General features: G+C 28.9%; 7 protein-coding genes and 2 long non-coding RNA genes across 10 annotated transcripts in view; 8 read left to right on the top strand and 1 right to left on the bottom strand.

The window, feature by feature from the left end:
• The window catches only part of LOC101501922 (protein SIEVE ELEMENT OCCLUSION B-like), a 4,227-nt gene extending 696 nt beyond the window's left edge, over positions 1–3,531 (top strand). For both annotated transcript variants that reach the window (XM_027334255.2, XM_004501790.4), the window contains exons 2-7: positions 95–193; positions 776–1,224; positions 1,484–1,593; positions 1,859–2,001; positions 2,090–2,569; positions 2,726–3,531. In XM_027334255.2, coding sequence (XP_027190056.1) covers positions 95–193; positions 776–1,224; positions 1,484–1,593; positions 1,859–2,001; positions 2,090–2,569; positions 2,726–3,343 — 1,899 coding nt within the window. In that variant the 3' untranslated portion in view covers positions 3,344–3,531. The remainder of the gene's footprint in view (positions 1–94; positions 194–775; positions 1,225–1,483; positions 1,594–1,858; positions 2,002–2,089; positions 2,570–2,725) is intronic.
• A 1,280-nt stretch (positions 3,532–4,811) lies between these two features.
• LOC140920579 (uncharacterized) lies at positions 4,812–6,504 on the top strand. Its single transcript, XR_012163293.1, has 3 exons — positions 4,812–5,094; positions 5,262–5,333; positions 6,104–6,504. It is a non-coding gene; the product is annotated as an uncharacterized lncRNA (long non-coding RNA).
• A 3,155-nt stretch (positions 6,505–9,659) lies between these two features.
• LOC101501390 (leucine-rich repeat receptor-like serine/threonine/tyrosine-protein kinase SOBIR1) lies at positions 9,660–11,987 on the top strand. The gene has a single exon (XM_004501788.4). It carries the CDS (start codon positions 9,821–9,823, stop codon positions 11,723–11,725), a length of 1,905 nt encoding a protein of 634 aa, XP_004501845.1. The 5' UTR covers positions 9,660–9,820; the 3' UTR covers positions 11,726–11,987.
• A 17,612-nt stretch (positions 11,988–29,599) lies between these two features.
• On the top strand, positions 29,600–30,094 carry LOC140920534 (pentatricopeptide repeat-containing protein At5g39350-like). Its single transcript, XM_073368828.1, has one exon. The coding sequence runs from the start codon at positions 29,600–29,602 to the stop codon at positions 30,092–30,094; it is 495 nt and encodes a 164-aa protein (XP_073224929.1).
• Positions 30,095–38,527: 8,433 nt separating this feature from the next.
• LOC101500763 (uncharacterized) lies at positions 38,528–42,356 on the top strand. Its single transcript, XM_004501786.4, has 5 exons — positions 38,528–39,011; positions 40,439–40,475; positions 40,567–40,803; positions 40,907–40,954; positions 41,611–42,356. Exons 1-5 carry the CDS (start codon positions 38,710–38,712, stop codon positions 42,127–42,129), a joined length of 1,143 nt encoding a protein of 380 aa, XP_004501843.1. The 5' UTR covers positions 38,528–38,709; the 3' UTR covers positions 42,130–42,356.
• A 1,504-nt stretch (positions 42,357–43,860) lies between these two features.
• On the top strand, positions 43,861–48,429 carry LOC101500450 (autophagy-related protein 16-like). Its single transcript, XM_004501785.4, has 5 exons — positions 43,861–44,074; positions 44,210–44,384; positions 46,249–46,430; positions 46,536–46,731; positions 47,069–48,429. The coding sequence occupies exons 2-5, from the start codon at positions 44,250–44,252 to the stop codon at positions 48,089–48,091; spliced, it is 1,536 nt and encodes a 511-aa protein (XP_004501842.1). The 5' UTR covers positions 43,861–44,074; positions 44,210–44,249; the 3' UTR covers positions 48,092–48,429.
• A 5,688-nt stretch (positions 48,430–54,117) lies between these two features.
• On the top strand, positions 54,118–56,294 carry LOC101500119 (vignain). The gene is made up of 4 exons (XM_004501784.4): positions 54,118–54,826; positions 55,052–55,287; positions 55,386–55,526; positions 55,842–56,294. Exons 1-4 carry the CDS (start codon positions 54,379–54,381, stop codon positions 56,103–56,105), a joined length of 1,089 nt encoding a protein of 362 aa, XP_004501841.1. The 5' UTR covers positions 54,118–54,378; the 3' UTR covers positions 56,106–56,294.
• Positions 56,295–59,497: 3,203 nt separating this feature from the next.
• LOC101499798 (peptide methionine sulfoxide reductase-like) lies at positions 59,498–61,387 on the bottom strand. The gene is made up of 3 exons (XM_004501783.3): positions 61,248–61,387; positions 60,786–61,125; positions 59,498–59,989 (listed from the first exon to the last, which is right to left on the bottom strand). Exons 2-3 carry the CDS (start codon positions 61,116–61,118, stop codon positions 59,738–59,740), a joined length of 585 nt encoding a protein of 194 aa, XP_004501840.1. The 5' UTR covers positions 61,119–61,125; positions 61,248–61,387; the 3' UTR covers positions 59,498–59,737.
• A 10,054-nt stretch (positions 61,388–71,441) lies between these two features.
• Positions 71,442–72,089, top strand: part of LOC140920316 (uncharacterized) — a 1,186-nt gene continuing 538 nt past the window's right edge. The window contains exon 1 of the long non-coding RNA XR_012163105.1: positions 71,442–71,686. This is a non-coding gene — a long non-coding RNA (uncharacterized lncRNA). The remainder of the gene's footprint in view (positions 71,687–72,089) is intronic.

Raw genomic sequence — 72,089 nt, 5'->3', positions numbered from 1 at the left:
CTATGCATGCATGTGCCAATTGTTCTTAACTGAAATTTAGATAGTAATCTTTTAGTACTATTATATTATGGTGTGAATTTGCTTCATTTGGCAGGTAAAACCTGAACAAGAGACAATGGAAACCGCTGCTGCTTTGGCTGAATTTGATATGCTTGACGCTTTGGCTTTTATCATTAACAAAATTTCTTGTGAGGTTGTGTTTATATGAATCTTAACTTTTATAAAAAGTTCATTATTATTTATATGTCAGTGTTGTCTAGGATAAAATGCGTTTCTTAAAATAAATAACTTACATATATGTCAGTGTTGAAAAAGGAGTACAAGAATGATTCTTTTCCTACTCTTAACTTTTGCATGAAATATTCTTATCTTTGATTCCAAGGGCAGCTTTACATTATTACAACATACAAAAAATTAGCATTAATGTGTGATTCTAAAGCACACTTTGCTTTATTTTGCTTTTAGTGCTACAGATACTTATGATTGTAACAGCTTTTAGTTTTGTACTGTGGAATTCATTGAACTATTTAATATAAACAAATTAAATAATTCTTGTAAACATGTAAAAGTGTTTGATGTTTATTTCGAACTTGAATCCTCTACAGCAGCTGTAGGGTCCGTTTGATCTATAAAAATAAATTTTCACTCTCTAGATTTAACAGTTTTCACATTTGTTGTACCGTGCAGCTATTGTAGTGTAAGGGATCATACACGTTCAATTCTTTCAAATTTTTCTTCTCTAAAGTCTAAAATTAAATGATCTATATATTGGCAGCTTTCATGCAAATGCTCAGGAGGTGGAGATGCACATGCATCAACAATGGTGTTACTGAATTACCTTTCTAGCTATCCTTGGCATGCAAAAGTTGTGTTAACCTTAGCAGCTTTTGCTGTTATTTTTGGGGAGTTTTGGCTTGTTGCTCAGTCAAGTGGATCAAACACACTTGCCAAATCTGTAGCTCTCCTTAAGCAACTTCCTGACATTGTTGAGAATTCTGTTTCATTGAGACCTCAATTTGATGCACTCAATAAGCTTGTGAAGGCTGCACTTGATGTTACTATGTGCATTGTTGAATTCAAGGAGTTGCCATCTGAATATATTTCAGAAGATGTTCCTCCTATGTCTGTTGCAAGTGCTCATATTCCTATTGCTGCTTATTGGGTTATTAGAAGTATTGTGGCTTGTGCCTCACAAATTGCAAGTCTCATTGGCATGAGAAATGAGTAAGCTAATTATTAGCGTATCATATAATAATCTAACTCATCCATTTCCATCACTTAAATCGACTCAGTGCATGTTTGAGTTTATGATGAGTTTAGCAGAATTACAGTGAACCATTTCGATTTAAGCAAAAGCTGCATTTGAAACTTCAACAAAATCACAGTGACATTGTGATTTTATTCGGTTCACTGGGATTTCAAACATGCACTCAGTTGTTTTTTGAAATGGTAAGTTAATAATTAGAGATCCTTATTTTTGCAGGGCCATCTCATCAGCCACAGAGGCATGGGAGTTATCTAGTTTGGCTCACAAAGTCAATAGTATTTATGAGCACCTCAAGAACCAACTTGCTCTTTGCTACCAAGCTATAGGTCAGCACATCATTGAAAACATCATTATTATTAATTAAAGTTGCACTAATAACCATTTTACAACTATTTCTCTGAGGAGATTTGAACTTCTTCTTTTGAAGTTACAAGGTTAAACTCTTAAGCTGACACATCACGGACATTGAAAGCATAATTAGAAAATCAATTTATTTTGGATATCTATAACCTGAATTCAAGATTTTCCTTGCAACATTTTATGCTCAATGTAAGAAACTAAAACTTCGTATCAAATTGAAACTCTGTCCAGATGAGAAGAGGCATATTGAGGCATTTCACAATCTGATTCGCCTTTTCGAGACAGTCCATGTAGACAACATGAAAATTATGAGAGCACTGATTTATGCAAAGGATGATATTCCACCACTTATAGATGGAACTACAAAATTAAAGGTTTGTTTTTAAGCTTCTAATAACAACTAGTCCCTTTTTTATTTTGTGTAAGACTTATAATTCTACATCATGGTTTAAAACATTGCAGGTTAGTCTTGAGGTACTAAGGAGGAAACATGTGTTACTTCTCATATCAGATCTTGATCTTTCACAAGAAGAGATTATGATACTTGATAATTTGTACAAAGATGCAAGATCAAGGGGTGAGACACACTATGAGATGGTGTGGATTCCTGTTGTGGACAAAGCAACATGGAATGAAGTGAATAAGCAAAAGTTTGAGTATCTTCAAGCATCAATGCCATGGTATAGTGTTCGAGATCCTTTCATCATTGAACCATCAGTGATTAAGTATATCAAAGAAGTGTGGAATTTCACAAAGAGAGCTATTCTAGTAGCACTTGATCCACATGGAAGATTGTCCTCTCAAAATGCTCTCCACATGATATGGATTTGGGGAAATTTGGCTTTCCCTTTCACACGTGAAAAAGAAGAGTCCTTGTGGAAGCAAGAGATTTGGAGCCTCGAGCTTCTTGTTGATGGCATTGATCCCACAGTTTTGGATTGGGTAAGTAGCAATATAATATTCATGTATCCAGTTAACTTTGCTATCCTACGATGGTTTTAAATTGCATTCATCATTGTAGTGCATGAAAATTGCAAGTCCTTTACAGTGTGGCCACTACTACAATTAAAATTTACACTAATGAAACTTTTGTTGCAGATGACAGAAGGAAAAATCATATGTCTATATGGAGGTGAAGATCTTGAATGGATAGAAACATTCACACAAACAGCAATGAATCTAGCAAGAACAGGCAACTTTGATTTAGAGATGGTATACGTAGGAAAAAGCAATGCAAAAGAGAGGATGCAAAGAATGATAAGCACCTTCAACACAAAGAAATTCAGCTACTTTTGGCCTAATGTAACATCCATTTGGTTCTTTTGGGCAAGACTAGAGAGCATGTTATACTCAAAATTACAACAAGGAAAGACAGTTGAAAATGACAAGATAATGAGTGAAGTGATGACAGTGCTTAGCTTTGATGGTAGTGACAGAGGTTGGGCTATATTCTGTAGAGGACCATCTGAAATGGCTAGAGCTAAAGGTGACACTGCATTAACAAGTTTGAGAGATTTTGATAAATGGAAGCATAAGATTGAACAAGATGGTTGGGTTCCAGCATTGGGTGAGTATATTAAGGAAATTCAACAACCACATCATTGTAATCGTCTTATATTACCTGGGAGCACTGGTGGAATACCACAGAAAGTTGTTTGTGCTGAATGTGGGCGTCAAATGGAGAAATATTTCATGTATCGTTGCTGTGTGGAGTGACAATTATCAACTACTGCTTTATATATTTATTTATGTATAATGTTGGTTTGTCATAGTTAATTAAGTTCTATCTATATGTAATGTTTGTGTTTCTCCTAGCTAGCAAGCTATTCAGCACCATTTGTTTCAGCTTGATAATTAAGTGTGTTGTATAAACTTTTGATATTTACTATAATGTTTTAAACTCATTTTATGTGTCCTAAGCACCTTATTTTATTCTATATTTGTCTATCTCTCTCACGAAAATCATAGCATATAATTCATTTTTATTAGAGAGAAGATATTTGTATAATTTGAAGTCACCTTATCTTAGTATTTTCTTCCACCCTTATTGGAGGCTCCTTCCTCCATCCATTAGACTTTTCTCCTCCCTCGTTAGATTTCTCCCCCAATAGTTGGGGTTTGTGTGTTGATTGTCCTTGCTATTGTCCCAACTCTCTATGTAAAGGGTTGTACTATCTTGATGCCCACACTCAATTCCTAAATTACACGAGATAGATATTGTTAAAAGTTGGTTATAAGTAGTTGGAGTTTGTTAGGTTGGTTGGTAATAGTTAAAATTAGTTAAGATTTGTAAGTTTAATTATGAACACTATATAAAATAGTTGTTAGTCGTATTATAATCAACTTTTTTCATTGAACCAATATCAAATAGTTCAATTTTTCTTTCAATTATTTATTTTTTTTATTGGATTCTACTATATTTCTTAACATGATATCAGAACTACTCTATCCATTTTGAAAAGATGATTTTAATTATTATTGGAGAAATCTCAATCTCCAATCACCTATTCTTTCTGAATTTATCTAGTTTCGATTTCAATGGAAGTATTCAATGTGCTTCATTTCGTTTTTTAAGGACTCTATGGTTCTATTTTATGTGGTTCAATTTTTGACTCAACTTTATGCTCCAACTCAATTTCAATAGTTCCACAACATGGAAACTCACTTGATATGGAATTTTGCAAGACAAGTTGTTTGCTATGTGGGATTAATTTGTTTTGCTTTTGTTGAAGAACTTGTATATTATTATTGAAGATCCATGTGCATCTAAACATTTTCATTTTCTATATGCTTTTGCCCAGAATTCAAGTTTGAGTGGTTGTTGGACTCCCTAACACTTTTACCTATGGTAGTTAAGCCTTTTTCATTCTCTTTATGATTATACCATGTGGTGGCAAAACTTTTTCTATTCTCTTTGCATTTCTACTCTAAGGTAGTTAAGCTTTATATTTGTCAAATTAGACATTTGAAGATCACTAGATATTAGAGTTCTTAGTATCATGGAGACACCAAACAATTTTTAATAAAGTCCAAAAATGTTAAGTACGTGTAAAAAAAAAAAATATATATATAATAATAATAATAATAATAATAATAATAATAATAATAATAATAATAATAATAATAATTAAATAAAACAAAACCTTTGCCATCTCATCTCATTCTTTTTCAAATTCAATTTTTCCCATTTTCTCTCTCTCTCTTCCTCTCGGCAGGAAGCAATCCCCCTCCCCCTCCTCCATTTTTTTTTGTTGTTTTTTCTTTCTTTCTTTTTCTTCCCTTCTCATTGCTTCTTCTCACTCTATTACTCAAACCCTCAATCCTTAAAAGAGATTTAACATCCCCACAAGCTTAATTTCTCAAACTCCTACAAATTCTTTTGGTTGAGATTTTTGGGTTAGGATTTGTGTTCTAAGGGAGGAAAAGGGTACCCATCTCTTGAAAGTGGTTTATTGAGACTCATTGAGGTAAATGCACAACTCTAATCCTAGTATGAATTCATAGAAAAATGTAGTTTTGAGTAAAAATCTTATTTCGTGTTTAGAGTATATTTAAATGATGCTGATAGTTTTCTAGAGGTAGTTAAACTTTAGAATAAATTTCTCTAAAGTTTTGGAAATATTTTTATACTCAGATTTGTCAACTGAGACCTTGCCGGCTACTCTGAGAGTTGTTGGAGAGCAAACTTAGACGATTCTCCATAACAGTGAGTTGACGACGATCATCGTCATTTATTTTTATATAATGCTATTATTATTATTTTACTTGTTTTCTATATTAAAGTATTTATTGAAAAATTTGGGGAACACAACCTTTGAATTTTATCTCGATTTTGTCAATTATTTAATTTAACGGTCGTTGTTATATAATATGTTATTAATTTGATTTACGTATGAGTTAAAGTATTTAAATCTTGAATTGTTGTGCGATTGAATATGTTTTTCATGAATTACGATGAAATGATTTTAAATGCGCGTTTTGGGAAATCGGTGTTATTGTTATTAAATCGTTAATTGCGTTAGGTGCACCTAGTTACTTCGTGTTGATTAGGGAGAGTTACCCGTTAGATGGAGCCGCCCCTATGAGAAATGTCATCCGTAGAAGGAGAGGACTATTAACGCGATGTAAACTCCCTAATTGATACGTGACGATGCGTTGCGGGATTGAGAGGAGAGGGTCATCCGTTAGATGGAGTCGCCCCTAAGGGAAAGGCCATCCTTAGGAGGAAAGAGCTATCAATGAGATAAAACCGCCTCTTGGTTCTAAAAATTTGTATTGTTACTTGTTTGATTTTTATAATGATTTTAAGGTTGTTCATTTTGATTTCGTTTCGTTATTCACTGGATTTTTAATATTTGTGTCAAGCGATTAAACAGTTATTTCGTGCCTTTTGTGTTTCCCTTCTAATTGATGGTGGTTGTTGTCTCCTCACTAAGTCTTTGTGACTTACCCCTTTATGTTGCTTTTTTTTTCCAGATTCGCAAGCAGCTGAGTAGGAATCTATTATTTGATTCAAGTCTCAACATACTTCTTTTTTTTTTTGTAGGTCTCTTTGATCGAGGACCATTTCTGTAACATTTGTTGAGTCTATGTAATTGCAGCTATTTTGGAGTCTAGAAAGTCTATTTAGTTTTTTTGAGAAGTGTATTAAGCAATTTGATTATGTTATTTGAATTATGACTGGACTGAAAGCTGAACAGGGATTTTACAAAATTTAGGAATGTTGAAGTTACAGAAGATACTCTATCGAAATTTCGAGAAAAAACATATATATATTTTTAAATGGTTAAATAGCGATTTAGTTGTTTAATTGGTAAGTTAGTTGATAGGCTTGACATGCTAGGAGTATAGCTTGTGCGCCGGTCACGACATTAAATTTTTGGGTCGTGACAAAAAATATGTGATACGATTTAAGATTTATAAGTTTAATAAAAATCATTGTATAAAAGATTATTGTTGTCGATCTTTCCGCTGCAACTCCGACAAATCATGACCTCCTCCCGAGGCTTCGCCATGAAAAAAGTTGTTTTACGTTCATTTTTGTGCGTGTGCCTTCATTGACACGTCACACGACCATATGTACGAAAATTGACACAAATTAAAACACAAGAATCATTCATAGGAATAGATGGTAAAAACAAAATCTGGAAATTATTAATACAAAAGAAAAAGCATTTTTTTTCTCCTATTCACATATGAAAAGGGGATACTTTTTGAAAGAACAAGGACAAATATTATAGGCCAACCCCACTATCCAGCCATATTCAACAACGACTTGTTGACTTCATGAGTTGACTTGACTAATAAAAAATACAGGGAACGAGTGTTGGATTTATTTTCTTTGTTGAAGTTAATGACGGTATGATTAATACTTAATAATAATTAATACGACTTTAGTAGCTTGGTTGGGTGGGATCCATGAAGTTTCCATGTAACTAGCTCAGATAAATATTCAACTGCAGATATTATAAACAACCCAAAAAAATTATTTACACGAGAATAATATATATTTTAGTTTTTAGAAAAAGAATAATATTTTTCTAACACTTATAATATGTGTTGATATTAATAAATATACTTTATTTTAAATAAATTTTATTTTGCAAATGTACTTTTAATTAAAATTGAATTTTCCCTAACGTGATTTATGTTTGGTATTTTTATCTTCAAACACCATTTTATAAATGAAATATGAGTTGTGCCCAAATCCCACCAAGATATTGATGGACCGCTGCATTATGGTAGTTTTTATATCCTTTTTGTTTCAATAGACAAACGATAAATGATACAGTAAGAGGATATATAAACCAACATTTGGAGGTAAAATTAATTTTGTAAATGGACAAATATCATTTGCCAAATATAAAGTTAAACACACGTTTGCATTTGTAAGCAGACGTTCAGACATTGTAATGAAACAAATAAACATGTTCATAATACTCACTAGCCTTTTGCTTAATCGTTTGTGTTATCAAAATTCTTAACACAAAATTGATGCATAAAAGAATTCACGGAAAAAAGAAACATGTAATATCTACTAATCTAAGGTGTACAAAGGATAAACTTGAATGGTACCAAGATGACTTTCTTATACGTAGTTAAAATATAATATTCTTTTATATATAGTAATAATATAATAAAATAAAACAAAACACTAATCATATTTTGTATTGAAGATTATTTATTTTCTTTTTATATATAAAAATTCTCTTTATATTGCCGTAAAAGATTTTTTTTTTAGAAATTTAAATTTTTTATTTTTATTTCCCGGCGTCTATACCTATTATTCTCTCTCAAAATTATTGTGATATAAATTAAATGTTTGTAGTTTATTTTTTTAATTTTGTTAATAATTATGTATGTATATATCAAGTTTGTTGCGAAAAGTTGAAGAAAAAAAATGAATGTTATGATTGTATGACTTTAACAAAATTCACAAAGGTCGGACTTGATAAGTAATAGATCAAGCTCAAAACTTTAATTAAATAAGGGTGTTTGTTCATAGGCTAAAAAATAAATTGTTAATCATCTCATATAAAGTTTAGATGTGTTAAGTTTCAAGGATTCATTAAGGTTAAGGTAGACCTCATACCTCAAGACTCTAAGAGCGTTGACATAAGTACCTACAAATTATCCGTCAAAAAACTTCTCACATCAACAATTAATATTAAACCATTTTGTAAGTGTGAGTCAATTGTTTATCAGTTTCATTAATGTACACAATCTAAATTGAGTGTGAATTAAGTATTGGACAAAATCTAAATTGAGTACATAATTTTTGACTATATTAATATTTTAAAATAAAATAACACACAATTTAACTTTAAAAAAAATTAGTGTTTAGAAACAAAATTTATATAAAATTTTATGGTAATTCACTTTGACACTTTTTACTTCAGAATAAAACCATAAAATATTAAAAATTATGAGAAGATATCTCATTTAAAATAAGTTTTATATTCACGAATAATTTGTTCTCAATCTTATAACAAACGTAGGTATACTTATTCCATCCATACTTATGTATTTTCAAGAATCAGATTCTTAAGCTTGAAACAAATTCCCCATAGATGATATATAGAAGGCATATGAAAAAATTGTTGAAAATGATATAAGTGACTCACCTTTTGAAAACAGTGAAAAATTAAATGAAAATCATATCTTATTGGCTGTACAATTTAAAATCATTGATCTTATATCAATTATCAAGGTTGAATATCATGTATAATATATTGTGTGATAATTTTACTATGCGCAATCTGGTCCATTATATTTAGAATGTTGCTATTTCCATCTGGAGGATCTTTTGCCGTGTCATTGTACTCGTTAGTCTTTGTTTTGGCCATACCCATAATGTTGGAATTTTTTGTAGAAAATTTGTATAATCAAGAAAAAATAAAGTATTTGTTTTTTTTCTTCATAATTTATACTCTTCTTCATACCATATCTTTTTATTTTCTTTAACTACCATTCATTATCTAGCCAGAAAGATGTGTATGTCAGTGTTTTCTATGTGTGTCGTTGTATATATACTTTTTATGGTATAATATTTATTTTAAGTTAATTTGTTTGCTTCAATTATTAAAGATCTGCATAATTTTTTTCAAAATTTTAATGTCAATATTCATTATATACGTTTAGATTCTTAGTTTTAAAAATAAAAAATAGTTGATGCAAAACTCTGTATTTTTAACTATCGTTATCTAATTTCTTTCCACAATTAATCTCGATAGTTAAGTAAGATTCGGAAACAATCAATTTTGATTAAAAACAATCTATCAGTATTTTTAATATAAAAAACAATATAATGAAATTTTTTTTAGAACAGTTCCATCAAAGTTGATTATACAAGTCGTAAAGAAGTAGCTTTCAATAATTCCCATTGGACTAGACTCCAGAGTGATTGTTTTCAATTGCAGAAAAAAGAGAGTGACAACATAGTAAAACCCAAATTAATATTGGAAAAAAATAACCAATAACAAATGACATTGGTGAAACTTCTAAAATGGTGCAAGAAAATTCAGAGAGGAAGACTTGGTATACAAAATCTGAGAGTAGTCAACACGTTTATTTGTGTCTATATAGAATAAAGAAATGAATGAAACAAAACATTAACATTAACAACCATCAAGAACAAGGATTCAAGAGACAGAGTAATTCCATTCTGGTTCCAACCATTTGGCCCAAAACCAAATGGCTTGGAATATCCACTCTCACCTCTTATTCTTATCATCATTATTACTATTATTGTCCATTCTTTTTCCCATTCATGCTAAACTCAACCTCCACCCTTCAGACACAAAAACACTCTCAACTATCCAAAACAACCTCGGATTCAACCTTAACCCCACCAACCACCCATGTAACACTCTGGGCGTGTTCTGTGAAAAAAGACTCTCCAACAACGAAACCTACACACTACGAGTTACAAGACTCGTTTTCAAATCAAAGAAACTCAGAGGAACACTTTCACCAATAATTAAACACCTCACAGAACTCAAAGAACTCTCTCTTTCTAACAACAAACTCGTTGACCGAATTCCACCCTCCATCGTTGACTGCAGAAAGCTCGAGATTCTGAACCTCGCTAATAACCTCTTTTCCGGTGAAATCCCCTCCGAATTCTCATCTCTCATTCGTCTTCGTGTCCTTGACATTTCGTCAAACAGATTCTCTGGTAACTTGAATTTCCTTCGCTATTTTCCAAATTTAGAAACTCTCTCCGTCGCAAACAATCACTTCACCGGAAGAATCCCGGTTTCTATTCGTTCATTTCGTAATCTCAGAAACTTCAATTTCTCCGGTAACCGTTTTCTCGAAGGCTTGCCAGAGAAGCTTCTAGAATATCAAGATACTGATACCGATACTTTCCCTAAACGCTACATCTTTGCCGAGAATGAAAAGTCAAACTCAAGTTCAAATTCAAATTCAAATTCAAATTCGAACAAAACGAGGATTCATTCCCCTGCAGCTGCACCTGGTCCAGCAATTGCACACCACAAGCATAAGAAGAGTAAGAAGATAGCTGGATGGGTTCTAGGGTTTGTTGCTGGAGCATTTGGTGGAACACTTTCTGGACTTGTTTTTTCTGTATTGTTTAAATTGGCTTTGGCTTTGATTAAAGGAAAAGGAAAAGGTTCTGGTCCTGCAATTTATAGTTCCTTGATTAAGAAAGCTGAGGATTTAGCTTTCTTAGAGAAAGAAGATGGATTAGCTTCATTGGAAATCATTGGAAGAGGTGGTTGTGGTGAAGTTTACAAAGCTGAATTACCAGGTAGTAATGGAAAAATGATTGCTATAAAGAAGATTATTCAGCCACCTAAAGATGCAGCAGAGTTGGCTGAAGAAGATAGTAAGCTTTTGCATAAGAAGATGAGGCAAATTAAGTCGGAGATTGACACTGTTGGTCAGATTCGACATCGGAATCTTTTGCCTTTGTTGGCTCATATTTCTAGACCTGATTGTCATTACCTTGTGTATGAGTTCATGAAGAATGGAAGTTTGCAGGATGTTTTGCACAGAGTTGAAAAAGGTGAAATGGAGTTGGATTGGTTGTCAAGGCATAAGATTGCGCTTGGTATCACTGCAGGTCTTGAATACCTTCACACGAGCCATAGTCCGCGCATAATTCATCGTGATCTCAAGCCTGCTAACATTCTTCTCGACGATGATATGGAAGCTCGGATTGCTGATTTTGGACTTGCCAAAGCTATGCCGGATGCGCAAACACATATAAGTACTTCCAATGTGGCTGGAACTGTGGGATATATAGCACCTGAGTATCATCAGATATTCAAATTCAGTGACAAGTGTGATATATATAGTTTTGGGGTTATGCTTGGTGTGTTGGTAATAGGGAAGCTTCCTTCTGATGAATTTTTTCAGAATACAGATGAGATGAGTTTGGTTAAGTGGATGAGAAATGTGATGACTTCGGAAAATCCCAAGGCCGCCATCGATGCGAGGCTCATTGGTAATGGTTATGAGGAACAAATGCTTTTGGTTTTGAAGATTGCTTGCTTTTGCACCATGGAGAATCCTAAGGAGAGGCCTAACAGTAAGGATGTTAGGTGTATGTTGTTCCAAATCCGTCACTAGTTAATTTGATGAATATATATAAGAAATAATGTGTGATAAAGTGTGTCTAGTGATATCAATGTATTGATAAATGATAGATGTTGGTTCAAAGGTTAAAGGGATCATTATAATAGTCTTGTCTTCATTACAACATGCTGAATTTCAAGAAAGGAAAAAGTGAAATTCAGCACTGTGATGATCTATGTCTAGTTGAATACGATACAACTTGGTTGCACTATGTGTATTTATCAAGAACATAAAGTACTCCCATATTATAACCATACTTTCATTCTGAGTATTATCATTTATAAGCATTTTCATCCATTGCTAAGCTTTAAATTTAGAGAAAGGGGTGAATAGGTACAACAAATCATAATGTTACAAGTATGTCCATAAGTGATTTAGAAATATAAGAGTAAGGGTGTGTTTGGATTTTGATGAAACCACGTTGTCACACCGTGAGTAGAAGTTTCAATTTGTAGCTTCTATGAAATCAAGTGAAATGAAATTGGAATGTGAGATTGAAGATGGCAACATGGATCCAAACACATGTTAAGTAGGAATGAATATTCTCCATTAAGGTTTGTGAATCAAGAAGTAATATTAATTTCTAATTATATTTATCATTTTTCTTAAAATAAGTTAGACAAATTAAAATTTAATTTGATTTCCTTAATTTATAATTATTAGATGTAAATGTATCAAAATTTAATTTGATTCCCATAATTTATAATTATTATACGTAAATGTTGTAACTATTATTTATACTGAGAAATATTGAAGCAAAATGTATCAAGTCCTATTCTGTGATATGGTATCAGTAGGTTTACGATGAAACATGTGAATCCTTGGCTGAAATCGTGTTTTCTTCACCTAGCAACGTACTTTGTGGCTGCGTTCAGTTTTCCTCGTTGTTGTTCCTCGTTCGCGCTATTAGTTACTAGTTAGCAAATTGATGCTCTTTGACCAGCCGCATCAATTTGAGGGGATGTGAATCAAGAAATAACTAGATCATTTTAATCATCGAACTTTGTGGTAATTGTGAAATTTTTTATTTTAAATCGGATATATTAAAATTGGAACAAATGCTTTTGGTTTTGAAGATTGCTTGCTTTTGCACCATGGAGAATCCTAAGGAGAGGCCTAACAGTAAGGATGTTAGGTGTATGTTGTTCCAAATCCGTCACTAGTTAATTTGATGAATATATATAAGAAATAATGTGTGATAAAGTGTGTCTAGTGATATCAATGTATTGATAAATGATAGATGTTGGTTCAAAGGTTAAAGGGATCATTATAATAGTCTTGTCTTCATTACAACATGCTGAATTTCAAGAAAGGAAAAAGTGAAATTCAGCACTGTGATGATCTATGTCTAGTTGAATACGATACAACTTGGTTGCACTATGTGTATTTATCAAGAACATAAAGTACTCCCATATTATAACCATACTTTCATTCTGAGTATTATCATTTATAAGCATTTTCATCCATTGCTAAGCTTTAAATTTAGAGAAAGGGGTGAATAGGTACAACAAATCATAATGTTACAAGTATGTCCATAAGTGATTTAGAAATATAAGAGTAAGGGTGTGTTTGGATTTTGATGAAACCACGTTGTCACACCGTGAGTAGAAGTTTCAATTTGTAGCTTCTATGAAATCAAGTGAAATGAAATTGGAATGTGAGATTGAAGATGGCAACATGGATCCAAACACATGTTAAGTAGGAATGAATATTCTCCATTAAGGTTTGTGAATCAAGAAGTAATATTAATTTCTAATTATATTTATCATTTTTCTTAAAATAAGTTAGACAAATTAAAATTTAATTTGATTTCCTTAATTTATAATTATTAGATGTAAATGTATCAAAATTTAATTTGATTCCCATAATTTATAATTATTATACGTAAATGTTGTAACTATTATTTATACTGAGAAATATTGAAGCAAAATGTATCAAGTCCTATTCTGTGATATGGTATCAGTAGGTTTACGATGAAACATGTGAATCCTTGGCTGAAATCGTGTTTTCTTCACCTAGCAACGTACTTTGTGGCTGCGTTCAGTTTTCCTCGTTGTTGTTCCTCGTTCGCGCTATTAGTTACTAGTTAGCAAATTGATGCTCTTTGACCAGCCGCATCAATTTGAGGGGATGTGAATCAAGAAATAACTAGATCATTTTAATCATCGAACTTTGTGGTAATTGTGAAATTTTTTATTTTAAATCGGATATATTAAAATTTTAATTTACAAAAATTCAAACTATTATTAATATTAATAGAGTAATCATAATCATTAACATTTTAGTTTCAAAACCGAAATTCAAAATTTATAACAATTCAGATACAAAATATTAATTGTTAAATAATTATAAGTATACGTCAAATAAAAATAATTGCAAATAAATTACTTTAATTTCATGTCAACTAACACTATAAAATAATAAATTTAATTTAATTAATTTCAATTAAATAAAACTGACCAAGATTCAAAGAGACATGATTTTGTCAATCATTTATAAATATTTATATACTATATGTTTTACCAATATTCAAAGTAGAAAATCAAATACAAATGTTTTTTGTTCTCTCACTCGATCATTTTATACGTCAATCTTTGTGGTAATTGTAAATTTTTTTTACTTTAAATCGGATATATTAGAATTTTAATTTACAAACAATCAAACTATTATTAATATTAATTGAGTAATCATAATAATTAATATTTTGATTTCAAAACCGAAATCTAAAATTTATAATAATTCAATTATAAACTATTTAATTTCATATCGATTAACACAGTAAAACAACAAATTTAATTTAATTAGTTTCAGTAAAATAAAACTGACCAAAATTCAACGAGAAATGACTTTGTCCATCATTTCTAAATATTTATATATCGTATATATTTACCAATATTCAAAGTAGAAAATCAAATAAAAATATTTTTTTGTTCTCTCACTCGATCATTTTAATCATCGATCTTTGTGGTAATTGTGAATTTTTTTAACTTTAAATCAGATATATTAGAATTTTAATTTACAAACATTCAAACTATTATTAATATTAATTGAGTAATCATAATTCAAAATCGAAATCTAAAATTTATAACAATTCGATTATAAAATATTAATTGTCAAACAATTACAAGTATATATCAAATACAAATAATTACAAATAAATTACTTTAATTTCATGTCAATTAACACTATAAAATAACAAATTAAATTTAATTAGTTTCAGTAAAATAAAACTGACAAAAATTCAAAGAGATGTGACTTTGTCCATCACTTCTAAATATTTATATTTTATATATATTTACCAATATTCAAAGTAGAAAATCAAATATAAATATTTAAATATATATAATAGATGAAATTAAAGTAATAAATTTGTAATTATTTGTATACTTATAATTGTTTGACAATTAATATTTTGTAACCAAAATTCTAATGATTATGATTCTTCCGTCAATATTAATAATAATTTGAATGTTTGTAAATTCTAATTCTAATATATCCGATTTAAAATAAAAAAAAATTGACAATTACCGCAAAGATCGATGATTAAAATGATCGAAGTCATTAACTTTAGGCTTAATTGCAGTTTTGGTCCTCCTATTTTAGCTGAATCGCGAAAGTAGGCCTCCCATTTTGTTTCTCCCCGGTTTTGGTCCCCCAAACAGAATTTCAGTCCAAAACTTGATGAAATTTCATCTTCTTTGCATTTATTTAAGTCACACAATGCCTCAATATCTCATTTGCAACAATTGTACCTTAAATTTATGATTATAAATGGTGTAGTACAACTTTAAAAAATGAAATTTCATCAAGTTTTGGACCAAAATTCTGTTTGGGGGATCAAAACTGGGGAGAAACAAAATGGGGGACTACTTTCGCGATTCAGCTAAAATAGGGGAACCAAAACTGCAATTATGCCTTAACTTTAACATTTGAAAATTTTTCACAATACATGTAGATTTGTCTACTGAAATTTAAAATGATCTAATTTACTTGATCCAATTCAATGACACATATCTTTTAAACATGATTAAAATTATTTGAGTCAAACTTTTTCAACTACAATCTGTAAGCTACTCAACATATACTACGTTGAAGTAAAACTAAGAATATGAGACACACAAAGCAAAGTGACACTTAAAAACAACTAAAGAAGGAAAATAGTTTAGAAGGGTGAGGAAAAAAAATATTGATGTATAAATATACCTTGTCATAGCATTGGAAAGCACTAATTCCTAGGAATTTCCATGTGTCATTTTGCTCTGAGTATGGTGGGTAGCAAAGTTTGTCGACTGGTCCCATCCCAACTTGGATTTCCTGGATAATCGCAGTGATATAATTTCATGTAAGAAACTATACATAGCATTAAGTCACTATGAGTCAAATTGATTTCATAGAACTTATGACAACAAAATCAAAAATTGACAAAGAGAAGAAATTTTTTTGTTGCAACGAACCAACCTATACCTCTTTCAGGGTATCTTTGGAGTAGAGTCGGCGATTTGGAAGAATTACCGCAAAGGAACAAATGGTTTTGCAGAAGATGATTTTGCGAGTCTGCCGAATGAATGGGAGCGTACACAAGAGGGAAGAATAAATTGTTGGAGAAAGTCATTAAAAAAATTAGAGATTAGAGTTATTAAATGAGGGAAAAATTATTTAGAAACTATGTAGAAAAAAACGAGCTAAAACATAAAAACACAAAACTCTCTAAGACGTACACATCAACTTTTTTGCTGAGGTGGAATATATGTGCACAACTTTTTTGCTGAGGTGGAATATATGTGCACAACTTTTTTGCTGAGGTGGAATATATGTGCACATCTTTTTTGCTGAGGTGAAATATATTTGTACTACACTATTTTGCTGAGGTGAAATATATTTGCACATGTGGAAGAAATGACTATGAGGTGGCCGGGAAATTTGTTTTAAATATATATAATAGATATTAATTTGTAATTATATTTATCAACATTCTTAAAATAAGTTAAACAAATTAAAATTTGATTCAACGTCCTTAATTTATAATTATTAGATGCAAATATTGTAACTATTATTTATACTTAGAAATATCAAAATAAAATATATCAAGCCCTATTTCATTAGTTTGTCACACCTCTTCCTTGCCTCTTCAATCTGTATCATTAGAATACAATCTCAAATTTTTCTAGTTGTTTTCTTTTATATTTCCTTTTACACGTTTCTTTTTCCCTCATCTTTTCTCCCTTTTCTTTATTTCTTTTTTATCTCTTTTTTTTCTCTCAGTTCTCACTCTGTTATTTACAAGGTATATAGTCAACACATTCATAATAGGAAGCATCGTCAACGATGATTATAGTCAACACATTCCCCCCAAAAAAGGATTAAATTAAATTAAACTAATAAGCAATGGAAAGCATTTCAATTGGAACGTTTTCTTTATTGATAAGATGGAGATAGGGTTCCAATGTAGAAAATCTGATCCAATCAATAATATATCTAATCTTATTTATAACATTAACAAAGATAATACACACATTTTGTGTAGCCTATTTTATTAGCCTATTTTGTTTAGCCTATATTAAAAGAAAGAACTATAAATATTTTTAAATGTATATAACTGTCCTTAAATTAGAAAACACTATCATCAAACTTAATTCAAAACTCTATTTCAATTAAATAATTTATTAAGTAACAAATTTTATTATTTACTCACTTTATTCATCAGATTAAATCAATTATTTAATTTAATGACTTAATGGATGCGTTTGTTTGAACTTTAAATAAAAATGATTTTTGTTTTAAATAATTTAGAGATTATTTTTTAAAAATGATTTTTTAACTCATTTTTACTAATAAAAATGATTTTTTTTTAAATAATTTTTATCATGTTTATATACAAGTTTGTAAAAATGATTTTTTTAAACCACAATGACCACTTGCGTAGACACGTTTTTAAATTTGGTCACTATAATTGAGTACTCCTAAAAATCAATAAATAAACACATACAATAAATAAAAAAACGATGTAGAAAAATAAAAAATGAGAACAAAATTTGGATGAAAACCTAGACAAGGGTAGTATGTAATGAGAAAACTAACAACGTCGTGGAAAGAGAAAAAAATGGTCACACGCAATTAATGAATTGATGTAAAATAAAAAGTTATTATTAAGAATGAATTGAGGACAATTTGGGATTTTCAAAATAAGATAACGATAATTGCATCATTTTTTCTAGTTGAGTTAAGTTACATGATTTTTAATTGTGTTTCGTTTTTCTCAAGAGACAAATGCAAGCTACTATATTTAGCTTTTAATTTTTAGTCAAAAAATAAATTTTTTTAACAATAGATTTTTAGTTTAAAAAGATAGATTTTTTCACGAAAAATACGAAACAAACACACCAAATATGATTAAATTGTCTTGAATTTAATAATCAAATTATTTATTAATTTTTCATAAAAAAAAACCTCACGTCTCCTATTTTAAAAATGAAGAAACTCATTTTATTAATAAATTTTTTCCACCATCTTATAGTCCTTCCCTTTTCATCACTTGCAGAGAGAGGAGGACGCAAAGGGCTCAATTGAAAATCGCATATTCGTGGGATTGAAAAACTGGTGGGTTCCATTAGTATTTAGTCTGTAAGTTTAGTTTTTATTGTGGCATCTAAATAGTTTTAACGTGCAACAAATGTTTTAATTCAACTTCGACCTTTATTTTTTCTTAAGCTTTAAATATTTATACTAATAACAAGATGATTGTGTTTTCTTTAAATATTGACCACTAAAGTAGAAGGATCTCTCTAGTCTAACTTTGTTTTTTGTTTCCGAGGCAAAATAAATAAACCTGAAGCTTTGATGGGTTCTTACTGCTAATTGACATCAGTGAGTAAATAAATTCATGAACATATAACAAAATTTTGTAAATAATTAACGAAGTTCTAATCATATGGAGCAATGGTCTGAAATAGAAGTACATGATTTATTTTTATAAATACTCATTTATTTTTTATTTTGTCAATACTTATCTATACACTACAAAAAAAAACTTTTGGTGATACATATTTGTTAGTTATTATAGTTACTTTAAGCTACAAAGAGAGTGTCACATATTCTAATTTAATATCAATTAATAACAACTTAAAAAAAATGAAATATTCACTTCAAAAAATCAATTCACCCTTTACCATAAAATCGTTTCACGCAACAACAATTAACTTACTCCAGAGTTACTCTCCTTAGAAAATTTTCTTCACCAAAAATTAATTCACACAAAGACTATTCACGCCTTCATTCCCTTCAACGTCGTCATCTCAGAAATTGTCAAAGTTAATTTTCGTTCTTCAATGCAACGCTTTCATTCCCATTTCGATCTATGAAATTCTTTTTCCCTATTTCTTCTCTTCTCAATTTGTTTCCCTATTTCATCTCAGAAATTGTCAAAGTTGATTTTTGTTTTTCCGTTGAAGAAGTTTTTCCCGATATCTTCATCATTTTTTCGATTTCGTCTTCAATCAATTCCTTCAATTTCCTCTTCAATACGAAGAGGTTATACACGCATGTTAAATGTGTGGGACATGCCAGATGGAGAGTTTATATTGGTGGATGTAGATTCTTTTGGTCATCCTATTGGTTGGGAAGGAAAAACTCTATTAAATACAAATAAGGAGATCTCAATGTGCTCCAATCAATTACATTAGCTGGAGTAAGATGCTTGAGTCCTATATTACTAATATGATTGAACTAATTCAGGGGTTATATAAATTTTTAAAAGTTCTATTTCATTTCAAGCTTTGTAAATACTTTTTTTTTGCAAAAATGTCTAATGAAATTTGTGTTTTGTTAATTATTCATATGATAGACAAAGTTTAGATTTGTTCCTGAATTCACCGAGCAAACAGAGAAGATACTAAAGGATAACATGAGGGTTAAGTGGAGGCAATTCAAGTATCATTTAAAATGAAAGGGATATGACAATAGTAAGACAGAAGCATAAATGGCTGCCTACATCCCGGACACAAGGATTGATCCTTCTCAGTATGGTGCTTTAGTACATAATTGGTGTTCCAAGAATGGACAGGTATATGTACAATGTCATTAATATTTTGATCGTATAACAATATTTATCATGTGCTTGTTTTGATTGTTGACTTTACTTATTAACTGGATATAGAAAATAAGTAACATGAACAAAAAGCATCGCACAAAATATGAGGACATACGTTGCATGGGAACCAAGAATCTTCCACAACTAATTCATGAGATTGTTGTCTCTTTTGATATTTTTTTAATTAATTTCTCAATACAATTATGATGGTTGACATTCTTGTTACTAATGCTAGACAACAAAAGCTAGGGGAAAGCAACCATCACGAGCACAAATTTATATTAATACTCGAACTTGAAAAGATGGAAGTATTGTTACTGAAAAGGAAGTTGATGTAATTGTAAGAATTTTAAACTTTGAAGATAGATTGCGTGTCTAATTTTATATTCTAGCTCATGTTATTAGATTTCACGAATTGGTTTTCTTGTGCCTAATTTTAAGAACTTGAATGTGCTATGTAACATTCTTTTGATGTATAATAACAAACAAACATGCATGATCTTTCTTTTTTTATTCCAAAGTTGTTCGTTAAAGAATGCAAAGTTTCATGTTGTTAAATGTTGTAATTGACTATGAAACTTTTTGTTAAATGTAGGAAGAACTAAAGAAGCATATGGTAGAGGAGGCATAAAGCTCAAATAATCCTCAAATCACTCAAGATGTTGTTCGTTAAAGAATGCAAAGTTTCATGTTGTTAAATGTTGTAATTGACTATGAAACTTTGTGTTAAATGTAGGAAGAACTAAAGAAGCATATGGTAGAGGAGGCATAAAGCTCAAATAATCCTCAAACCACTCAAGATTCTACAAACTGGAATAATGATATTTACTCAAAAGTTAAAGGGTCTGGAAAAAAATGGACGTGTGGGTTATCTTGGCAAGATTGCTCGACGCGCAAGTTCAAGATCTAACTCTCATGCTAACCATAGAATTAAAACATTGGAGAATTTGTTTGGAAATCTTGTTTCTGTTCTCCAAGTACGGTTTTCTGAAGATCCACAAATTAATGAGGTTTTACAAGCTGTAGCTGAACATATATAATTTATGTCAAATGATAATTGATAACTCATGATTATTTTAATTATGTCACAAACATTTTGATTTTTGGTGGTTCTATTGAACAAGTGAATATTGTTGTGATCTCTCTGAAATTTGGTTTATCATCCAAAATTTGATTTTTCTTATTAAACGAGTTAATATTGTTGTGATCTCTCTGAAATTTGATGCAGTAATTGAAATGACAGCGAATTCTTCTAATGGAGATCACCAAACAATACCTAAGCAACCTCATTTGCCATCTCCTCTGCGTTTGCCCAAGTTCTTTCAGGTCAGAATAAAATTCAGTTTCAGCACTGCCATGAAAATTGTTGAATGTCTATATTATTCTGAATGGGAAATAAAATACAATCACAACAAACTTAGATAGTAGTAACTATTTAATATCAATGGTTTGGGTCCTCCATGTCTCTCAATTATCAATAGTACATACTCTTCGTGTATTTCTTAACTAATTATTATAAATCTATGATGATACTACTATTCTTTACCTTATCAATCTACCACATATTCAAATACCTTTGTGATTCAGTAATCTACACTTAATAATACAATTCCATGATCCCCAACCACATTATCTTATTTGGATGATAGGTGTGGTACAACTTTGATTACATATATTTCTTAATGATATCATGTGCAATATTACATTGACTTGACCATGAAATGTCCAACGTATTCATATTATGCAACAAAATTTCAGTCTTTGTGGGGCTGTCATTTTTTTTTTTTATATTGTTGAATGTGATGGTCATAAATATTTATGAGTTTGTTCTTTCAGCACTTGCAAATTAATGCAATTTGCTTTTACACAGAACTAAGAACACAACCACTATACATTACAAACTTCAAAAGATTGAACCCTTAAAGCTTATTACTTTATGATTGTTTGGTTTTTATAATTTTTGTTAATTATATGTATCTTTTATTGTGTTACAGGGCTTTAGGAGTTTGTTTATCAAATTTGAAATATTTCTTAAAAGCAAGTGTTGCAGGACAAAGAATAATGGAAATGATAGAGTTCTAAAGATAGATTCTAAAAATATGGAAGGAGAGATTTTAGAGAAAATGTTAGGATAGGTTGGAATTAAGAACTTATTCATAAGTGGAGAAATATATCACTTTTGTAAAGATTTTATTATCTAATTAGTGGAGAAATAATGGAAATTATAGAGTTCTAAAGATAGATTCTAAAAATATGGAAGGAGAGATTTTAGAGAAAATGTTAGGATAGGTTGGAATTAAGAACTTATTCATAAGTGGAGAAATATATCACTTTTGTAAAGATTTTATGATCTAATTAGTGGAGAAATATTTTTTTTTATGATCTAATTTCATTACAATATTGTCACAAGGATATGATACTGATGAAGTGATATAATTAAAATGCTAGGAATGCAAGTAACATGCATTTAATAGAATTAGTAAAATTAAATTATATTTTATTTTATGTTTTAATGGCATTAATTAATAAAAATAAATTAAAATTTTAAATTTAATTTACTGGTATAAATAATTTAGAATTACAATTAGTAGGGAGATAAAATAAATTTAATTTAATAAATAATAATATGTTTTAGTGACAGACAATACCGTAGGAATATACTAATTCTTTATTTATATTTTTTTAGGTTTTAGTGACATACAATATTGTAGGAATAATTTATTCTTTATTTATATTTTTCTAGGTTTTAGCGCCAGACAATTCCGTAGAAATAGACCAAATCTTTATTTATATTTATCTAGTTTTTAATGACAGTCATTATTGTAGGTAGAAATCAAAAACATGTAGTTAATCACGTACATTATAGAACAATAAATAATTTTTTTTTGACTATATGAGGTAATATTAAGTTTTAAAAAGGTATCATGAAAGATGTAATTGCACCACTATGTACTAATGTATGTGTCGGAAACGATGGTGATAATTATAACAGATAGTTAATGTGAATTGAAAAAATATAAATTTCATATCTGAGCGATGACAATTGAGGTGTACCTTAAATATCCAATTTTGTGAAGGAGTGAGAAAGTATGAAATTCCCACCAACATGTATTAGTCAAATTAAATAATCATCATGTAATATGTGACATTCACTCGATCACATATCAATTAATTATATATTTAATTAATTATCAAATTAGATATCTAATTAGTTTTATTACTTAATTTGATCCTAATCAATTAAGGTTCTTAATGGATAAATAGTTAATATATTATATTAAAGAAAATATTAAATAAATATTAGAATTGAGGAAGGATTCAACAGGGGATTACAACTGAAATGAGAGAGCAGTAAAAAAAACAGAGTACCTTTCATGCTTTTGGGCTTTGGATTCATTTTGTCTTGGGTGTAGAAGTTAAGCTTAGGTGTGTGAGTTGGAATTAAATTGCATCCATATAAGACTTGAACCATGTAACTTTATTTTTTGACAAAAATCATATCATTTCATATTTGATAGACATCTATATCTATACTTTATACTGTTTTTTTAAGCATACTCTTTACCATTTATAAACTAAGTCTTTTTATTGTGTTTAGAGTAATCCAAATCGATTCAAAAGAAACCGATCTAAAAACAATTAAAAGCAATACATAATTGAATAATTTTGCATCAAATATACTATTTTCATGTGTTTTTATAATATTAATATTAATATTAAAATATATATTTTATAACTGTAATTTAAATATTTAAAAAATCGATCAAAATTAAATTGCCTTTTCTCACATCTCTCACTTTCTTCCTTTGGATTAGATTATTTTTGTTCAAAATCAGTTCAAATTGCTACGCAAACATCTTTAGTGCTGATATAATTTTTTTGTGTAATTTTAATTATGATATATAATATTTATATATTTTATGTATTTTTTTATATAGAGGGAATATCGGTTGGGTTCAATCTAAGGCCCCTAGCATACAATTACAAATTTCAACTAGGACAGATTCGTCATTTAACAAAGAAAAATTATGTATGTTGAGATAAAAGCAGAGATATTATTATGTAAGTGTTGTGTATGCTAGTATTTAAAAATGAATTTAATTATAATTGTAATTTTATGTTTTTATTAAATTACAAAATTAGTTATTCCATTTTAAAATATGATAATTACAATAATTTTTTTAAAAAATTCATGCTCTGTTTACTGAAGTTGTTTTCTGTTTTCATTTCAACAAAAAACAAGAAATAGTATTGACTCTCTATGTTTGTTTAAAATTTGAAAACATTTCACAAGAAAATGAAAATTTTGAAAAGAAAAAGAAAATGTTTCCAACTTGAAAAGGCGATGGCTTGATAGTAATTATAAATACATTACTTACGTCTATATCCTTTCGATAATCAATCACTTATAACATTATTTTTCTTTTTGAAATAAAAATAAACCTCCGTATGACGCAAATGAATCAACCATTCCTTTCCAATAAAAAGTTCTAAACAGACAACCCAAAAACAAAATTCTAAAAATATAGAAAGTCTTTTATATATATATATATATATATATTCTTATTCAAATAATCATCATAATAATGATAAAATTAATCTGATAGGTACATATCAATGGTAATTTAGAGACATTTAATATATTAAAAAATGAAGATTAAAATTTTATATATCATTTTTTTTCGTATTTAATGTATGTATATTTTGTAGTTGAACTTTTTAGAGCAAGAAAAAATCGATCATAAGAGATGTCAAAAAAAAAATTTAAAAACAAATAAATTAATAAATAAGCGGCAATAGTTTTAATTAAAATAATTTAATATCGATGAGAATTTAATATTTTGTGATTATTTTTAAATTGCAATTAAAGAAAAAATTTAGATGGAATATCATTTGATACTATTAAAGATCAATATAAACTTATTTTACTAAATATGTTGAATTTCTATTAAACTCAAATAATACAGACAGATGTACTTTACTAAATTAAATCTATTATAAAAATTAATAAAATTGCACATCGAAAAAATTTCCTTACTAAACGATACTTATTTTGGAATGGATGGATTTACTTGATAATCATGTGTTTTATTTAGTATATAATATTTGATTATATTACTTGCACTATTCTCTTATACGGTGTTTATTCTTATAAATAAATAATATAATAAAAATTTGAATTATTAAAACATATAATTTAGGAATATACAAGACTCGATCTGTCTCGCGAACTCGTCTTATTTCGTAAGCAATGAAACAAATTTGATCTAATCTAAAAAAAAAAGACTAAATTCAGGTAATCATTCGGGTCCCGTCCCAAATTAATCTAAGGACAAATGATTATTTTTTTAGGTTATTATTGATTCATTCTCTCTAAAAAAGTTAATCACTAACTTAGTAATTTACAATTTGTAAAACAATATTGTGAGTTACTACTCTTAATGTGATAACCATATGTGATTTATAATGAGCTTCTTTATGTTTAATTTTTTTTTTTTAAATTTAAAGAGTACTATTTGGTATCTCGTCTTGTGATCAATCCGATCTCGTCTTTATTTCGCCACGTCCTTAATGAGTCATTTGATCAGGTTAAAGAACGAGTTAGAGTTTAAAACTTGACTCGATCAAATATTGAAACCGAGTAAGGAATATATCAAACCTGAACCAACTCGTTCTTTATACACCCTAACATATTTGTGATAAAGTTATTTTTTTACTAATAAAAAATAAACAACAATATTAAACTCATTATCATTATTATAAAAGATATTTTAAGATTAAATTGAAAAAGTATTTTTGAAAATAAAAATAATTTTCTAAAACTGAAAAGTTAAAATATATTTTAGTAGAAAATGTGTTAAGAGGTTAATGTTAATACAAAAAGCTATGATTTCATTCTTCATTCAATCAAGAGTTTGTCTAGATTTAAACTAGGAAACGAATAACGATAGCCGAATGTTCCTGAATTATGAGATACTTTATCTTCCAAGTAGGAGACTCAAACAGAGGTTACCAATAAACTAGGAAAAACAATTACCTCCAAAAACAGAAACCGCGAGAAATTCGACAAATGTGCAACACATCACACGTAAGAAACGCAACTTTCCTTAATAATGAAAAAAATGTATATATAGACAAGTTACATATCTAAGTCCTTTTTCATCTCTTTTCATTAATTCACTCACAAAACAATCCAACAAACATTAACATTAGCAATGTCACCTTCACATAAAATGATTGTGGTGATGTTTGTTTTGGTCATGATGACGTCATGTGCCCCTACCACAGCCAGCACCATTGAACATTGCCTAAGGCTAAAACTAAATCCACCACCACCTCCATCAGCACATGGGGCACAAAGTTATCATATGGCATTTAATTTGAGTCGCATTGTTTGTAGGGACATTTTTCGTGCCATAGGATATTCTATGCGGTCAACGGGGAAATTACCTTTGAATTACTTTGGTGCACTTTGTAACATCTTTGGTGATAATGAGGACAAGGTTGAGCATTACATTAAGGGTAGATTTAATCCTCGTTATTTTGATAAACTAATTGATGGTCGATCTTGTGCTACCATTAGAAAGAAGCAACACCCTATGCCCCCTTCATCTTTGTCTAGACTGTTTTAGATTGACTTATAATTTTATTTATACCATTAGTGATTCGATGTGTATGAATAAATGGATCTATATATGTTATTAGTCACTGTTTATTTTATTTATCATTCATTTAGATTAATTCTTTTAAATTCGAATTGTTATTGAACTGAAATCGTGATAGTCTAATTGTTATATATTTATCTATCGTCTTTTCTTTGTTGAAAAATATGTAGAAGATAATCCATTTAAGATTTTTTTTATATAGTTTTTTTTTTGTGATTTATGAATGAAACGATTCTATCGGATCAACTTTTCTTTGTGGGAAGATATTGTCTCTATTAAATTTTATTTTGTTGTAGTTTATAGATTCATTGTGAGATTTATGTATTTAGTAGACAAGATAACAATACTCAAACATCTCTCGACGTCTATCAGAATCCATATTGACTTTGATGAAAAACTCTATTTAATTAGATGCAATTTATAAATTTTTTCAAAATTTAAAGTCGATGTCTTTGTGGAGATGATGGTTGATACCAAAATGAACTTTGTCTATTAATAAAAAAATTATTTTTATATATGTATATATTAATTTTATTTATTATTTTTTAAAGATTATAATATTATTTTCTTTAAAATGGAAAATATTATTTTGATTTTATTATTATCTAATACATTTTTATAATTAATATATTTAAAAAAAAATTATTAAGACGGGTGATGGAAGCAAAATCAATCTACTGTATGAAGCATTTAGTTATGTAATCACACTTTCTTTCATATCCAAATAAAAATGTAGGCTTAATTGCACTTTTAGTCCCCCTATTATAGGTGAAAATTGAAAGTAGTCCCCCCATTTTTAGAAAGAAGCAACACCCTATGCCCCCTTCATCTTTGTCTAGACTGTTTTAGATTGACTTATAATTTTATTTATACCATTAGTGATTCGATGTGTATGAATAAATGGATCTATATATGTTATTAGTCACTGTTTATTTTATTTATCATTCATTTAGATTAATTCTTTTAAATTCGAATTGTTATTGAACTGAAATCGTGATAGTCTAATTGTTATATATTTATCTATCGTCTTTTCTTTGTTGAAAAATATGTAGAAGATAATCCATTTAAGATTTTTTTTATATAGTTTTTTTTTTGTGATTTATGAATGAAACGATTCTATCGGATCAACTTTTCTTTGTGGGAAGATATTGTCTCTATTAAATTTCATTTTGTTGTAGTTTATAGATTCATTGTGAGATTTATGTATTTAGTAGACAAGATAACAATACTCAAACATCTCTCGACGTCTATCAGAATCCATATTGACTTTGATGAAAAACTCTATTTAATTAGATGCAATTTATAAATTTTTTCAAAATTTAAAGTCGATGTCTTTGTGGAGATGATGGTTGATACCAAAATGAACTTTGTCTATTAATAAAAAAATTATTTTTATATATGTATATATTAATTTTATTTATTATTTTTTAAAGATTATAATATTATTTTCTTCTTATCAGGAGTGTACAATCATTTTTTACATTTTAGGTAATTCCCCATAAATTAAGAGTAAGAAGAAGTGTTTTTGTCTTTTAATTTTACATGGTGATTGTTCATCCAACCTTTTATTTTTACACACAAAAGATAAAGGCTTAATTGCACTTTTGGTCCCTCTATTATAGGTGAAAATCGAAAGTAGTCCCCCCATTTTGTTTGTCCCCAATTTTAGTCCCCCAAACAGAATTTGAGTCCAAATCATGATGAGTTGTCATTTTTTTAATGACGTGTCAATAAAAGGGTGATGTGGCAGATGCTTATGTGGAATAAACTCATTATTATATTATTTTTGATTAAAAAATATAATTTATATTTTTAAAAACCATTATTATAATTGTGACAATATTTTTAAAATACAATTTAATTATTAAAATTAAGTTAAAAGAAAAAACACCTAAAATCATGAACCCTAAACAAATCAAGATAATCCATTTAAGATTTTTTTTATATAGTTTTTTTTTTTGTGATTTATGAATGAAACGATTCTATCGGATCAACTTTTCTTTGTGGGAAGATATTGTCTCTATTAAATTTCATTTTGTTGTAGTTTATAGATTCATTGTGAGATTTATGTATTTAGTAGACAAGATAACAATACTCAAACATCTCTCGACGTCTATCAGAATCCATATTGACTTTGATGAAAAACTCTATTTAATTAGATGCAATTTATAAATTTTTTCAAAATTTAAAGTCGATGTCTTTGTGGAGATGATGGTTGATACCAAAATGAACTTTGTCTATTAATAAAAAAATTATTTTTATATATGTATATATTAATTTTATTTATTATTTTTTAAAGATTATAATATTATTTTCTTTAAAATGGAAAATATTATTTTGATTTTATTATTATCTAATACATTTTTATAATTAATATATTTTAAAAAAAAATTATTAAGACGGGTGATGGAAGCAAAATCAATCTACTGTATGAAGCATTTAGTTATGTAATCACACTTTCTTTCATATCCAAATAAAAATGTAGGCTTAATTGCACTTTTAGTCCCCCTATTATAGGTGAAAATTGAAAGTAGTCCCCCCATTTTGTTTGTCCCCAGTTTTAGTCCCCCAAACAGAATTTGAGTCCAAATAATGATGAGTTGTCATTTTTGTAATGATGTGTCAATAAAAGGGTGATGTGGCAGACGCTTATGTGGAATAAACTCATTATTATATTATTTTTGATTAAAAAATATAATTTATATTTTTAAAAACCATTATTATAATTGTGACAATATTTTTAAAATACAATTTAATTATTAAAATTAAGTTAAACGAAAAAACACCTAAAATCATGAACCCTAAACAAATCAAAATAAAAAACATTTACTCATGAACCCTAAAATCATTCTGGATTTCTTCCTCCTTAACAACGTGATCAACATGGCCTCCATCTCCCCCCTCAACATTGCGCTCAACTTCCTCCTCAACAGTTTCATCAACAAAGCTCTCAACTTACCCACTCTCTTCGCCCTTGCAATTTCAGACACCTCAACTTTCACTTCGTCTCAACTCTGCTCCAAGCTCGCCACAACCTACGCCCAATGCAACCATGTTTCTTACGCCTCCCACATGTTTGATAAATTACCCAAACGAAGTTTGTTCTCCTGAAACACCATGATGAGGATGTATGTTCAAATGGGTCGCCCCCATGATGCCCTGAACATGTTTGTTGAAATGCTCCATTCGGGTCAGCCTCTTCCCGACAACTTCACTTACCCAATTGTTATCAAGGCTTGTAGTGGCTTGTTATTCATTGATATGGGTGTTGGAGTTCATGGGCAGACTCTAAAGACTGGCTTTAATTTAGACACATTTGTTCAGAACTCTTTGTTGGCAATGTATATGGTTGCTGGTGAGAAAGAAGTTGCATTGTTGGTTTTTGACTCAATGCAAGAACGCATTGTGGTGTCTTGGAATACTTTGATTAATGGCTACTTTCGGAATAATTGTGCAGAGGAGGCGTTGAGGGTTTATCATAGAATGATGGATGAGGGTGTGGAATCTGATTGTGCAACTGTAGTTTCAGTTTTACAAGCTTGTGGGGTTTTGAAGAATGTGGAGCTTGGGAGAGAGTTTCATAAATTGACTTTTATAAATTATATTTTTTAATCAGAAATAATATAATAATGAGTTTATTCCACATAAGCGTCAGTCACGTCACCTTTTTATTGACACGTCATTAAAAAAATGACAACTCATCATGATTTGGACTCAAATTATGTTTGGGGGACTAAAACTGGGGACAAACAAAATGGGGGGACTACTTTCAATTTTCACCTATAATAGGGGTACCAAAAGTGCAATTAAGCCAAAAATGTATCTTTTTCTATATTTTCTCCTTACAATTTGTACCTAGGTGTATCTTAAATACGATGAAGACATATAGATTTTGTATAATTAAAACTTGAAATAGATAATTGGAGTCATATATATCTCACCTCGTAAAAGATTTTATAAAGTTGTTTTGGAGCGGGTGAAAAGTACCAATAAACTACTCATCAAGAGATTTTTGGACACTAAATTTTCCATTTTTCATTCAAATATTTTTTAATAGTCAATGTTATTAATTAATATTATTAATATTTTATTAAAGGTGAAAATCTAATCTATGATTTTTTATCATTCAATTTTCGCACTCTAAATATCTAATTACGAAATCAATCTTATATCTTTTTTTCATCGAAAAATTTAAGACATAAAAATAAATTACTCTTCTTTTACATAGCATTCCTAAAAGTGTTAGAGACCAATTTGAGTTTTAAAGACCTACAAGGATATCAATATAATTACATGGTAATGAGTTAAATTTTTTCAAGTTGAAAGGGATAATGGACCATATTTTTTTCCTTCTTCTTAATGGATTTTACGAGACAGATTTGTGGCCTTCAATTTTGAAAGTAATTTAGCGAGGCCCATCTGGTTTGGGAGACCTAAGTTTGAGGATTCTAACCTGCACACCCACATCTAAATTTGTCACCCCTTCAATCAACGTGAAAAATATAATTTTGCCTTTTATAAAACCTTCAACTTTTTTAAATTCTCATTTTTCACTTGTCTTTTCAAAATATTTGAAAGTTTCGAAAGTTTCAGAATGACAATTTCCAGAATTTTTGAAACTTTCGAAATAGAAAATTCCAAAAATTTCAAAATAGGAAAATTTTGAAACTTTTCATATTTGAAAAATTTCGAAACTTTTCATATTTGTAAACTTTTGAAACTTTTCAAATTTGGAAAATTTCCAAATTTTCGAAATGTAATCTTTATTTTGAAAATTTCAAGATTTAAAAACTTTCGAAATTTTTTCAGATTTAGAAATTTTCGAAACATTCCAAATTTTCGAAATGTAATCCTTATTTCGAAAATTTGAAACTTCCAAAACTATCCATTTTAAAACTTATTATAAATGATTAAAAGGATAAAATTGTATTTTTATGTGTGTCGAGGAGGTGACAGATTTAGATATACATGGTATAATTCTTCCTAGGTTTTTCTTTTTGGGTCAATCCAGTAAAGTTCAGTGGACAGGACCAATATATATTTTTAAGTTTAACACTCTACCTTAGTAATTTTATCCCCACATTTTGTCAAAATAAATAAATAAATAAATAAAAAATCCCATACGTTTTAAAAATTCAAAATTTATGGAGTGCAACATATTTCAAAAATATTTACTTCTATTCCATAAAATTAAGAAAAATGTGGAATAAAAGAGCGACAATTTGTAAAACTAAATTAAAAATTAACAAAGAACATTATTGAAATATTGTAAACACGTATGGGAGAAGACCAACCGTGGGAATAAACAAATTACACTTTCTTTAATGGGTTTCACATGGGACATGGCTATTTTTGAGTTGTAAATGTTTTTTTTTTTTTTTTGTTACTAGAGGATATAGTCTATTCTGGTTTCTTTATGTGATTAATGTTGCAACTTGCAAGAGATGGACAAGTACTCATGTGTTTGAGTGGTCACACTCACACTCACACTCACACTCACACTCACACCCCCTAATCCCTTATCTTATTTCATCAATTCACTTCATCAGACAACTGGCTTTGATATGCAACACATGTCTGCTTCAAATTCATTGTCTGTAGCAAAAAGTTATTGTAAATTTATATTAAGATTATTATGATTGACAATTTACGTTTCTGTGATGCTACAATTTTTTTTAGGAGATACGTAAGTTAATATTTGAAATTGTTGTGTTTTATTATTTTATTTTATTTTATTTTGTTTAAAGTGTTTTATTAATTTAGTCTTTTACAAAATCAATATTTCAAAACGAATTGGTATTGTAAAATGTTTATCAATTAGATTTATTATCATTCAAATTATTGATATTATTCACTTAGTTTTATATTCGTCTATAATATCATGAACTTAATATTTTTCTAGTTCTTAAAAATAGCAACTGGGGAATAAATTTAATTAAAATTTTACAACTTTTAAGATAGTTTTAAAATATAGATAATTTAGTTTGTGTTTAGAAGCCAAACTTTCTCCATTGTCATTTTTCATGGCAAAACACAAGCTACATCGTATACTTTAATTGCATGATGCAGGTGTAAATATTGGTTGTCCAATTACAATTTAATGGTTGAGATAATTTAAAATTAATTTTATCAAGTATGTAATTTAAATAATTTGTTTTCAAATCAATATCAATGGTCAATGTTTATTATGGAGTATAGTCGCGTGATATTTGTACTCCATAGAGTTTGAGTCTCTCTCAAAGAGTAATGTCTAGTTATTTCATTGGCTACAATCATTTTCATAGTTGTCATATCTTCACAACCACCCCTTTTGCAAACTAGGCTTCTTTATTATTCACACACCACAAATTTCCCTTCAATGATTTGGATCCATAGAATTTCAATGCACATAAGTAATCTATTGCCCCTAAATTTTTCAAGATAAACTAATTGATGTATTTTCTTCTATACCCCTCTCTCACACAATAGCATGCTTATAATGTTACGATGAATCACACATATACACATAGTGAAATTAAATACGGTTGATTAAGTTTCACGTAGATTAAAAATGAGTTAAATTTAAATATTTAAAAATTACAACTCATATACTTAATACTTTAAAATTTTAAGTTGAGATATGGTGTGAATCCGTTGTTAATTTTAGTGTGTTCTCTACTCCTTAAGAAGACACTCTCTTCACATATGTTGATTCTCTTTAGGCCAAATATATTTAGAGTCATTTCTCTCTCATTTTCATATTATTTTCCAATGTTTTCTTTCTAATATGTATATTTTAAATTTAGAAATTTTAAGACTTAAGAAACAAAACCCCGATATACACTGTAGTTTAGTGCATATGAATGATGCGTAGTGTGTGCAAGTATCATAAACCCCGATATACAAAGTTCAATTCTTGTTCATATATAAAAGAAAAAGAAAAAGAAAACAAAACTATAGCATGAAACATAAAATAATGGATTCTCTCACTCTAGCATCAAATGAGTTCTCTCATATTTAGTTTTTTTTTCCCCAAACATTATGAGTAAAAAAAAAGATAAAATTGTGTGATAAATATGATATATTGTTAATGTGATAAAATAAGATAAATAATAAAAAATGATGTGTTAAATAAGATATAAATATTATAGGTGTCACATATATAAATGTTGTTATTCTAACATGCAGAATCTACTTCAGATATATTTTGCATCCATAGATAAATTATACGGTATCATATATTTACATAAGATTATCACAGATCGGTGTTTAAAAATTACTTACAAATTTATCTTCATAGACAACATTCCTCGTAAATATAAGTTAACGGATTTTTTTGTCTTTAGAAATAAAATAGTAACCTGATTAATTAATGCGGTTTGACGAGTAAAATTTTCTAAGAAACATTTATTTTCCTTTGTTTTTATCAAATTGACATGATCAACTAATTTATCTAATAATAAATAAATATCACAAGGATGCCTAAAACAAAGACTAGAATAACCATTAATCTATACACCATATGGTCCCAAATATAAGATAAAGTAAGTAAAAAAAAAATTAATATATTTAGTATAAATTTTATATCAAATACCTTTATTTTATTTAACCTTATTATATATATATATATATATATTAATTCTCATAAATTTTATTGACATTAAATACATAAGTTGACTTAAAAAAAACAATTTACAATAAAAAAAAAATTAATTCTAACCTAACTTAGAATATAAAATGTATAGTATATTAATAAAATTAAAATGTAAATATTTAAAATAGTAGTTTTTGAAAAATCATTACATACTCTCATATAACTCGTCAAATCGTAATGTAATAAATATGTTAAAAAGTAGTGTTTGAAGTTTAAAAAATCGTTACTTCCAATAAAAGTTGTCGACCCCATGTAATGAATTGTATTTTTTATAAGTTAAATTCATGGCTAAGAAGGCTAAATAAATTTTATATTTACTTAAATAAATTATTATTTTTCTCTTCAATACAACTATGTGCAACAATGTTCATTAGACAATTTAGAATAAAAATTTTATATATATATATATATATATAACAAAATAGTAATATTTTTTTATAAATAAAATAACAATTAAAGATTGAAATAAATTTATCAAGTAATTCATGTGAACACAATGAAAGTAATTGATGTCTAATCATTGGTACTATTGTACCATTTTGCAGATTCAATTTGAAACGGTGTCCGATTGTTCCATATACTCTGGAAAGTTGTTGACGCAACACGAACAATTGTACACAGCTAATATTAATCTCAAATCGAGAAATAAAAACTGGAATATTAATCTCAAATCTAGAAATAAAAGTTTTTCGCACGGTTGCTTCAATTGACTATTGGAGACATCAGAGAAAGATAAACATAAAGATAAATAAGAAGCTTTGGTAAAGAAAAATTAAAAAGGAATTGTGGAGAGACGGATAACATAGGACGGCGAATTAAGGAGGAAAGTCTATCACTAAACGTAAAATAAAATAATTTTTTTAATTAAATTAATCTGAAGCCGTGGTTTGTTAAAAAACAATTACCTTAAAAAAATTTATCAAACGTGGTGTAATTGATTGTATTTTATTGTTATTCTTTTTATTTTTTAATTAGCTACTAAATTCTCAACGGTGAAATGTTATTGTGTATTGTATTTTATTTTTAACTCATCCTTCTTATTTTTTTAATTAGCCACTAACTTCTCAACTGACGCATCATGTATAAAGTCGTGATGTAATGTAATAGAAGTTTAATTTTATTCTAAAAAAATGCACAATGAGATATTATTTTTATTAATAGAAACTTGATATTTTCCTAACACTCTATTTAACTGACACATGTCAAACTTGTCAAATTATCATGTTTACTTTATTATATTGTATAAATTTGATAATAAATAGAGTACTTTGGAGTAGTGTCATGTATTTCAAATAACTTTTAAAATGTTGTTTATTCATCTCCTTGTTTGCTCACCCACCCTAAATACATTATGGAAAGCTATGATCCGATATTAGAAAATTGTTATAAGGGTATTGAGGTTTGAATCTTTTATGTTTAATTTTGTGTTTTTTTTTTTAATTTCATAATTTCAAGTATTTTCTTTTCAATATTCTATCACTTGCAAATTCACTCTTTTATATTAATGCTTAATAGTAAAAAAATCGTTTATGCTTAGATTATGATTATTTGGAATAATATGAATACTTGTTTTATTATATTTTGAACAGAGAATGTTAGTTTCTATTTCTCTTAGTAATAAGTTTGAATGAATTCGATAATTAAATTGATTATGTTATTGTGACGCTTGTTCCAATAACATAATTGATTAAATATTTTGACATTTTGTTGAATACGAACTCTATAAAATTAATTGACGCTTGTTTGGTTAATTTTATGATTAAATAAGATTAAAAATCTAAAAAATAATATCTTTTTAAACATGTGATTGATCCGAAGTAGCAAGTCGAAACTTTAAGTCAATAGATTGATTGTTTATAATCGAACATTTAAATTGTTTAAAAAAAAACCTAAAATCTTTCAATTTTACCTTTTTTGTGTTGTTTTTATTTTTGATATTGATTGAATTAGAAATCTTTATGACGACCAAAATTTAACTATCTTATTTACGTACATTACTTTTTTTAATTTATTATCTCATACAACCATATATCAAATTGACTTAAACATGTGATTGATCCGAAGTAGCAAGTCGAAAATTTAAGTCAATAGATTGATTGTTTATAATTGAATATTTAAATTGTTTTTAAAAAAAAACCTAAAGTCTTCCAATTTTACCTTTTTTGTGTTGTTTTTATTTTTTATATTGATTGAATTACAAATCTTTATGACGATCAAAATTTAACTATCTTATTTACTACATTACTTTTTTTTAACTTATTACCTCATACGACCACATATCAAGTTGACGCGGTTGTGGGTTCGTGTCATGAGTAGTAGAGGTGATAATACATCATGTCAGATTCTCAAAGGCATGAGTTTGACTTATGATTATTTTTTTAACTTCAAGTTTGACCTACGATCTATTATAGTCTTTTTTTTGTCAGACCTAATGTTTTAAAAAATATGGTTTGACCTGTAAACTTATTTAAAAGTCTTTTCACATTAAAATATTTAAATAATATATTTTACATTTTTTAAAATGGATTAAACTAAACTTTTATATATAAGGAAAACTAATAAAATTACAATCAAATCAACTAAAATTATAATTAGCAAGTTTCTAATAACTTTCCAAAGAAACAAATGATACCATAATTAGCAAATTTAAAATATTGATATGTTGATATATCATATCTAATAGATTTTTTTATAAGTTTGACTATCATCTATTTAAATTAATAGATATAAAAAGAAAAAGAGTTCAATTTTTTTATCAAACAAGTTAGATTAGACTAAGCCATAGTAGTATAACAATTTAATTTTTTAATGAAAAAGATGTATTTTTATTTATTTAAATAGTGTTGGTTTGTCTTAATATACCCTTGTAGAGTACGTCTCCGCTGTAGTACCCCGAGTTGACAGCATGGCATAATACAAATGTCTGGAGCAAGATGGGCCCCAATCTCAAAACCTTGTGGCTTCGGATTCTGTGGCTCAAGACAATTTGAGCCGTTGATGGGGCTTGATTAGCACTAAACGAGGTTCTATGTTGATATATTCCCCTACAAGGATCCTTCTCAATTTATTATTTAATGAAATAAAAATAGAGAAAGTTGTATATGATGATGAATTAATGGTTAAGTAACATGACATTGGAAATGTGCTCTACATAGGACATTCCCTACATCCATGTAAATGCGAGGTCCCATTGCCCTAAAACACGATGCCGAAAGGGTCTATGCTTCCTTTTGAGAGGGAAATTATTAGTAGTATCATGGTTATACTCATGGTCATACTCATGCTGCAAGAAGCAGGCTTGACATCAACATGGGACAACCTGTTGTTGCTCCACCAAATCATTTAACTAATTCATACTACTTGTACTTTTATGTGTTTTTTACTCCACCCTTCTTTCCTTTTACTCATTTTTCTTGCCTCTCTGCTATCCACTCAAATATTTTATTACACACCACCTTAATCATTCTTAATTTTGTAACAAACAAATCATACTCAATTTCCAATTTTCTTTTGGATCGCTAAAACTCACAATTTACCACTCTCCCACAATTATTTATGATAAAAAAGTTAATTTAGATAAGAAATTCTACTGGTTACTCCTTCTTTTTGAAGTAAAAGTAAAATTAAGAAAATCATTAAAGCCACACATGTGTAACCTTCACGCTATTTATTTTACAAATTAATATAAGAAAAATTTAAATGATTTTTTTAAAATTTTTTTTGTTTAATTTTAATTCAAAACACAATTTTTATTATTATAACAAATTTTGAAAAGATATTAATTTAAGAAAATTGTAGATGTTTAAATTAAAAATCGTAAAAATAAATCATATTTAAATTTTGTTTATTAATATAATATTTCTATAATAATTAGTATACGTTGTCAATGTGATTTTTTATATACAAATCCAATAGTATCTCATTATATAAATAATTATAAAAATGATTTAAAAATATATGATAGTGTCTTAACGATTAGATGATATTAAAAGTCTAAAAATTTAAATATTTATGAGATTTTTTGAAAGAGCTACAAAAATGACTTATCATATGCTTAATTTTTTGTACGGAACATATCCTTAAGTCAATCTCAATTTATTTCTATATTCACCTAGATATAATTAGAAAAGAATTTTATTTAATTTTATTCTTTATTATAAAAATAAATTATAACGGTAATACAATGAGTGTTGTATGTGTTTTATTGACGTGAGCAGTGTTTATGCTATATATTTGTTTAATTAAGCTATTTTTGAAAACTTGCATATTTATTTTTTAATTTAATTACTTAAAAAAAACAAAAACAGATAGCACAGAAATTTCAGGCGAGGAGGAGAACACGTGGAAGGGAGAAAAAGACAACTAATTAATAGGTGTGAATAATAAAGGAGGAAAATCATTATTTTCCCCCCAAACAATTCCAAAAGTAATAATTAAAAAAAAAAAAAAAAACGCTGAGAGAGGTCAGGTTCAGTTCACAATGTTACAAACATAATCCATCCATCGAAAAAAGAAGAAAAAAAAAAGGAATGTGAAGCTATAAGCTAGTGATTGAAAAAGAAGAAGAAGAAGAAGAAAAAAGTGAGAGAGAGAAATGGGTGGAGTAACTTCATCAATGGCAGCGAAATTAGCTTTCTTTCCACCAAATCCACCATCATACAAACTTGTGAAACAAGAAGTAACAGGTTTGTTGCTAATGGAACCATTCCCACACCGTGAAAACGTTGAAGTTCTCAAGTTTCCTAATCGTCGCGGTACTGAGATCGTAGCTATGTATGTTCGTCATCCCATGGCTAAATCAACCGTCCTTTACTCCCATGGAAATGCTGCTGATATTGGTCAGATGTATGAGCTTTTCATCGAGCTTAGTATTCACTTGCGTGTCAATCTCATTGGGTATTTCAAATTTCCCCCTTTCTCTCTCTCTCTCTCTCAATTTGAATTTTAACGTATTTTTTTTTCTTTCTTAGATTTTGTAGATGAATTATGGAATGATTTTTTTATTGTTGTTGTGATTTTTAGTTGAATTTGTTTGCTGTTTTGTTTGTGTGTGTGTGAATTTGTGTCCGAGTTAGGGGTGTTGAGTTGACTCAGTCCTGGCCATTCACTCAACTAAGGAAGCTTGATTTTACTGTTTAGTTTTGATTTTGTTGGTTTTGATGTTGATGGATTTGTTAGGGTAAATAATTCACTGATTTCAATAGGTTTGATTTGGTCAAAGATTTGGACTGTTTGATTTGAATTTGATCCCATTCCCTACTAGTGTACTAAATTTAGGACATGAAGATTGAGCCATGTATTTTATTTTATTTTTGTGTGTTTGTTGCTTGGTTAGAAGATAAGGATTTGAAGGTAGGAATGTGGTATTCCATCGTTTTCATAATGTGCTTGATGTATCGGTTGAATGTGGTGATTGTGATGTTGGAATTTAGATAGTTATCTGACACATTTACATCAAGGGATATGAAATGACCATCTACCTCTTGGAAGGTTTCAATTTCAGTTCAACACAACTTTAACCCTTTTCTTTTATTCTCACTTTCAGATAGGTTTTTAATTTGTTTTCTCTTAGGTACATTAATACATAATAAGCATTAAGGAAGAAAGTAAAGATCTTAAAATTGGTAATTAGAAGCTCAGTTTGTTCAAGAAATTGTTGTGACATCAGTTAAGCTCAATGGCATGCTTTTCGTTCTGCAGGAAGTACATATGGTTCTTGGTCTGCAGTGTGACCAAAACATAAGTTTTAGCTTTTATATTTGCTGATCTTTGTGCTCCTACGAGTGATATTAAATTGGTTAGTGTAGTCGAATTGCTAGCTTCTAAACTTCACAAATGGCGCCATCACGCACTTTCAAACTTGCGCTTTGTGATTGGTTACATTCAGTTTTGGGCTTACAGTAACACCTTATATGCCCAATAAGTCAATAACAGATGAAATTGTAAACTTTGTTTTATTAGTAACACTTTAGATGGCTTGATATACTAAGGATTCACATCCAAACATTTGAGTTCACATACTGTTATATTTTATTAGCATTTTGCACATTAATTTCAGTCTTGTTTTTTCTTTCGAAATTCACTTTTTATGTTGTAAAAAGTGTGCAAGAAATATTATATTGAGGCACAAATAAGGGTGTTCAATGATTAGGAATAATGTTTGAGACTGTACTTGTGAGACTCTCTCCTTTTAGAATCAATCTAAAGGACTTCCTTAAAATAGTCGGCTTGCTTACCATAGCCTGTTGTGTTGTGTTTGTAATAAAAAAATTGCAAGTTATATGTTAATTTTGTTTTCAAGCATCTTGTTTCTATGTATACAGATATGATTACTCTGGCTATGGACAATCATCAGGGAAGGTACTTGCCTTTATGCTTCTTTCTGGTTTATTTAATTCTTCAGTTCTCAGTCGGCAGCAGAAGCATAATGAAAAATTGATATTTTTCACAGCCAAGTGAGCATAACACTTATGCTGACATTGAAGCTGTTTATAAGTATCTTGAAGAGAACTATGGTGCTAAGCAGGAAGACATAATCCTTTATGGTCAATCTGTTGGGAGTGGTCCTACTTTGGATATTGCTGCCCGTTTACCCCGACTGAGGGCCGTTGTTCTCCATAGTCCTATACTATCAGGGTTGAGAGTGATGTACCCTGTGAAAAGGACATACTGGTTTGACATTTATAAGGTTAAATTTTTTATTATCTTGTATGCTTGACATCTTTTGATTTGATAATCGTGTATATGATCTATTATGTAACTGAACTTCCTTCTGTGTTGCTGGTTTGTAGAACATTGATAAAATTCCATTGGTGAAGTGTCCAGTGCTAGTAATTCATGTAAGTATTCCATGCTTATTGTGTTGGATTTTCCACTAGCTTAATATTGTCACCATAATTTCTGTGGTTGCTGTCAGCATGTAATGGTATCCAATTAAAAATTTCTATAATGGTTGTGGTCCTTAACTCGGTGCTTACTTAGTGTTCTAGCTTGGTGTTCATAGTGATAAATATAATCTCTTTTATACAAGCAACCTGCACATTCTTATTTAAAATCGGCTTTTCTAACTCTGAAATTTGCAATGAAAATCATGATATCAGTTGATAAATGTAAAATGACATTTTTTGTTCACGGATTTAGATCCTCTAAAGTGAGTGAAGTGTAAAGTGAGAAAATCAAGGGATGCTATTTTAACAAGCTCGTGATTGGTTATGATGTACCTACAATATCTATCTTTGATTTGTTATTTTGATTTATTGTGATTATCCACTTTACTCTCTAAAGTGAGTTACTCACCAACTCACTTTAGAGGAGCCGAATCCAAGCGCGTTTACACAAGTAGGAACCTGTTGATTGTGTCTGGTTTTCAGCATCAAAGTTAAATAGCAAACAGTGTTTGTTGCTGATTAAACTTCATAAATTCTATTATTTGGGTACAGCATTTCATTTCATATCTTGCTTTACTAATTTCAAAGCATTCTTATACATTTTTCAGGGAACTGCTGATGAGGTTGTTGATTGCTCTCATGGCAAGCATTTGTGGGAGCTATGCCAACAGAAATATGAACCTTTATGGCTCAAAGATGGAAATCACTGTAATTTGGAGCTATATCCAGAATACCTTAGACATCTCAGAAAGTTCGTATCAACTGTAGAAAAGTCACCATCCCATAGACTGAGTTTTAGGAGAAGTGTGGATAAAGTTGAACAGCCCAGAGCAAGTACTGATTGCTTTGAACTACCAAGGAAGAGCATAGATCACAGAGACAAACCACCAAAAAGTACTGATAGGACAGAAAAACAAAAAATTCACGAATACAAATTCAACAATCCTGAAAAATTAGAGAAGTTAAGGGTTCAATTTGACCAGCTGGAGAGGTCTAGAAGAAGCGTAGAGTACAACGACAAATCTAGAAGCATTGAGTTCCAAGATAAATCGAGGAGAAGTGTTGATGTTCAGTTTGAGAGGCCACGAAAGAGCATTGATTGGCTGGATAGAATTCGAGCTAGTTGAACCTCTTGAAGCATCTTTAATATTGGTGGTACTGGGTTTGTTAGGTGGGAGGGAAAAGTACAAAGATACAGACACAGTTACTTACACTGGGCGTTTTAACTTATGGTTTGCAGAATGCATATGTTGCTATTGCAGTTTCATACTTCCATTGTATTGTTACATTTGGATTTGTTGGGACTTAATATTCTTAGTATTCCATTATTATTATTATTATTCTCAATTTTCAATTGATGTGACTCTAACCTTGTTTTAGTTTCATACTTCCATTGCATTGTACCATTTGTTTGTGGATATGTTGGGGGAACTTGAAATTCTTACTATTTCATTATTATTTTTATTTTCAATTAGTATGACTCTAACCTTGTTTTAGTCTTAAGGAGCAAATTAACCTTATGTCAAAGGTGGTCATTACTATGATTTCTTTTTTCCAAAAGTCACTTGGAATGAGCATCATTATTTATTTTTCGTTTCCTTTTCTTATCCAAAGTGTTTCATCTTTAGTTTTTATGTTGTTGACAACGTTTCATTTTGGCTTAAATTTAACAAAGCAGTGAAGTATTTGTTAGTGATCAAAATACAAAAATAAAACATTGAAAGTACATTAAAATTTGTGTATTTAATTTTTTTTAAATATAAATTTTGTTTTTTACTATATAAAAAAGTTGTTAAAGACACCTGTTTTCTTTATTTGTTTAAAATCACGGTGACTTTTTCATGTTTATGCAAAAGTTTAGTTTTGTAGCTTATCTGAAATCACAACAGATTCAGTACTAGACTGAGTTTGGGGACTCAAACTCAAAACCAAACACACGTGACATCAATGTATTTTGAATGCATTTAATCAAATTATGGTTGTGTTTATCCATGACATCATCAACATATTATGGTTGTGTTTGATAAAATTAGCTGATAGTTAGATAGCTGCTAAGTTAATTGAAGTATTTCATAAAATTAATTGTTTAATTAACTTAAAATGTAAAATATCTTAAAAGGATATTTTTAATTAAATATATATTTTATCAATTAATATTTAAAATATTTTAAAAGTAGTTATTTATATTTTTTTTATTAATTTAAAGTTTATCAATATGATATGTTTTTCTTATTTATTTATCGATCTTATTTATTTAAAATTAAAATAAATAAATTATTTATTTTGAAATATTAATTATTTTATTATTTAAATTTTATATAAATAATTTAAAATTATATTAATAGTTTAATTTAAATTATTTACTTTAAATTATTATATATTAAAATTATTTTAAATTTAAATTATATAAATTATTTATAAACAAATTATTAATTTTAAAATTACTTATTTTAAATTATAATAAATAAATTATATAAAAAAAATTAGTTATAACAGTAAAAAAAATTGACAAAAAAAATAAATTATAAATACATATGCTACTTAAATTAATTTATCAAAAAACATTATAAACTAATAAATAACTATTATCAAATAGAACCTATAACTTCTATGTCGTATTTTGCCATTATAAAATACAGTGTGTATATATCAAATCATCTTCTCGATTTTTTTAATAGAAAAGATTATATAATAGATATACACTCTATAAAGTGTATATTGGGTGAATAAATTTCCAAAAATATATTTTTTCTTAATATAATGTGAATTGGTCCCAAGTTATTATATTTTGCTATACAGTTAAAATCAATGGCGAATAAATTAATGTTTGATATAGAAAATTTAGTAATATTAACACTGTATGATTTTTTTCTTGATTTATGTGAATTAAAGAAAGAGTGACACCCCAAGAAAACACATAATCAATTTGTTTTGATAAAATTATAATCTTTCATCGATCGAAGTTTGGAAACGCCACTGCCGTGAAATTGAAGTTAATGCAAACTCTTGGCTTTCAACAAACTTAACAGATCCTAAAGTTTCATATAAAATTCTGCTTCCTCATCATCTTATGTAAGTACATTATCCGTTATTTTTGCTGTTGATGAAGTCAAAGCATGAAGAATCGTTCCAAACTTTCATGAAGGTCAATTTATCTTTCAAATTTCTGATCACACTTTGATTTATATTTTGTTGGCAATCAAACAGATGATATTGGCGGTTTGTTGATTGGATTGCTTTCTGTTGCATGGCGAATTCTTGCAAGTCAAAGGAAGAAATTGCAAACGGAGCTATCAAACGCGCTTTGAAGGCTCTGCGGAAGCGGCATTTGAACGAAGAAGGAGCTCATGCTGCTGCTCTTTCTAGACCTATTGTTTCTCAGGTCCCTCTCTATGTGCTTTGTTTTAGGGATTTTTGTCAAAATTGATCATAATTGGTTTCTTGTAGCTTTGAATTTAATGACACTCTTGTTGCAATCCCTAATTAGTTTCTAGAAATATCATTGAAGCTTTTATTGCTATATTTAGTGTAGAATAGTGCTTTTATAAAAAAGTTGGCTAAATTACTTTTTAGTCTCTTAACTTATGGTTTCATTTGAAAGTCAAGTTTTTAATTTCTACCAAAAAAACTTAAACTTTTGTCATCTTCTTCGTCTTACTCATCTTCAAATTCATAAACCTAGAAAACTCAGATATTTTTCAATCTAAAAACCTAGAAAATTTATCAAACTTAGGAACTTCAAACATAACCTTTCAAATCAATAACTCGGTCAATTCTATAACATTTCAAACTAATAAAAATGAAAAAGTCCATTTTTTTTTAATTCACAAGAGATTCTAAATAAGAAGAGTCAATGCTCCTGACCAATCTTTGATCTTTTTCTTAATTTCTTAATTACTCGATTCATATCGCTTTAAGGTCGTGTTAGGATTTTCTTTCAATTTTAGTGATTCAAGGTGTTTGGATTTGAGTTTTTCAATTTTTTATTGGTGTTTGGCTTTAAGTAGATTTGTATTTTTATGTGTGTGTTGCAGTTATCACACAAGGTCATATTTCAGATCTATTTTATGTATGTGTGCCTGACTTATAGATTCTTACTATTTTAAAGCCGTGTTTGGATTTCATGCCCAACATTGATTTGATGTCATTTATGTCTGTTTTTGGTTTAAAAGGTTTGAGTTTGATGAGTTTTTTTGGATTTGAGGTTGAGTTTGAAGATTATGGGTTTGATGAAAAAAATTTCTTATTCTTTGGATTGAAGGGGATAATGAAAATGATGATGTAGGTGATGAAGATGGTAAATTAATTAATTTTTATTTTAAAAAAATTCTGTAAAGATAATTAAAAAATAGAATTGTTGATTCACATGAGAATTCTAAAGAAGATTAATTGATTTAGAGATTTTTCATTTTTCTAAGTTTGAAATGTTCTGGATTTGACTTTGTAAATTATAGATTTGGTAGTTTATGGGTTTAAGGATAATAAGTGTGATGAATTTTCTGGGTTTTTAGATTGAATGAGATAAAAAAGGATTTATGAGTTTGAAGATGGGCGAGATGAAGGAGATAACAAAATTTAACAATTTTAATAGAAATTAACGGAAAGTACCAACTTGACTAATGAAAGTGTAAATTATAGATTTGGTAGTTTATGGGTTTAAGGATAATAAGTGTGATGAATTTTCTGGGTTTTTAGATTGAACGAGATAAAAAAGGGTTTATGAGTTTGAAGATGGGCGAGATGAAGGAGATAACAAAATTTAACAATTTTAATAGAAATTAACGGAAAGTACCAACTTGACTAACGAAAGTATAGTTAAGGGATCAAAACAGAATGAAAAATAATTAGGAGACTAAAGTGAAATCAGAAGATAAATTAAGAGACTAAAAGAGTAATTTAGCCAAAAAAAAATCAATTTCTGGTGAATGCTAGTCTATGAAACACTGACACTTGACACAAAATTGATACTAAAATGTAGTAACTGATTGAGTGCAATCAATGTGTTTGTGTCGGTGTTGTTGTAGATACTGACATGTGTCAGAGACTAGACATTTGAAGTGTTGGTGCTACATAGATGCTAATTCTTGTCGTTTCCTTTCCTGTTTCTTTTTGCTAATTTGCAAGTGTGTTAATAGTTGCGGATGCAGCTTATCGTTAGTGTTATTGTGGTTACTTGGATCACGGTGTGTGTATGAAATATTGGAATGTTTTTATTGAGTTAAATTGCTGTATTTGTGTCTTTATAGGACTCTGAATGGAAGGAGAAAGCAGAGAGTCTGGAACTGGAACTTCAGCAATGCTACAAAGCTCAGTCCCGAATATCCGAGCAACTCGTTGTAGAAATAGCTGAATCCAGAACTTTGAAAGCTTTGGTTCAAGAGAAAGAAACTGCTATCACTGATTTGCAGAAGGAATTGACTGAAGTGAGGTTGCTTGTATTCCCTTTTATGTTTTAAATTCTGAAAGTCATGTACATTTATTTCTTTGAAGTTGTAACATTTTGCTTATGACGGGAGTTAAATAAATTTTGCAGAGATGAGTGCTTGCAATTGAAAAAGGACTTGGAAGACAAAATTAAGGCTCTTGAACTCGTTCTGAGTGAGAATACAGAACTTAAAACACAATTGGAGCAAATGGCTATAAGAGCCAAGAATGCTGAAACTGAAAATAAGACATTGGTCGATCGCATGATGTTAGAAAAAATGAAGGACGCTGAACAATTAAATGAGGTATAATATATTATCATTCTCCTATGAACATTTGGAATAACGTAGTTATTTGTACATATTTTCTGAGAATGAATTAGGCTTGTACATACTTTTGCTGTAAATGTCAGTTACTTGACTATGCTATACCACTATTGCATCTAGTTTTGAACTCGTCTTCTGATTACGTGAAATTTGGATTGTATGCCGATTCAAGTAATTGTGTGATTGTTAAACAGTAGTCTAAGTTTTTACATTTAGCGTCCTTACGAAACTGATATTTTTAATTCTGTTAGCTGCATGCATGGATTCTCAATATTTGATTGTGCTGCTTTAACTAATATATTTCATATCAATTTAGGCAAACCAACTGTATGATGACATGATCAAGCAGCTAAAGGCCAGTGGTTTAGAAAAACTTGCAAGGCAGCATATAGACGGTATTGTTCGCCGAAGTGAAGAAGGTACTGATGTCTTTTTAGAGTCAAATATCCCTTCCACATGCAAATACAGGCTCCAAGCACATGAGGGTGGTTGTGCTTCCATATTGTTCCAGTACAATTCTAATAAATTGATTACTGGGGGACAGGATCGAACAGTTAAAGTGTGGGATGCAGATTCAGGATCCTTAATTTCCAAACTTTATGGATGTCTTGGCTCTGTATTAGATCTCACAATAACCAACGACAATAGATCCGTTATTGCTGCTAGCAGCTCAAACAACTTGTATGCGTGGGATCTCAACTCGGGTCGAGTTCATCATACCCTTACCGGTCACACAGATAAAGTCTGCACTGTCGATGTGAGCAAAGTTTCCAGCCGCCACGTTATCAGTGCAGCTTACGATCGCACTATAAAAGTTTGGGACTTGCATAAAGGTTATTGCATTAACACAATAATTTTCCACAGTAACTGCAATGCTCTTTGCTTCAGCATGGATGGACAGACCATATTTTCTGGACATGTTGATGGAAATCTTCGATTATGGGATATTAAAACTGGAAAACTACTTAGCGAGGTTGCAGCACACTCACTTGCCGTCACATCAATAACTCTTTCTCGGAATGGAAATGTTGTATTAACCAGTGGAAGAGACAATTTGCACAATTTGTTCGATGTGCGATCTCTAGAAGTTACTGCCACACTAAAAGCCACCGGAAATAGAGTGGCCTCTAATTGGAGTCGCTCGTGTATTAGTCCGGATGATAATAATGTTGCTGCTGGATCATCTGATGGATCTTTGTGTGTTTGGTCAGCATCTAAAGGTGATATACTCGGCACTTTGAAGGAACATACTTCTTCTATTCTTTCTTGTGCATGGAGTGGGCTTGGAAGACCCTTAGCTTCAGCTGACAAGAATGGAGTTGTTTGTATATGGGCCTAAGGGGTTCTATTTCTTTGAGCATGCCAGCTGGTTTGTAGAAAGGATATGCTATTCATTTTCTCAGTTTCATTTGCTGGTTGATTTATTTCAGAAAATTGTTACACTTTCTGATTAAAAAAAATGCACACTTTCATATAGGGTATACCATTCAAGTTAGGAGCAACATTTTCATTTTTAACAGAAAATCGTTTGAGCCAGCCTCTAGTAAATTAACTGCAATGAAAAGCATGTGTTCCACTAATCTTTATAAGTGGCATGGTTTGTTAAATCAAGTGTTATACTGTAATTAATGTAAAAATGGAAGACAATTAATAGATTGAGATCATGTTTTATTTTTACTCTTTTTTTTTAATTTTTAATCTTATTTATTATTACTCTTCTAGTTGTATTGGATAATAACTGTTTTGTTGTAGTAACTTTTCTTTTGCACACATGCTATGTGCAAGTATCTTTTGTATTGTTAACTCTTTCATTTATCCTTTGGTAACTAAATATTGCTCAGTGGGCATGAGGAATATGGAAACCAGTTCTTACAAAAATGTCCAATTTTTCGTTAATCCACAGAGAGGTGATGGATGAAGAATACACAAAAAAGATTAATATGGGTAGTTTTTTATAATAGGCAAATGATAGTAAATTATATTAGTTTTTAGAGTTGGAATCTATAACTTTTGGTTTAAAATTCATTTGGTATCTCTTAACCTACTCGAGACTAGAAATCATAAGGTGGTTTAAGGGAGTTGAAGTGATAAAGAGGTCATGAGTTTAACTCATTAATCTAATAAAATAAACAATTAATTATTAATATTAGTTATTTAAAAAAAAAACTACTTGAGACTAAATATTGGTTATTATTCTGAGTCAAATTTATAATATCTCGACAAAATCATTTATATTTTCTATCTTTTTCTCTAGGAACAGTGCGTGATTTGAATCCTTTCAGTTTCAAAATGCATAATGTTGTTGCATTTTGACAAATTTATTTGTATATACTAGCTTGTTTGGTGAAAGTATGGTAATGCTCATTTGCTCAGGTTCAGATTTGCTGACTGATTTGTTTCAGTTAATTGTTACACTTTCTGATTAAAAAATATCTTCATACTTTCATACAGGATATACCACTCAAATTAGGAACAATGTAGATATTCATTTTTACTAAAATTCATTTGAGCTACCCTCTAGTAAATTCATTGTAATGAAATGCTTATATGCTACTAATCTCTAAAAAACCTGTTAAATCAATTCTCATACTGTAATTAATGTAAAAATGGCACTTGTGATTAATAGATTGGATTATGTTTTACTTTTACTCTTCTAGTTTTATCGGATAATAGCTCCATTGTTTTTTTGTAGTAACTTTTCTTCTCCACACGTAAAACATTCTATGTGCAAGTATATTTTGTAGGCTAGTATTTAACTTTTTCATTTTATCCTTTGATAACTAAATATTAATTAGATATTGAATGCGATTGTTTCAGATTTTTTTTTTTCCTGAAAAAATTTAATTTTTTCAAAAGAAAAAAATATTATTGGTTGAAGGACGTTTGTTTTAGATTTTTAAAAAATCATTTTGTTAAAAAATTCATTTTTTGGTTAAACATAAAAAATAAAAAATAGTTGTTTTTGGCATTTGACTATTGCGGTGGGTGAGAGAGAAATATGTCACAAAATTTAAAAACACTACTCACAAAAAAATGGTGTTACATTGTCCGTTTTGAAAAATTCAAAACTGCTGTTTTGTGTGGGTTTGTTGATTGATTTTTGATTAGTAAGTAAGGTACATTAATCAATTTTGAAATGGTTTTAAGATATGAATTAAATTAATAAATTTTGAAGTGATCAATTTAACATATTTCAATTGTTCTTAGTTTACACAACAAAGATTCTACCAAGTAATGCTTATGGTAATTTTAGAAAAGAGAGAAAATGATGTATTTAGAAAAATCATGTATTTTATGATAATTTTGTAGTTTAAAAAATCAATTTTATAAAATTGTTACAAACAGATTAAAAATTATTTAAAAAAAATCATTTTTAAGATAATGAACAAACGAAAAAAAAATCATTTTTAAACGAATCTCTAAAAAAATAATATCTATTTTTTTTTTAACTAAAGATCATTTTTATTTAAACTCAAACAAGCGCATCAATTATTAAGTGAGTATAGAAAATACGAAGATTAATTCTCACAAAAAAATGTCTAATTTTTTTGTTAATCCACACAGAGGTGATGGATGGAAATATATAAAAAAAGATAAATGATGGTAATTTTTTTTTATAATAGGCAAATGATAGTAATTACATTATTTTCTAGAGTTGGAAGGTAGAATTTCTTGTTTAAATTCATTTTGTATCCTTTAATATACTTAGATTAGAGAGTTATAAGGTGGATTGGAAGATTTAGAGTGATAAAAGAGTTATGAGTTTAATTTATTTCTCTAATAAAATTAATAATTAATTACTGACGTTAACTACTTAAAAAAATTATTAAAAAAATTATTTGAGACTAAATATTAGTTATTATTATGAGTCAAGTTCATCATAATATTTCGACAAAATCATTCACTTTTTTTTTTTAATCTTTTTCTCTATATTTATCGATATATTTGAATTCTTTAAATTCTAAAATGCCTAATATTTTTGCAGTTACACAAATTTTAGTGGATGTTTAGATTCACGTAGAGTTTGATAAAATTATGGTGGCTCTATTGTTTTGTTGAAATTCCAAATTATAGTTTTTGTCAAATTCATGGCAGTATACTATGATTTTGCCATATTCAATGAGTCACTTTTCAATCCAAAATACACCTTTACTATGATTTAAGGGAATTCAAATGCAAATTACTTTATTTGAATAATAAATTTAAAGAATTTTCAAATTGAAGAAATTTTATAAAATATTTTGTCAAATCTTAAATTTAGAAAATTTCAAATACCACTTAAAGATTAAAAATTTCAAATTCCCTCACTTTATAAAATATGAAACATAAAATGATTTATATAATTTTTTTAAATTTATAATTTTGATCCTATATATTTTAAAATTTATATATTGGTCCTTATATTTATTTTTGCAAATTGGTTCGTAAAAATCAATTTTTGCAAATTAGTCCTTAAAAATTAGCAAAATAGTTCCTCAATTTTTTCAAAATTTCAATTTCAAATTTACTCAATTTGTTTTTAAATTTATAAAATAACTCATATTTAAAAAAACAATTCATTTATTTAAACAACAAAATTTAAAAATAAAAAATTTCAATTGAAACGTTTAAATCATCTAAAATTTTATTTTATTTTTTAAATTTTCAATTATACTATCCTAAAAGATTCTTACTCTACTACTTATTGCATCTGACAAATTTGTCCCCGAACCCTTGTGCTTTGTGAGGTTATGTAACATGTTTCTGTGCAAAGTAAGGTTAACCTGTCGCAAATAAAAAAAAGTCGCAATTATTGGCAACGATCATCCATGATAAATAAAAAATGTAACATTCTATTTTACACAAACTTTCAGATGTTGCCATGTGGTTTCTAAGTGGGGAGAATGGAATAATGAAAAAAATAAAAAGTAGTACATCCTAAGGCAACACTAAAGTTGCTACAACAAGTACCATTTGAATCCACTATTTATAACAATATTATACATTCAAATTTATTATTTAATTTATTTTTACATTAATAAACATAAATTATTTTATATTTAATTTACTTTTAAGTATAAGTATAACATCAACTCTACAAAATCAATCCCAATTTTTGTTGCTTGATAAAGAAACAAACATACATTATTTGCAATATAGTTTGGCAATCCATAAGAATGCAAGGAAGATACGCTACGAAAGTGGTGGTTGCATTTGATGAAAACATAACAGGTAATACTTGAGCAAAGAGGCAACAGGAAACAGTTTAGTTATCAATTGCATAAATAATTGATAGTACCCAAACCATTACGCCATAGAAATCCTTTTAAACAAGCAAAAGCGTCACGCTGGACTCTAGAGTCAAATCATAGCAACTGATTTTTTTTTTTTTTTTTTTTTTTTTTTTTTTTTTTTTTTTTAAATAGTATAACATCAACTCTACAAAATCAATCCCAATTTTTGTTGCTTGATAAAGAAACAAACATACATTATTTGCAATATAGTTTGGCAATCCATAAGAATGCAAGGAAGATACGCTACGAAAGTGGTGGTTGCATTTGATGAAAACATAACAGGTAATACTTGAGCAAAGAGGCAACAGGAAACAGTTTAGTTATCAATTGCATAAATAATTGATAGTACCCAAACCATTACGCCATAGAAATCCTTTTAAACAAGCAAAAGCGTCACGCTGGACTCTAGAGTCAAATCATAGCAACTGATTTTTTTTTTTTTTTTTTTTTAAACTTTTTTTTTTTTTTTTTTTTTTTTTTTTTTTTTTTTTATGTTTGAAATTGCTACTAAATATAGTTTATTTTTTAAATATTTTTATAAATTAAATATCAAATCTACTTTACTTTTGATAAGAAGTTATATGTAAATACTGAATTTAGAATAATTAAATTATATATATATTTTTAACTTTATTTAAATAAAAATTAAGAAGATCGTCATTTGAAAATGTGACATAATAGTCTGTATAAAAAACAGCTTTTTTAATTTTTATTAAAAAAATAAAAATAAAACTTAACACAATTTTTGTTATTTTAAATTTTGAAATTATTTAAAGACTTCGTAGTTGTTAGTAATGACTTCAAACTAATATTAAAAGTATGATAGATTAATATTTAATTTTTAAAATTGGATATAATAGTTTTTTTTAAAAGGTTATTGGAAAAAATCCACTAAATAATACAAGAATTTTTTTTTGGTCGACTGAAATATTTTCCAAATTGAAAAACTAGAAGCTAGCTATTTCTAGGCCTTTGCCAAATTAGTTCACCCACTTTGGATCAATTAACATAATTATATTTTGAAAATCACATTTGTGATGCGATCTATTATGTTAAAATATATAATAATAAATTATATATAGGTTATTAATGTAATTTTTTTTAATCTGTAACAAATAAGTTTGAAATAATTTCTATTATTAAAAAAATTAGGATGAGTAGATGATATTCAATAAAAAATAATTAAGATTAATTGAGTATTTATATTTTTTTTCCTCTAATAGCAAAGCTGGAGATCAAATATAATATATATTTTTCACTACTTGACCAAACTATTGAAGTTAAATTTTATTATTTTTGAGTTAATTAATTATCATAAAAATCATTTTTAAAATATATAAAAAAAAAGTTTGACAAAAAAATGTAAAATTAAATATTTTTCTAATCTATAATAAATGGTTCAAATATAACATCAATGTTTTCGGATGAAAAGTGAGTTTTTCGCTACAAATGAATTTAAACTTACAATTGAATTTAAAATAAATATGAATGTTTTTTTCTCTAAAAACAGTTTTCCATAAAATTCAAAATGATCTAACGTAAAATCTGTTTTTTATATTGTATTCAAACAAAAACTGTTTTTAATTACTATCGATCAAATTAAACTCATATTTATACTTTATAACATAAATTATGCATTAAAGAGTGTGTTACAAGTATAAAAAGCTGATATTTGAAGAGAAAACCATTAGGGTGAACATAAACTTCTATCCAAACATATGGAAATAACCAAATAAGAATTTCCACATTAAAAAAAAATAAAAATTGGTACACTTTTTGTGTGTGGGGAAGCACTATTTTCACCTTTTTGATTCCATATTATCCAAACCTTTCCAAAAGCAATGGTCTCAGTTATAATATAGAATCTATAGATAAAAACAAACGTTCCATAGTTCCATTCCATTATTTGTTTGCAACACAACAACGTGACTCAAAACCGAACGCAACCACAATTCACATTCTCCCCCATGTTCCTCCTTAATGCAATAGCGTGATCAACATGCAAAACAAATATATCACATAACACATAACACATAACATTGACACAAATACAACAAAATATAACACACACCTTCACTTTTATCACCTAATTACTCACAATTCTTTTAAAAAATAAAACACAAGAAAACCTCTCAATTTTCCTTTGCTTACATTCTTGAACAACACAAACTTATCCTATTATAATCATTTCTCATTGTTCATCCCCCTAAGAAACCTTTAACCTATTCACATTTTTTATATATTTTATTCTCTTCTCAATCCCCTATATAAATCATTCCCCTGCTTTCTCTGTTTCATCCAACTTCCACTCATTCAAAAAAATTGAGCATTGCTTCCAAACAAGAAACAAACAATGGAAACTAAGAAACTCTTGTGGCTTGTTCTATCCACTTCTTTGGTTCTCGGAATATCCGAGAGCTTCGATTTCCACGACAAGGATTTGTCCTCGGACGAAACCTTGTGGGACTTATACGAAAGATGGAGGAGTCATCACACGATTTCTCATAGCCTCAATGAGAAACACAAGCGCTTTAACGTGTTCAAAGCAAATGTTATGCATGTCCACGACACTAACAAAATGGACAAGCCTTACAAATTGAAACTTAACAAGTTTGCTGATATGACCAATCATGAATTTAGAAGTACCTATGCTGGATCAAAGGTTAATCACCATAGAATGTTCCGAGGCACGCCACGTGGAAATGGAACATTCATGTATGAGAAGGTTAACAAAGTTCCTTCTTCTGTAGATTGGAGGAAGAAAGGTGCTGTCACTGATGTTAAAGATCAAGGTCGATGTGGTAAGTTAAATAGTTATTATTTTGACTTCCTACATTCACTCTAAGGGAATTCTATATCCTATATTAAATAATAGGAAAAAATGAATTTTTTCAGTTAAATAGTGTATGCATGAGAATCTCATTCTTAAATAGTTACTATAGTTATTTACTATATTATTTTGTTTTCTACTATTGTGCAATATAGTTTTGATAACATTGTTTGTTTGTGACTAATGTCTTGTATAGGTAGTTGCTGGGCATTTTCAACTGTTGTAGCTGTTGAAGGCATTAACCAAATCAAGACAAACAAGCTAGTATCTTTATCTGAACAAGAGCTGATAGATTGTGACAATCAAGAAAATCAAGGATGCAATGGTGGACTAATGGAAAATGCCTTTGAATTCATCAAGAAAACAGGTGGCATAACAACAGAAAGCAATTACCCTTACACAGCAAATGATGGATCATGTGATTCATTAAAGGTGATTAATACCATGCTAAAAACTCTCATTAAAAAAAGTCCAATATAATTGACAGTTAACTTTAGGAACTTAAGATGTAAAAATCATCCATGTTGCAGGAGAATTCCCCAGCTGTGTCAATTGATGGCCATGAGACTGTTCCGGCCAACGACGAAGATTCATTGCTTAAAGCAGTTGCCAACCAACCTGTATCCGTAGCCATTGATGCCGGAGGTTCCGATTTCCAATTCTACTCTGAGGTAAAAAAACTAATTCACCAGTTGCAATTCAAGAAGAAAATCACTCTTCGTTTTTAATAAAAAAATGTTAGTAAAATAGTAGTTATGTTAGTTTTCGGAGTTCTGAAAACTAAGTATTAGTAAAATAGTAGTTATCTTAGTTTTTGGAGTTCTGAAAACTAAACCTCGTACTTAAAACTATTTCAGTGTCCTATTAGTTGAACCAATACAAGAAGCAAATTACTAATTACCACAAAACATGTTTCCTAGTTCCATGAACATAAAAATATGCTATTATAACAAATGGTATCTTAATTATGTATGAATTTATTATAGGGAGTATTTAGTGGTGATTGTGGTAAAGAGCTAAATCATGGTGTGGCAGTAGTGGGATATGGAACAACAGTGGATGGAACGAATTACTGGATTGTGAGAAACTCATGGGGGGCAGAATGGGGAGAACAAGGTTACATCAGAATGAAAAGGAACGTATCTGAAAAGGAAGGACTTTGTGGCATAGCTATGGAAGCTTCCTACCCAATTAAACACTCCTCCATAAATCCAACAGAACCATCATCATCTATTAAGGATGAACTTTGAATGCTTCACATCAAATTAAGCTTTTATCAATCTTCAATGTTGTTTTCTAGTGTGTTTACTAATTAGTTACATCATTTATCTTATGAACTTGTAATATTTGAAATCTCACAAATAAATAAATCTTGCAATTCTTATGAACTTGTAATATTTGGAATCTCACAAATAAATAAATCTTTCATATTGTTTTCACTGCTTGCAATTTGTCATGTAACTTCCTGATTCCCTCCAATTATTTTATGGTAAACAGTGATATGATTTTGTTCTATAAATAGAGACACTTTCGAAGTAAAAAGCAAAAAATGAGATTTGATGGTTAATGATAGCCAATTTGTTTTTTAGTGTACGAGAATAATTGATAAAACTTTATTTTGTAAATATCATTGATCGATATGTTTGATGTGAGTGTGTAATTTATTTCAAAGTTTTCAAAGTATCATGTAGGTAATTCGTCAGTCTTTCCATTTACATTCAATAATAATAAAATGGTGGGAAAGAATCGAACCTAAATACACACATTTTGAAAATTTTGTGTGCAATTTTCACTGTTATCATCTTCTTCTTGTTGAAGTTATTATAGCATACCTTACATGATAGAATTGTTGGCTTTGAATAAAATCAACGCTTCCTTTTTTAATAAAATGAAAAAACGCAACTGCTGGGATTCAAACGTAATTCTTGCACAGGGACATAGTTCAACCACTAGACTATTGCAACTTTTTAGATAAATTATGAACGTTATTTGAATATACTTTTTCACAAACGGAATAGTAGAACTAAAAGTTGTATCCCTTTCTCAAGTGACATTATTTTTCTATAAATTGTGTCTTTTTTAACAGCATGGAATACGAAAATAATTGGCTATTGCTATCCACTTTGTCTAATCCAATTCATATTCTAAATTATCTTATTCTTCTCTACTATATGAGTGGAGTTTAGGAAATATTCTTTTGTAACGTACTATTGAAATATATCTTTGGTGCGATAGTACAAACTATATCAAGGTTTTCCAAAATACCCTTAATGGGTTCATTGTTCATCCCATTTGTATCCATGAGAGTGAATCGAACCTAAATGTTAATGTAACAACACGCTTTGGAATTTGATACATACATTCTTCGTCAACAACTTCATTATTAAAGTATTATAGTTGTTGTCACCAAATCCAATAAAATGTACACATTTAATTTATATAAATATATGATATATTTGATGTTCTAAATTCATGTGTAGTTCACTAAAATAATCATTGTTTATGTTGAATTTAACATGTTATATTAGATATACACATGCATGTAATGTGAGTTTTAACAAAAGCATTGTAAGAGATAAGATCACTTTTTTCTAATTTATACTGAATTTCTCCAATTCCGATATACGTTAAATATATCAGCTAGCTTGAGCATAAAGAATTGATGAGATTTTATTAAAATTTATATAAGTATTTTGTTTGTTTGGATTTTGAAAATTAATTATGACATAAACTAATTTATGGGTTGGTATTAAAACGTTCATAAATTAATCTTTTGTATGTTTTATTAAAAAATATTGAGTTTTTAAAATAAAAAAATTTGAAGGATTTAAATGAAAATCTCAACTAGCCTTTACTCAAAATTTACGTTTTGATTAGGGATGAAAACATAATTTGCATCTGCAGGTATTCATCTGAACTTACTTGAGAGAGAAAATCCACTTCGAGCTCCATTGTGGGCGGAGATGCGTGTTTAAATTTGCAGTGGAGGAGGCAAAATCTGTCCCACCCTGCTCCGTTGCCATGTCTAATTTTGATGGAAGATTGATTAGTTGGACATAACCATAATTTTCATAACCCTGACCTTAACCATAGTAATCACCACCACCATTACTCCACTGAATTGGATCTTGCTGAGTTTGAAAACAAAAGCGCCCAGAGTCATTGAAAGGAATTCGAAATCACATGTTGTACACAATCACATATATATCACCAATTACTGAACAAACGAAATATTCATTGAATGCAACGCTTCAATGTAATGTGGCACCAAACTAAATTAATATGTTACTCTTAAGTGGACAGACATTCAAATATGCAACACGTCTAGTAAGTGATTGTTAAAATTAAACTATGATTGCATTGTACTTCTGATATTGATGAATTACCCTCAAGTCATTTTAAAATTCTCCCATAATACCTCCAAAGCATAATCTCCCCCACAAACTCGATTGTAGTCTCTTCTATCAAACTCAGTCAATTTTACTTTTACTTCTTTAACACTAGACCAAATATCCTTACAACGCTAAATCATATATGCAATCTCGATAGAAAATAATTTGTTTTTATAAAAATAAAATATAGTACTATCGTAATTTGTTATAGTAATTATAGTAAATAAAATATAGACTATCGTAATTTTTTTTTGTAAATATTAAATTATAGTAATTAAATATTATAATATGAAAGTGATATTATATTATTATATAATAGTTTGGGATGGACGGAGCCAGAGCTCCTACTTAACCCATTGGCGGATCCGTCTCTAATAAACAAATATATTTGTAAAGGCTAAAATAAATATAGAGATTAAAAATAAAACTCATATATTTATGGGAATTAAAAATATTTTAGACTTTGACTCTAAATTAAAAAAATATCATCTAAGATTTCTTTATATAAGAAATAAAAAGAAAGAGAAATGAGAGTTATAAAATGATTTGGTAGTGTTGAATGAGTAATTTAAGAACTGAGATGTATAAAATTAATAAGCTTTAAATAATAATAATAATAATTTTAAAATAGTTACTCACATCAACGTGAGATTTTGGATCAGTGTCGATATGAGGATAATACCGTTAAAATAATTATTTTGAATCTCTAAAAAATTTGTTAATAAAAAGGTCTCAAAATAATTTTCTACGTCATAAAAATGACTTATATTTTAATATTTTCAACTCTAAAACTAATAAAATATTATCTAAAATTAATGTTCTTTCTATAAATAGTAAATCAATTGACTTAATTATCAATTGGAAAAAAAAAAATTATACAAATTGATTATATTAATTTAATAAATAATTTTATATTTTAAAGTGTCTAAAAATAATTTTTTATAAAAGAAAATGTATTTTTCCTAAAATTTTATTATAAACTTTAAAATTCGTTTTAAACCTCTTATATCTTGCACCGCGTCCTGATTTGAATATGCCACTAAAGAGGGACTATGTGGCATAGCTATGGAAGCTTAGAACCCAATCAAAACATCATCCAACAATCCAACATGACCTTCATCATATATCCCAACATGATGAGCTTTGAATGCTTCACACAAAATCCACCATTCACCCCTCTTGGAAGTTTTTTTTTAGTGTGTTACAATTTGCACCAATACCTCGTAATCAAGTAGTATTAAAATCTCACATTTGATGCCAATGCAATGTATATTTATGCTTGTACTCACAAAAGTAACAAATCTTTCAATTTGCTTTGAGTTTCATACAAAGACTATATAACTCAACATTTATTCAAATCATAACAACTATCCAAACCCTTAGGAAGAAAAAAAACATTTTTTCAAATATAAATTGCTCAAACATTAATCAGTACATTTTTGAAGCAATTGGAGACCAAATTGCAAAATGTGTCTGATCTGAAGCAATCATCAACCGTAGCACCTTATGGGATCAGTGCATCCCTTTTCAGCAGATTGATTAAGGCCTTTGCCTCCACCCTTCTCCAAATATTGCTGATGATATTCCTCTGCTCTATAAAATCTCTTTGCTGGAAGTATTTCTGTTACAATCTTGTCCTTGTGTTCCAATTGTTTAGCTTCTTTTGATTCTTGGGCTAAACGAGCTTGGGTTTCATTGAAGTAGTATACTCCTGATCTATATTGTGCACCCACATCTTCTCTCTGACATAGATGACATGTTTTGAGCAACAATTGTCACCACAAATATTCAATTAACTATAAATTTGATAATCTTTTGCCTTAATTACAGTTTTAGTCATCTTATTTGTACTGATTCACGAAATTGGTCCCCCAATTTTAAAAATTTACAGTTTTTACCATCTCTTTAATTTTTTAACTAAAAAATGATGAATGTTTTAAATAATGTAAGATATTAGAATAATTACATAAAATTGGAATAACACGTTAAAACTTATATTTTAAATTTTATTTTTCATATTTTAAATTTAATTAATGACATATGAATGATTAATGTATATTCTATATAAGAAAATTATATGTCAAATAGTCATTTTTTAGTAAAAAATTATGAGAAAATGACCAAAATTGTCGACTTTTAAAATAGAAGGATCAATTCCATAAATTAATAATAATAGGACTAAAACTGCAATTATGCTTATATAAATAAAAGTACATTTTTATGCTATTAGATGTAACCTAAAATCCATGTATTTGTTTATGAACTTAACTTTAAAACGTTAAAATTTATAATAATAAATATTTAAGTTATTAAACATTAAATGGAATTTACTGTTTAAAATTTTTGCAATAATATATATACAAATTAAATATACTAATTTAAATGAATAAATATAATTATTTAGGCAAACAAAATTATACAAATGAAATCGGTATATTAATAAACATTTATTGGGATTATAATGACGAAATGGAACGCAGCAGATCTTAACATAACAAAAGCCGAAATATTAGATTGAAGATAAGTTGGGGTATCTACCTGACGATTGAGGGTAGTGGGGTCATGTCGTGACCAAAAGAGATCCAAGAGATTTGTGTATGGACAAATTTTCGGGTCAAATTGAACCCGAACCACTTCCACGTGGTTGGTGGATCCGGTGCAGACCAGTTTGTAGTTAGGATCTGGTGTGTGACCTTGTGAATATCCAACCTCTGTTTTCACCACTCCCACAACTCGTTGAAAGGCCAATTCCACACCCCAGAAACAACCCGCACCGAACTCACCAAACTCGTGATCCGGGTTTTCTGGTGTATCCAAATCCGGGTCAAAAGCAGGGTTTTTGTGTTCATCGCCTCCTTCACTTGTAGCCATTCTACTCCTGTGCGTGATTATGTTACACACTTAGGTGTTAATTAAATATATAGACAACAATATTAAAACATAATTGATTTATTATTAATTTCCTTAAAACACCATAACGGAATTTAAAATGAACTAAACCTATAAAACTGGTTCTGTTCATTCTCCCATGGTTTATAAAACTTGTTCTGTGTATTTTCCCGTCGTTTTAGAGGAAATTAATGAATGCTACTAGTATAGTTTATTTGTCTCATGCGGAAATTTATGATTTTGGATTAGGTGCACCTAGGGTGGGTGGAATGATATGAGTCCGATTAGAATTAGATAATTTAAATTTTAAAAATAATTTTTATTTTTAATTAATATAAAAACTTTAAGTTAAAATTTGAACCATTCATTTTTTATTGATCAATCTTGAGTTTGTTAAGTGACTTTTTTTTAACAAATATATCATCCTTTATACTATATTATTTGAAAAGGATGATTTGTTAGTTTAATGAAGATATTACCTTCAATTTGTTGGATTTTTCTATTAGGTTCAAACAGCATGTTCTTGTTTATAATGGTATTTTCTTTATTATTGTGTGTTGGTTTTTATGAAAAGCTTAAAATGATAAGGTTTTCAATGGTAATAATTAGTAGAATTGGAGTGTCTCAGACTATACCTATTCTCTTTACACTAATGTGTTACACTTTCTTTCCAAGAAAAATATCCACAAGTTTAGTAGACAACTTCTCCTCCAAATAATATCATCAAAGTCAAATGTCGACAATAGTACTCTATTCATCCTTAAGAGATTAAATTTTAAAAGTCTTATGAGAATTAACAACGGAGACTGATTATCGTACTTCTATGGTTTTTGTGGTATCACTACTTATTTGATGGTAGAGTGATATGTTATTTTTCATGGTTGCGTATAACTACAACAATGGTAACCAAAATATTATTCGTGAGACTGATTCTATAATGGCTATTGATTTAATCATGTTAGATGTCCAACCCCTTCTTTCGTATGCACCACTTTCCTAATGAATGTACAGATTGACTTGTTATATATGATGTCTCTTTAGAAGTTGCTTTTAAATCTTGGATTACCGACTCTCCTTGATAGCATCATGATGCTCATGGAATTACTCTTCAAAAGAAAATTGGAAACCATTGTATTAATTCTATATGAATGTTTTTTCAACCTCAATTATTAACGTGACACTCTATAAACAATTCTGCTCTCATGTTAATTCTACTTTTTATGCAATTATAATAGATTAATGTCAAACTTCAAATACACATTCAATCGGTTACTCGAATAAAAAAATACATCAGAAAATAAAATAAAGTAAAAATCTGCAATTAGAATTATAAAAATAGCAAAATAAATAAATAAAACAATAATCCCATATAAATATGACAGCAATATAATATATTTAATTAAGAAAAATAAAAACGGAAACCCTTTCTTCTTTAACCTTGCCATGCCTGCCCCTTCATAAAAAGAACATAAACAATATAATAGATACAAATAAAGAGCATATCTTCTATTAATAGAAGAAAAATCTCATCGAGAAGGAAATAAAAGGGTAAATATACATTCTGATTTTAGAATTCAAAATATTTAATGGGAGCAAAAGAATCGTGTCCTACAATCTTTAAAAATAAATAATAGAACTTTATGGGGGAAAATTGGCGGAGAAGTCAATGAAAACAGCATAGACGAATTCACATGTGTTGGGTGAAAATTGTATGATTTGGGTTGCAAAAGTTTTCTGATTTGGGCAAATAAATTTTTTTAGGAAATTAAAGAAAATACATTGTTGCGTTGGCTTGAGAGGCAATGTGAATTAAACCTTAAATTGCATGTCGTTTGGGAAACTGAGTTTGAAGAAGAAAGAAAGGGACTTTTCATTTTTTTAGTTTTTCTTTTAAGTATTAAATAACATGTCAATTTTTTATCAGCTGCACCTATGTATGGCTAAATAACCACGACTGCACAAGAATGTATCCGTTTTAAATATATCAACCTCGATATTAAATATCTCTCTTAAGTATTTAGTAATTATTGATGCATCGGTCGGTCATTTCTTCTATTTATCTAATGATTTATTATTTAGATTATCATTTTCGTTCATTATACATACTCATTATGTTGGTATGTTTGATTATTTTCAACGTTGTTATTTTTAGTAAATTTATATTTAAATATATTTTTAGTCTTTATAAATTAGTATTTTTTTAATATATTTTTTTAAAAAATTTATTATGTAAGTTTTATTTTATTTTAAAATTGTCTATAATATTAATGATTATTAAATAAAGTTGATATTGTTGTAGCTAAATATCACTAGAAGGGGGGGGGTTGAATAGGGATTTTGCTGTTAAAAACAATTTTTAAGTGTTTTAAAAACTATCCTCTTGCAGAAGATGGCTAGCTCGAGGATGGGATTTTTAAATCGTTAGATCTAAGCTGAGTAAAAGAATAGGAGCATAATATGAGGGACACACACACAATTTTATACTGGTTCACCCAAAGATGGCTACGTCCAGTCCTCACACCCTTGTGAGATTTCACTAACTTTCAAAACAGATCAATCCTCAACCCGAGGATGATTACAACTGTGTATTATCAAGCTTCACCAAGCTTACAATCAATTTCCAAATATTTCCAAGCTTCACTCTCTAGGAAATTACAAAGTAGAATGAGAGTGATTGATACTTAATACTTTCTCAAAAGATATACAAAGATATAGTGTAGGATCAAAGAAAGTAATAAGGGAGGATGTGATTTGCTTCTTGAAAGCTTTAAGATGCTTGATCTTTTTATGCAAGTGTGTTGTGTGTCTTCCAATGGAGAGCTTGTATGCATTTTATAGAGATCCAAGCCTTTGATGACCGTTGGAGCTCATTTTCAAAGGATCCAAGGTTTTCATCAAAATTACAGAACTGCCACTCAGCTTGTTAGGCTTAGGCAGAACCATCCTCTTGCAGCATAGTCTTTGATCTTGACATGTCCTTGCTTTTTCACTTTAATCAGAGTGCAAGGCTGTTTCTGAGCTGCATTTTTCGAAGTCATTAAGGTCTAGGTTGGCTTCATCTTTTGAGGTGATGTGGACAAGAGAGAAAAAGCCACTTTATGACATAGGACTGTCATACTCAGTCCGAGGATCAGATCTGGCAGCAACATGTGATCTTCCATTTTTGGCTTGTTTCAAGTTGCCTTTTGCTAACTTGACTTCATTATGAATTAAAACGTGCAAGCCCATTTAATGTTCAGATCTTGACCTTTGCACATGCTTGATAGGTTGCTTTCACTTTTGCTAGCCTTTCCTTTACATACTAGATCTAGCCATATTCACCTTTTTCTTTTGACCTTTTGACTCTTGCTTTGAATGCTTTGTTTATTCATGTTTGACATTGATATACAATTGAATAAACACAATTATTCTGGTGAGAAATCAGATTGTCCAGATCTGGAGATATTTCAAATTGCAGCAATTTCCATCCTCGCGTTTGCAGCAATTTTCATCCTCACGAGGGTTTTCCATCCTCAGGCCAAAATCACTTTTTCCTTCTTTTTGCCTTAATGATTAATAACCTATTAACTTAAATGAATACACTCAAGAGCACATGTTAGTCATTAACCACAATCATAATCTCTTAAGTAATTTTGTTATCATTAAAATCATTTGAGAGATTTTGTCTCAACAGATATTACAAACAGATAAGGGATAGAAAATAAAAGTATAAATTTATAAAGACAAAAGATAAAAAAAAATACAAAAATAAATATATTAAATATATGTGTTATTATTTGATTTTCGTCTATATAAATTCTTTTTTCTTATTTTTGTCTTTTTTCTGTTTATCATTTTTTTTAATAGTTATTAACAATAATCGTGAATTTTAAAATTAATTTGAATAAATATTATATAAATATTAAATTGTAGTAATTAAATAATATAATATTGTAATGATATTATTATTATATAATAGTTGAGGATGGACAGAGAGCCAGAGCCCCTACTCAACTCACTGGATCCGTCTCTAACAACAAAACAATAAATAAATATATTTGTAAAGACTAAAATAAATCTAGAGATTAAAAGTAAAAGCGACAAATTTATGGAGATTAGAAATATTTTATAGAAACTTTACCTCTAAATTAAAAAAAAAAATATATCGTCCAACATTATAAAAATTAATTAATATCTATTTATTGCTACATCAAGAAGGACGACCCAGATAAGAAATTAAGAGAAAGAGAAATTGGTTATGTTGAATGAGTGATTTAGAAATTGAGAAGTATAAAATAAATAAATTTTAAATAATAATAATAATAAAATAGTTTTTATACGAAAAAAAGTATTTATTAACCAACTGTGAATTTAGTTTTCAAACAAGAGCGTGACTAACCAAAGCAAATAAATTGGGCTCGATGATTGCATGTCTAGCCAAGAATTGGCCACCCAATTTCTATCTCTTAATACGAAAAATGCTATAATTATAAATAAATAAATAAATAAAGACCTAATTCTTGATTGCATAACCAGCCAAATGGCCCCATCAAACCTAGGGCACACCTTAGAAAAAAATAGGCTTCACCGTCTCTTCTAAAATTGTGTTGAAGTGCATTTTGTGAAGACCAAGAATTTTAGCAAAGATGAAATCTCCTCACTAAGTGTGGACAAAGTCCAATTATGAATTAACATTTAAAAATTGAATCGAATCAGTTTTTAGTTTAAAAAATTAAATTGAATTGAAATTTAATTTAAAAAGTCAAATCCAACTATTTTATAAATTGATAAATTGATTTATTACTCTTAACTGAATCGAACTGGTTGTAACATAACTTTTTTGTTCGTATAGGACAAATTTTACATAATTACCCTTAAGTACTTCTACAAAAGAAAATATTCGGTTCTATTTTTTTGAACTATAAATCAATTCGGTTTGGTTTTTCGAAGTGAAAATCGGTTTGATTCGGTTCTAATTTTTAAAATTCAATTCAAAAACAATTCGGTTCAATTCTGCAGTTTAGTTCAATTTTTAGTTTTTTTTAACACCACTACTTCTCAGACATCCAGTGCTTTTATAGTGTTCACATCCTCAAAACCCTTAATCAATCAGGTAGCAAACTAGTAGCTGTGATGAATGTACCCTTGCAATTGTGAGCTAAAAAAGTATAATTTCATTGTTAAAACACTTCTATTTCTAGTAAAGCACATGCCATGGATCATGAAGCAGCAATTTCAATATGTTCCTTTTTATAAAATAAAAATTCATCGACCAGCGTATTAAGAACAATTGTCGGTGGTAGATAAAATTAATGCTTAAGAGAGACCCCAATAATATTTCAGTTGGGTTTTGACTTCTTCACCTAGCACCCAATTAATCGGAGAAAATTCACACATGTCCTAATTTTTACAAGATTTGAATTTGTGTTCCTATCTCCGTTCTCGCACTCATTCATACATATAAAATAAAAGTCATATTTATTATAATTAATATAATAAAAATTATTATTATAAAAAATAAAATAAAAAATATTAAAATCATATTTTATATAGAGAGGAGATTAAATTTTATAATATATAAAAAAATAAACAAATGTATATAAAAATAAAATGATAGTACATAAAAAAATTTATGTTATTACTACTTTCGTCCCTATTTGTAAGGTGCATTGTATTTGGCAAGGCAATCCGCACAAGAGTTGCCAAGAGTTTCCTTCACACAAAGTATGAGTCAATATGAGATCCCAATCACATGACACATACTTCTTGATGAGATTAGCTATCAATGACGCATATGGATAGGTCAAAAGAGGAAGGTCTCTCAAAAGTAGCAATGTCAACTAAGAGTTGGATTTACGGATAATTGAGCAAAAACTAGCATTCCAAACCATTTATAAGCCTCAATTTCCAAATCCACATCCAACTTTCACCATGTAGGGTAGTACGTTTTTAATTCTCCATCAACCAATTGTAAACATTACCAACTAAGTAAGTTCCTGTGGAGGAATAGCCCCAAATGACCATATTCGGGGAGTCCATGTCAATGTAGATGCTCATGAATGAATATTGGATATCAATATGAAGACTTGTGGTAAGATGTTGGAATTGCCGAGAACCATTCACAAATAAGTCCCAAAGTTTGAGATGAGCATCATAAATAACAACAAACAAAACTTGGTTGCACATTTCCCCCTATCTAGTAATTTATCATACCATACATAAACATAACTTTCGTCGATTCTTACAACAAAGTTGTCTTCTAGAAAAACCACAACATTAATTAATGAGGGATCTTCAACTAGGGCTGGACAAATGAGATGGGCCCGCCTAATACCGTCTGGCTCGCAATGGGTGAGGTGAATTGGGCGGGTTGGACCAGGCTCAACGGGTCATACGGGTAAAATTGAAGGGTTCAATATGGTAGACGCGGGCGGATTCGGGTCTTGGATTTTGGACCGGCAGTGACCGACCCGCATGATAACAGTTTATAGTATTTATTATTAAGTGTTGGATTGGGTTCACCAAGCCCAATTTGATTTGGGCCACTAATATAATTCAACCCTAATTTCAATCAGAGTCTCACAATCCCACCCACAACCTAATTTCACTCTCTCATCATCATCATCATCCTCTCACGAACCCTAGTTCTTCACACCAACAAACCCTAATTCCTTCAAGCCTCAACGGCGGCCAACGTCCATTCCAGGTTATCACTTATTATCTCTTATTTCTCAACGCTCTAACTTTTCGTTCTAAACTTTTTAATCTCGTTTTTAAAAACTCTCTTTTTTCGTCTTTGTTGTTTTAAATTTGTTAGTTTCATCTTTGCTAGTTTCGTTTCTGATTGTCAGTTTCGTCTTTGTTGTTCTAAACATTTTCCTCTTTGTTAGCATTTTCAATCTCGTGTTTAAAAATAGCATTTTTCATCTCTGTTGTGTTAAACATGTTAATCTTTTTCTAATATATTTCGCATTGTATTAGGGTTTTTATTTCTTTTTATTATGATTAGGGTTTTGATTTACCTATTGTTTTTGTTTTTGGATTTTCTATAGTTTGATTTTTTTATTTTTGCATGTTGTTTTATGTATTAGGATTTTGATTTAGTTTTTTTTTTTTTTGCATGATTAGGGTTAGGTTTTCAACTTTTTTTTTTTCATCTTTGTTATAAATCTTTTTATTCAGTTTGATGGTTTAGAATTGTTGTTAAACAATTCTATTTATTTACTTTCTTTATCTACTGATTTTTTTATATGTAGTGACGATTTTTATTGTACTGAAGATTTTTATAATTTATTGACTTCTTCTCAATTGTATGTGTGACACCCTAAACCCCAAAATAATATATATAATAATTTATATTATATTTCTATAAAATTTGCAACAGATAAATAAAAATATGTTTCCAAGAAAATAAAAACTTTTTATTTTTAACTTAGGATATCACTATTCTCAAAAATCAAAAGGAACACTTTAAACTTATTTTCTCCATTAAAATAGTGTAATCTCAATAAGCTTGATTTAAGTATTATTACTTGATTTAATTTAAAAACTTAGTAGTACTTCTAAAATTTTCATACAAAATTCGTTTCAAATTAAATAAGTAAAATACAAATTAAAACCCTTGTTCCCGGTATCACCTATCAGAGTGTGGTTTCTCCCAAACTTGAACTTCAAAATTCATAAACCTGTAACAACTGCGATTTCGCAAATGCAGGGTCAAGCCAGTCAAACACAAACAACGAAGGGAGTGAGTTTTGAAATCATGGTAATAGTATAATACAAGTAAGAAGAACACACAAACAATCATAATAGAACCATATCATTACTCAAACATTCTATCAAGAAAATATCACATTAAAAAGTCAAAATCACTAAAGGAAAATCAACAAATTTCACTATAACATCAAATCGTCTAAGAGAAATTATCACCACACACAATACATATTAATCACAACAAAACAATCACAATAAAATGCAATGCTATGCATGAGCTTAGACTCTACTTCACAATGTGGTACCATTCTAACTCTGAAGTACTTGGTTAGGAGGCTTGATACTATGCCACCATCCCGGTGGGCGGACAATTCAAATTGGCGATGTCCTCATAGATCCCCTCAACTCAACCCGAGACACATATACATGACAGTCGAGGTAAACGTGTGTTGCGTGATAGCTCCCGACATTTGGAGTGCTATCTCCAAGTCACCTAGGAATTCCCAACTTGTATACCTCCAAGGTCTAACAATCTTGCCTTAAGGCTCGACAGTAGACCGCCACAATCATGCTCATTAAGTTGTACTTCCCCGGAATCACTAGGCTTGTCAGGCCCTACCTATATGATGACAAAATAATCTCCACTTCACAAATTCACAATATTTGTTTTCTCCCCTTGTTGGTATATGATACTCCATTAAAATCGTCATCTCAAACACAAATTGAAATCACCATTATCTCATCAACTATGGGGTTAATTCAATATTCTCATCACAGTTTAGAACATCACTATCATCATCATCACATAAACTCATCAAAAATTTATAGCATCACTATCATCAATCAAACATTTATCACATAAACTTATCACAAATTTATAACATCACAATTATTAATCGTACATCATCATCATTACATAAAATTATCACAACACATCCATCTTTTGTTATCACCTCACATAAACTCATCTAATCACACATATATATAAATTTAATTCGACACCCAATATCCCAATAATATCAATATCACACATTCAAAGAAATTAAATCAATCGACACCCTACAAATATTTCTATTCTATATTTTAATCTCACAATTTCCATATTTGCACATTAATTAATTTATCCCTCAAGGGCTACTGCCATATGTAGCGAGCCCCAAATGAATCGTTGGGAAATACAGTTTTCCCGTTCATCTCACAATATATTATACTCGTGAATTCAAACGCTCTCTCACCCCTTACCTTATTTCGACATTTTCACACACAAATATGATTCCACGAGCAAACAGCCTTTTTTTTTTGTGACTATTTGTCCTTCAATCAATCTAACTCGACAATTTATGGGTAAACGTCAAAAATGGGTTATAAAAAGATACTCTAAGAATTAATTTCGAAATTCGGTCAAGGAAACTTACCATAAATCAGACAACAAATCATTGGATAATATAGCAATTTTTTACACGATCATTTTGGCGTTGGTTTCACTCAAATCGGACTTACGGTGAAGAAGAACGATTCAAACTAAGAAATTTTTTAAACGGAGAAGTCGGATATTTTAGAGAGAAATTTGGATGGTTAAAAATCTGAGGAAGTGTGTTTATTTGACTAACTAAATGAATAAAACGACATACTGAAATTTGGACGAGAACGAATAAATTTTTCTAGAACAATTATCGATCATCGGTGTCAAACTATAGGTTGTTGTTGTGTTTCTCTTTGGTTTTACGGCCGCCGTCCAACTCCCTTCCTTTTTTTTGTTTGTTTTATTTTATTAATAATTAGGGTTCCCACATGGGTCAAACCCATTGGTCTCATTTTAGGTTTTACTAATTTTATTTTATTTTTTTTTAAACACAATTTCATTAATAAAATATTATTAATATTTCAAAACTAATAATTTATAAATAAAAATAATTAATCTTTTAAAATACATTAATAACCAAAACTCTCATATTCAATATAATCTCTATTATAATACTTATTTTTCCAAATACTCAAATTAAAATATTACCATCATTAGAGAATAGTTGAAATTATAAAATAAATAAATATAACATCAACACTTTATATTAATTACTAAATCTTAATAAATATATATAAAATCACAATGTCATAACAGTATATAAAAATAAAGGAAATCAAACACAATATCACTACTATCTCAAGATAATTATTTATAAAAAAAAAATAATTAAAAATAGAAAATAGTTATAAATAATTGAAATATAACTACGTGCATACTTAATAAGCACACATAAAAGTATTACATTATTTGGGTACATGTATATATACGTAAAATCGTATAAAATCTTTTTTTTAACATATATATATTACACTAAAATACTATTATTTTTAAAAAATAGATCAAAGAATAAAATATAATATTTATTATTTATATCGCTCATGTAATCTAATATTTATAAAACTAGCACATCATATAAATCACCTATATAACGAAAAATTAGTCGGAAAATTTATCATCATATATTCTAAAATAATTTTAACATTAAATTAATTAATTAAAATCGTACTTAACTAATAAAATAATTTATTATAAAAATTAGAGTGTTACAGTATGTATCCTTATTTTTCATTACTGTTGATCACGATGATGATGTATGTATTATTGTCATTTTTCTAAACCCTAGTCAACATTTCACTTTCAATGGCCGCCCACTTTCACAGCCCTCCTCTCATCAGTTTCTCTCTCATTTCCACTTCAATCGTTCACATTTTTCTCTCTCACCCACATTCAGAGTCTTGATTATCATCTTCAACGATTCCCTCATGGCTCTCTATGTCGCTCAACCCTAAAAGGAGCAACCGTCAGCAGCGTGAAACGAAGGATACTCGTTCAGGTTTTTCTCACTTATCTTTTTTTAAAAACTATATGATTTCGCGTTTTAAACTATATGAGTCTTGTTTAAGTTGTTGTGTTAATATTTTTTTTTTGCATGTAATTTTTTTGGTAGGGTTTGACTAAAAATGTTTTTGCTTTTATTTTATATGCTTATTTGATTTAGATTATTGTCAAAATACTCAAGTAGACTTATGCATTTTCCAGATTTCAGAGGTGATACACAATCATAATACATTTATTGTTTTTTTTTTACTGATTTTAATTTATATAACTAACTTCTTTTTTTTATTATGTTTGCTTAATGTTTTCCATGGATTTATCTATGTGTTTTCCATATATTTGTGTGCTTTTCACATATTTGAGAGGTAAAATTAAATCTTAATATATTCATTGTTGTTATT

The sequence above is a fragment of the Cicer arietinum genome, chromosome 5, assembly GCF_000331145.2.
Source record: "Cicer arietinum cultivar CDC Frontier isolate Library 1 chromosome 5, Cicar.CDCFrontier_v2.0, whole genome shotgun sequence".
NCBI classification, from domain to species: domain Eukaryota; kingdom Viridiplantae; phylum Streptophyta; class Magnoliopsida; order Fabales; family Fabaceae; genus Cicer; species Cicer arietinum.
This window is presented reverse-complemented; position numbering and strand designations above follow the sequence as displayed.

Bases quoted from the DNA above. Each gene is read 5' to 3' on its own strand.
- LOC101501390 (XM_004501788.4), top strand. From the start codon at position 9,821: ATGGCTTGGAATATCCACTCTCACCTCTTATTCTTATCATCATTATTA.
- LOC101500119 (XM_004501784.4), top strand. From the start codon at position 54,379: ATGGAAACTAAGAAACTCTTGTGGCTTGTTCTATCCACTTCTTTGGTT. The intron at 55,288-55,385 runs GTGATTAATACC...TCCATGTTGCAG, and splicing joins GATCATGTGATTCATTAAAG to GAGAATTCCCCAGCTGTGTC. The intron at 55,527-55,841 runs GTAAAAAAACTA...AATTTATTATAG, and splicing joins ATTTCCAATTCTACTCTGAG to GGAGTATTTAGTGGTGATTG.
- LOC101500763 (XM_004501786.4), top strand. From the start codon at position 38,710: ATGGGTGGAGTAACTTCATCAATGGCAGCGAAATTAGCTTTCTTTCCA. The intron at 39,012-40,438 runs GTATTTCAAATT...CTATGTATACAG, and splicing joins TTGCGTGTCAATCTCATTGG to ATATGATTACTCTGGCTATG. The intron at 40,804-40,906 runs GTTAAATTTTTT...GCTGGTTTGTAG, and splicing joins ACTGGTTTGACATTTATAAG to AACATTGATAAAATTCCATT.
- LOC101500450 (XM_004501785.4), top strand. From the start codon at position 44,250: ATGGCGAATTCTTGCAAGTCAAAGGAAGAAATTGCAAACGGAGCTATC. The intron at 44,385-46,248 runs GTCCCTCTCTAT...GTGTCTTTATAG, and splicing joins CTAGACCTATTGTTTCTCAG to GACTCTGAATGGAAGGAGAA. The intron at 46,732-47,068 runs GTATAATATATT...ATATCAATTTAG, and splicing joins ACGCTGAACAATTAAATGAG to GCAAACCAACTGTATGATGA.
- LOC140920534 (XM_073368828.1), top strand. From the start codon at position 29,600: ATGATGAGGATGTATGTTCAAATGGGTCGCCCCCATGATGCCCTGAAC.
- LOC101499798 (XM_004501783.3), bottom strand. From the start codon at position 61,118: ATGGCTACAAGTGAAGGAGGCGATGAACACAAAAACCCTGCTTTTGAC. The intron at 59,990-60,785 runs GTAGATACCCCA...CATCTATGTCAG, and splicing joins CCACTACCCTCAATCGTCAG to AGAGAAGATGTGGGTGCACA.